At 44.4% G+C, this 72,089-nt stretch overlaps 1 protein-coding gene across 2 annotated transcripts in view; it reads left to right on the top strand.

Moving 5' to 3' along the window:
* The first annotated feature begins 72,015 nt into the window (after positions 1 to 72,015).
* sh3pxd2b (SH3 and PX domains 2B) overlaps positions 72,016 to 72,089 on the top strand; it is an 85,788-nt gene continuing 85,714 nt past the window's right edge. For both annotated transcript variants that reach the window (XM_072445687.1, XM_072445686.1), the window contains exon 1: positions 72,016 to 72,089. This exon is cut by the window's right edge and continues 39 nt beyond it. In XM_072445687.1, the coding sequence (XP_072301788.1) occupies positions 72,057 to 72,089 (33 nt within the window). In that variant the 5' untranslated portion in view covers positions 72,016 to 72,056.

Raw genomic sequence — 72,089 nt, 5'->3', positions numbered from 1 at the left:
CATCTCAGTAAAATCATCAATAAAACGTTGGCAGTGATTGGGAGTCTTGTATAAAACAATGAAGAGAATAGATGGAGACCGTTTTAGCTCCATTTTAAAGGATACATTCTCAAATGATGAAAATACCCCAAAATACAACCTGCGCGTAATCATTTCATCTCTGCACAGACTCCAACCCCTTTTTTGTTTTCTCGTGTTTCAGATTCAAACTTAGTTAGGTGGAGCAGATTCTATCAGGACTATATTTCCTGTGTTTTTGTCAAGCCATGTTTCAGTTAAAAACATAAAATCAAGAATATAAGAAGAAATAAAATTATTAATTAAGAGTGATTTGTTACATAAGGATCTGACATTTAGCACAGCAAGTTTCAAACTAGTTTCAGTGGGACTGGGCTTTATCTTTTCACAGGGAATATGAATCACATTTCTCAGATTGGGCCGCCTGACTCGCATTTTGTTTTTCCATCTGTGTGATGTGACTACAGAAATAGAACTGGGGGGGCTATTTTTACATAGGGCCCCGGGTTGGTTTGATTTTTAATATGACAATAAGTCCCGGCAACGCTGAGACTCAGTGTATCCTATTTATGGGAGATACCAGGTGAAAGGCGAGGTTGGATGGGTGGTGGGGCTTTTGTAGCAGGAGAGAGTTTGGGACCAGGTGAAAGGCGAGGGGGGATGGGTGGTGGGGCTTTTGTTGGTGTAGTCGACTTGTGCAGGGAAGAGTTGATAAGTATTGACATAGCCCTTGATCTTGCTATATTGGGCGTGTGTGGAGCCATCTTAAGGCCTGATTTGATTAGACTTTCAAAATGGTTGGAGATGAGAAGGAGAGTGAGGAATCTGTAGTGGGAGTAGATGTTGCAGGGGGAACCCAAGGCTGGCCTGAAGGCAGGGGCGATGACAGGAATGTTGTCGAGCCTGTCACAGATGGGTCCAAGGCCTTTGAAGATTGTTGTGGTGCTGTTGCTGGAGGCGGTGGAGGTGAATGTGGAGCAGCTGGAGCTGAAGCCTTTTCTGGTGGTGGTGGAGCAGCTGCTGATGAATCCTTTAGTGGCGGCTGAGGTTGTGATGCTGTTGATGTTGAAACATTGGCTCGGTCTCTGGCTGATGGAACAGGAATTCTTCTCTCATTCCTCTCTTCTCTAACTCTCTGCTCAGGACCCTGTCCAGGCCCAGTCCAAAGCCTCAGAGCGTGAAGCAGCTTCTCTGTCAACACCTTCACTCCACCTCTGCATAGGTTGGGGCCATTTATCTTAAACAGGTCCTCTCGTTTACAGAATAGATAGAAGTTCTCAATGCAGTGTAGTCCTTTTGGTGCACACTCTTTGGACAGCCATGTGTTCAGCTGAAGCAGCCGGCTATCCATCCATCCATTTTCTTCCGCTTTATCCGGGGCCGGGTCGCGGGGGCAGCAGTCTAACCAGGGACTCCCAGACTTCCTTCTGCCGGCTAAACTTGTTTATCTTCCTGTCGATGTTTGGAAGAGGTCCACTTATGAATGTTTGGATTTCCACTTTATCTTTTCTTTGTCTGTTCCCGCCGCATGTCCACTGCACCCACGTGCACAATCAGCTGTTTAACTCCTCGATATTTAGCCAAAACATTTGAAAGGAGTGACATTATCTCAGAAACAGTGGCGCTTGGAAATGAATGTGTGTTTATAGTTTCGTGCGTCACGTGACATATTGCCCCATCGCCTATAAGCAAAGCCTGTGTGACCTTGGCTCCTGGCACAGATCCTCCTCGCTGTATTTTGGCCACGTATCATTTTTCCTTTTTTCATTTAATTCCGTCTCTGATAGTGGTAAAAATCTGTTTGTGAGCTTTAGGTGACTTTACGTTATCTTTGTATCGTTTAGGCTTTGCCCCAAGTTTGTTCCAAGAAACAGCCTTGTCTTTCTGGTTTTTTAGACAGTTTTGGAAACGACACAGAGTCACTGCGGTTTAGGTTGAAAGTAGCAGTTTTTCTTGTAAAGAATGTGGACCTCTTACCACCGGTTGACACAGGAATGGTATCGTGAAGAACTTTTTCAGATTCCAAAATAAATATCAGTGTTTTCAGCTCATTAATTTCTTGTTGATATTTCCGACAGCGTTCGCAGTCTTTTTCCCTTCTCCTTCCGCACATGTTGCTGGCGTCAGATATGTTTTTAGAACTGTAAAAATGTTCTTAAAATCCTTAAGGAAGAACAAGAGAGGAGAGAGAATACTGAAAAAAAAAGAGAAAGTTGCATGGCGTCTAGTTGAGTGACATCATAATCAACATGCTTGTTGTGTCATTAACGTATGACAACATGCTTGTTGTTGTTATCAACAACGCATGACAACATACTTGTTGTTGTCATCAACGCATGACAATATGCTTGTTGTTGTCATCAACGTATGACAACATGCTTGTTGTTGTCATCAACAACGCATGACAACATGCTTGTTGTTGTCATCAACGTATAACAACATGCTTGATGTCATACGTTTGATGTCATAGTTTCAAAGACTCAAACTTAACAATAAGTTAACTTATTAAGTGGGAAGTCTGAGCAATGGTAATGTAACACTTGGATACCAGCCGCCATAAAACACCAAAGAAGACTCTGTATTTCACAAACATTGTTATTGAGACAAAACCTAATCAAAAGCAATTCATGGCGGAAGTTAAGAAGGAGATTTCTGAGATTACAGAAGTGAAACTGGAAGTAGAAAAACTCCGGCGTGAACACCATGAAGCCCAAGAGGATTTAAGAAAAGCCAAAGACAAATTGGATCAATATGAACAAAAACATGCTAAATTAATTGAGGAAAATAAGATTTTATCTGTAGAAAATTCTGATCTGCAGCATCAATGTCAGAACCAATCCAGACATTGTAAGGACCTTGACACGGAGATCTCTAATACGAAAGAACAGAATGTGATTTTGAAGAGAGATCTCATCACAGCTCACAGCGAAGTAAAATTATGCAAAGAATTGCAAGAAAAACAGGCCAAGGCAAGTATTTTGGAAAAAACAAACCTTCAAACTCTGAACAACCAATTAATAGAAAGCACAAAAGAATTTGATGAACTTAAGGAAAAATATAGAGAAAAGAATTTGCAATGTAAAGAACTGGAGAAAGCCAAAGAGGTTGCGGAAAGTGCAAAAAGAAAGTTGCGACAAGAGCTGGAGAAAAAACAATCCCAGGTCCAACTTCTGGAACGAGACAATGCTGCCCTCAAATCAGAAGTGGTAAATATACAAAATAGCATACCCTTTTTGGAAGCTAAGGAAAATAAACAACAACAGGCAAGGCTTAAACGCCAAATGTATACAATAGAGAGGGCAAAAATCAAAATCCTTTCTTTGAGGAAGATGATTTCTCAAATGGAAACGCGTGACGACAAAATGAGGGGGAAAATGGAGTCATACAGATTAAACATGGAAAAAGTCATCACCAGTTTAAAAGATCGCATCTTGAAATTGGAAAAGGAAAATTATTTCTACCAGAAAATGTATTTTTCAAGCAAAAATAAGAGCTCTGAGTTGCACAAACAAATGAACAAATCAAACTCGGAGGTGTTTTCACAAGCAGATGCTATAGAAACGGAGGTGCTGCAAACACGAATTGCAGAACAGTCAAAGCTGATACGTTTACAGAAGCAGAGTTCTGATGAGCTCCATCTCCAGATTCAAGATCTACAGAAAATCAACTCAGAGTTAGAGGACAAAATCACACACTGTGAAGAAAAACTGGAGGCAGAGAGAAAAGAAAACGAGGCTTTGGAAGAGAAATGTATTGTTTTGACTTCCAGCAATGAGTCTTTAATTGTTTGTAAAAATTACTTCAAAGGTCAGATTTTGGAATTAAGAGAGAGAATCCAACAGCTTCAGGCCGAAGATGACTCTAGAAGCTTGCCCGGTAAAGACCCAACTGTCCAAAGTCTGGAAAAGCAAATTAAACAGCTGAAGGCGGCATATTTACAGAAAGAAGCTGAACACATTGAGAAAGAAGCAAAAGCGAAGCCATCAGGATTTGACAAAAAAAATGAAAATTGGTTGGCCGACGTTTTTGCAGAAGCAAAAAAGAGAAATGAGGAAGAAGAGCAGATAAAATATAAGGCAATGTGTCAAAGTTTGAAGGAGCATATCGAAAGTACTCAAGAGATGACAAGGACGACAGAAGCACTTCAAAAGGAGAAGGAGAAGTTTTTGCAGATTATAAGAGAAAAGACTAAAATAATAGAAGAGCAAGACACAAAGCTTGCGAAAATGGAAAAAGAAATTATTTCAGATAAACAAGAAAAAAACAAACTGGAAGAGCAGTTCAAAGTAGAATCTGAAAATGTCAACGCCAATACTAGAGTTAAGAATCTTGAAAAGGAACTTGCTGAAAAGACAAAAATGTACACGGATCTGACGGTGGAATTTAAAGCTTTCAAAAAACACACCACAGACCTCCTCACTCAGGAACGCAACTTGAATAAGAATCTTCAACTCATGAAAATCTACAATTAAGCGTCTTTTAAGCATCAATATAAACAGTTTAGCACAAACAGCATCATTATTTGTGCTCAATATATTTACAAGAGAGGGAAACTTTTTTCCAGGATAACTACTGTCCCATGCCTTTAGAGCCCACTACTCTCACCCTCCTAGACCCCCATTGCTACTAGCAACCAGACAATTTTACCATCACCTTTGTTCTTTGACCACCTCTCTACCCTGGACTAATTGAATAGCTCACAACATTAGACAACATTAGACCTGCGCTCAACTGGAGTTGTTTCCTGGTGGAGATAAAATAAACTAATATCTGAATGAGAGGGTAAGAAACCAAAAGTGCCGTCCTTTAGATTCCTCTGCAGGGCCTTCTCCTCCTGCAGCTGGGGTGACCGGAGCCCCCTCCTCTCATCTCGTCCAGTAAACGACTCTTGAGATGAGATGATTGGATTTGACGAAATTCAGAAGAAATTCAATACATACAGAGCAATGCACTCTTGAGGGGAGACACTTTTGGTCATTTCGCTCGCTTAAACTTTCACTTGGAATCAACACTGTCCAATCTGCAGCTGAATGTTTTATTATTAACTTTAAAGGCTGACAGATTGTACAGGAGGAATTGGTATCTAATTTGAAGCCTTTTTTAAAACAAAAACAACAAATTGGCAAGTTTTGAATTTTTATGTACATTTTTAGTAAGTTTTAATTTACTCAGATATCCAAAATCACCAATTCTTTTAATCTAACGTGTCCACAAAATGAAGCAATTTTAGTCATGAATGCCATATGTAGAAAAAGACTGCTGCCTCGGTGGTGGAGTGGTTAAGGCCTCAGCACACATGCCAGGCTCAATGTGCAGCCGGTCGCAGCGTCGTGAGGTCTGTCAGTACAGAGTCTCCTGTCTAGTTTCCTGTCTAATAAAGCCTTCAAGCCCCAAAAATATTTTAAAAAGAGAAAATCATTTTAAAATACCGTCCTGGTCATCTGGACTCTCATCTAAGAGTCCTGAGCTCAGGGCTGTTGGGGTAACAAAGAAGATGACTTTCAGGTGAATAGTGTACTTGGATAGTGTAAACACATGGATAAAGAACACTCCTGGATGAACGAGGGATTACAGCGACTTGATAAATATGTTATAGACACATGTTGTCATTTTTGTTTCTTACCTTTATGAAAGTAAACAAAACATTTCAATGTGACACCTCAAGACTATAGCCATAGCTTTATGTCAAAACTTTCCTGCCCACTACTTGCCACCACAGACATTGTCTGACTCCATCGCCACCACAGACATTGTTGATTCAATTCTCACTGTCACCCTCAGAGGCAACCGTTGTTGTGATTTTGTCCTTACAAAAATAAATTGATTTGATTTGATTATGTAAACTTCTTTTTTCACGCTGAGCACACAGACTGACTTTAATCTCAAGCAACAAATGTTAAGATCGTTAATGATGTTAAGACCCTCCACTCAAAAAATTTATGAGGTTTCTAAGGAGATAAAGATCTCAACAAAACAAATCGTACTGTAGTTTCTTTCCATTTGGGTGATGAATTAACATGACAGACTTGTAATGTTCTGAGGAAATTGGGTTAGAAAGTGGCAAGATGTTAGCCATTTGGATGACACATTAACGGTTCTTTTGCTTTAGGAGTTCATTCAACGTTGTTGTTCAAAAGTGCGTCCATAGTGGGGGTAATCGCTTCAAATGCACATTCCCCCATTTTCCCCATTTGAAGTAGAAAAAGCATCAAATTAATGTGTGTTTTGACGACGCCGATAACCCAAAATCTTAAATTAATATTATTCATTATTGATATTATATGAATATTATTCATTCATTCGAGATGCAGAGCTCTTGCTGTTTTGAGAGCATCACGCCTTTGCAAAATAAATGTCATTTAAGTTTTTTGCAGAAAGCTGTATCCTGTCTCTGAGAGAGAATAAACACTATAAAAAGAGACCCCCAGGACAACGGTCGTTGGCAGGAGCCACGGGCAGGACCAGACTCAACCTTCATGAATATTCATGTCTTTTTAGATTTTATATAAGGGGAGAGTTCGAGTTCCCCTTAAGAGATGGACTCCGTGCACGTCAGGGACAGAATGTGCTGCATTGATTTGTATTAGTTTTTAGGGAGTGTCTGCAGAGCCACGGCGCAGTCAAATGGCCCAGCAGTTTCAGGAACCGCGGCACGACCATATAGCCTCATGGCTAACTCTAACCCTAACCTTAACCTTAACCCTGACCCTAACCTTAACCCTGACCCTGACCCTAACCTTAACCCTAACCTTAACCCTGACCCTAACCTTAACCCGGCGCAGTCTAAAACGGTGCGGTCAAATAGCGCAGCAGTTTCAGGAGCCACGACACTAAATAACATGGCAGTTTCGGCCGCGCGCCGCGGCTCTGTAGACACTCAGGGAATAAATTATTTTGAACTATATGACTACATTCTGTCTTGTTTTCTCAGATATGTTACATTACCGCCACCTACTGTAGTAGTACGTTTTAGACTTTATTCTTTAGACTTTATTATTTAGACTTCTCTTCTTTAGACTTTATTCCTTAGACCCTCCAGCTTTCCCCGGTGCTTGTTTTCAGACACTTGGATACTAGCTGCCGGTCTGAGGAACAACATGAAGTTTCGTTGCTTGAACCTCTACCTAACAGGATATTACAGCACCATAGAGGAACACCATAGAGGAACACCAAATAAGCGGTCCGTATGGGGAAGAAGAGAAGGACGACGCACGGCAGTGCGGAGGGGGACAGCGGGGAGGGGACACTCCTGGGGATGCTGGTGCCCGGAAACGTGGGATGTCCTCTTGCTCGTCTATGTCGGGGGGCTCTGGCAGTGAGGTGTGGGGCGGGGGGGTTGCAGATATCGGGGATGAGGGCTCAGAGTGTAAGGTGTTCATAAAGCTTGCACAGGATAATGCGTCCTTTAAGGAGTGGAATCCAGTGGCATTGACAAAGAGCCTAACTGTAGCTGTGGGAGTGATCAAGCGAGTGTCCTTAGGGATGGCTCGCTGCTGGTCGTGTGCTAAGACGCTGCTCAGCAAAGGAAGGCGATTGGAGCTAAACGTCTGGGTGGAAAGGACATTCTTGTGTCTGATGCTGCAAGAAGCATGGTCAGAGGAGTTATCGCAGGCGTCCCTATGACGACGTCTGTGGATGAAGTAAAGGGGAATTTGACTGGAGCTGAGGTGGTGGACGCTAGGCGGTTGAAGGTGACTCGGTTTGGGGTAAGATGTGACAGCCTGTCGATAATGATAAACGTTGAAGGTAAATGCCTGCCTAGTAGGGTGTTCATTGGGTACATGTGCAATGGCGTACGACCATAATATGTTCCGCCGCCCCTGCGTTGCTTCAAGTGCCAGTGTTTTGGGCATATTGCAGCGGTCTGCAGAGGGAAGCAGAGGTGTGGTAAATGTGCAGGAGATCACGAGTATGGGAAGTGTGACAAAGGAGCAAAACTCAAGTGCTGTAACTGTGGGGGAGAGCATAGCTCTGCCTACGGGGGACGCGTGTTTAACAAAAGGGCTGCTGAGGTGCAAAATGTTAGTCTCTCAAGGCATATTCTATGCAGATGCTGTCAAGAAAGTGTCTGGTAGTGAGGTGAAGGTGGATGCGGTGTGGGCTACCAGTGCTGCTGGTGGCCTAGGCGACGTGGAAGGGGTCAGCATTGCTCGCAGCCAGGTGGAGGTCCCCACATTGGTCCCCGTGAGTGGGGTTTCCAAGGGCAGAGGCCCTGCAGGTGCTGAGGATGTACTGGTTGTGAAGAGGAGAGATTACTTCCTCTTTCTGTTGGAAGTCATTAACTGTACTGGTCAAACGGATAGGAAATCTGAAAAGACTAGGATCATCGCTAAGGCTGCAGGGAAGTACCTTGGAGCTGGGGGTCCTGAGTGGGCAGTGATAGAGGATGCGCTGCGGGGGAGTCAAAGCGCCCTAGCCCATTCAGGGTGCCGGAGTGGGGGGGCTCCCGGTTTGCCGTCAGGTTCCGGGGGCTCGTAATGGCGGTGGTTGTATTGCGATGGAATGTGCGAATTCTTCGTGCTAATGGACAGGAATTTAAGCATTTTGTCTCGACTTTGTTGAACAAACCTCACGTTTTTTGCGTGCAGGAGACTTGGTTACAACCTAAGTGGGTTTTTAGAATACAAGGATATGTGTGTGTTAGGAATTAAGATAAGATAAGATATTCCTTTATTGTCCCACATGGGGAAATTTCATTGGTGCAACGCAGGTAGATACAGAGGTAGATACAGAAGAACAGATCACTTATAGGAAGTCTGAAAAACACTTTCAGTAGAAGATCTCTTATAAATAAATAAAAACTCCCATAGACAAATAAATAAATAAATAAATACATAAATACCATTGCATGTGATCACGACAGTAATTGCACATGAATATGTGTCACGACAGCACATAGATTGCACATGAATTTCACAGTAATTGCACATGAATTGCACATGAATTCAAACAGCAATTGCACATATGACAGAATTGCACATCAGTATTAGGTTAGGTCAGTATTGCGAGTGTTCAGTACTAACAGTTTTTGTTATAAAGTCTGACAGCAGCAGGAAGGAAAGACCTACGGAACCTTTCCTTCACACAGCGAGGGTGGATCAGTCTCTCACTGAAGCTGCTCTCCAGAGCGGACAGAGTGTCCTGCAGGGGGCGACACTCATGGTCCAGCATAGATGTGAATCTAGCCAGGACCCTCCTGTCCCCCACCTCCCGCACCTAGTCCAGAGCACAGCCCAGGACGGAGCTGGACTTCTTGATGACTTTGTCCAGCCTCTTCCTCTCCCTCTCTGTGATGCTGCTGCTCCAGCAGGCCACACCGTACAGGAGGGCTGATGCCACCACAGAGTCGTAGAAGGTCTTCAGGAGTGGCCCTGTCACTCCAAAAGACCTGAGTCTCCTCAGGAGGTAGAGCCGACTCTGGCTCTTCCTGTACAGTGCGTCTGTGTTATGAGTCCAGTCCAGTTTGTGGTTCAGATGAACACCCAGGTACTTGTATGAGTCCACTCTCTCAATGTCCCGTCCCTGGATGTTCACTGGTGAGGGGGCAGTGGGGTGGTGTCTGCGGAAATCCACCACCATCTCCTTGGTCTTCCCCGCGTTGATGAGGAGGTGGTTCCGCTGACACCAGTCCACAAAGTCCTGCGCCAGTCCTCTGTACTCCCCGTCATCGTCGTCCGTGATGAGTCCGACGATGGCAGAGTCGTCAGAGAACTTCTGCAGGACACAGCTGTCCGTGTCATGTCTGAAGTCTGCAGTGTAAAGGGTGAAGAGAAAGGGTGCGAGGACAGTGCCCTGGGGCGCCCCCACACTGCAGGTCCGAGTGTCAGACACACAGTTCCGGGCTCTCAGTCGGTCTGTGAGGTAGTCCAGGATCCACTCTGCCAGGTCATACTCCACACCAGCCGTCTCCAGCTTGTCCCTCAGGAGCAGCGGCTGGATGGTGTTGAAGGCGCTGGAAAGATCGAAGAACAGAATCCTCACAGAGCTGCCAGGCTTTTCCAGGTGAGAGAGAGAGCGGTGCAGCAGGGAGATGACGGCGTCCTCCACTCAGATGCCAGACCGATATGCAAACTGCAGCGGGTCCATGGCTGAGCTCACGGTGGAGCGGAGGTGGTCCAGGACTAGCCGCTCCAGTGTCTTCATCAGGTGGGACGTGAGAGCCACTGGCCTGAAGCTGTTGAGGTCTTTGGCGCGCGGTGTCTTGGGCACAGGTACCAGACAGGAGGTCTTCCAGACCTGTGGTACCACCCTCAGCTTCAGGCTCATGTTGAAGACATGCTCCATAACTCCACACAGTTCATCTGCGCAGGACTTAAGGAGCCTGGGGCTGATGCCATCAGGCATCAGCCCCAGGCTCCTTAAGGCACCTGTGCTGCTGTGACAGTCAGTGGTTGGCAGGGGGACCGTGTGCTGGGGAGATGGGTGAGTCCAGGCGAAGTGGGGAGCTGATGGTCCGGGGCAGATAAGCGAAGAGGAACAGATGCAGGGCATTGTCCAGCTGTGGAAGAGGGAGCATGCAGCTGTGCAGGGGGAGGGGAGGGTGACCGATCAAACCTCAAGAAGTGAGCATTTAAATCATTCACCCACTGTAGATCCCCCTCTGTCTGGGCAGGGGGGATTTTGAAGCCCGATATGGTTTTCAGGCTCCTCCACACTCCCTGAATGTTCTTTTGCTGCAGCTGCTCCTTCATCCTCCTCTTGTAGCCGGCCTCAGCCTGCCTGATCTTCCTCCTCAGCTCCTTCTGCACAGTCCTCAGCTCTTCCTTGTTCCCTGACCTGAAGGCTCTCTTCTTCTCCTTCAGCAGAGCCTTCAGTTCACGGTTAATCCATGGCTTGTTGTTTGGAAAACACTGCACCGTCCGGGAGGGAACAATGTTCTCAAAACAGAAGTTGATGTAGTCCGTGATGCACTCTGTGATGGTGTTGATGTCCTCCCCATGTGGGTCATAAAGCTCAGTCCAGACAGTGGTGCTGAAGCAGTCCCTCAGAGCCTCCTCTCTCTCAGCAGACCACATCCTCACCTCACGGGACACCACAGGCTGCCTGCGCACGATGGGTTCATACACAGGCCTCAGATGTACAAGGTTGTGGTCCGAGCTGCCCAGGGGAGGGAGGGGGGAAGAGGAATAAGCCTCTTTGGTGTATAGGGAGCATGGTGGAGGTGGAGGTGTGGCTGTGTTTATTCGAAATGACCTCAATTATGCTGTTGTCACAGGCTGAGAAATAGATTTTCAAAGTTAGGGGCCAGGGGGGCCCCCTACCTAAAAAAGTTAGGGCCCCCCCAGCAATTTCAGGAGCCCACAAGCACGCGCGGCATCGCGTTGTTTTAAACCTCGTTATTAGCATGTAAATCAATTTAAACTTTATAACTCATATACTCATGTATACTCATGTCAAACTTTTATTTGATATGAAGAGCACAAATACTGAATTCCTATAAACCAGAGATCATGATCTTTCAATACTGTTTAATTCAATATAATAATGTTTCTTAGATACAAAATAAATACTGTATACAGCATTTGACACAAGGATCTTGTGGAATATATAAAATCACAGCCTACAAAATAAATTACTAACATATGTGACTGACCGTGGCTAAACCAGTGAAGTATACCGGGACACATTTTGAGTATTCAGATTCTGAAATTGTGAATTCGGTGTCTCACTCATGCACATCTGATATTTGAGTAAGTTGTGGTCAATTGAATGTATACAACTCTCAAAACCTTTCACTGAGAAAACTGCCTCTAAAGATTCTCACCTGAGTGAGCCCAGAGTCACAGGGGGGCTCATTTGCATCTCATTGTGATAAGCCCTCCCCCCTGTCACACTGACACCACCTCCCCCCTACAGCTGTCACTCAAGACTCAAGAGGAGTGTTGTGTTTGATGTAGTGTCAGGACTTGAACTGGACTTGAAACAGAATTAGAAGTAACTATATTAAAATGGAAATACTTGGATTACAAAAGTAGCGTCAAAGATTCAGAATCAGAATCGGAATAGGGTTTATTGCCATTTGTTGATAAACAGAATTCACAGGTGATTCAATGCAACACAAACAGCAAAACATTGAACACTTGGCATGATATGTACATAATGAAATATAAGGTAGTGTTCTCGCTGGGCTGAGGTTTGAGGATGGCAGTGGGACACCAAAAAATGTTTGCCACTCCGTGCTGCCCGCTCCGCTCCGTGCTGACTGCGCCAAAATTTTAAGGTTCACAAGTCCGAAGATTCATTAGTCCAAAGGTTCTCGAGTCCGAAGATGTGTGTCCACGCAGCAGGCTCTCCTCGCGGCTCTCCTCACCAAAGCTGTGTCTCCGGGCAGTGGGCTCTCCTCGCCTCCCTTTGCCCCACACACTGCTTTTTTGACTTTTCTAGTGTTGATGCACTTTTTATGATTAAACTCATGTATTTTCCATAACCGACTTGTTTCTGTGCATAGCCTGAGCTCCTTATCATATTATTAATGAATGAAATAACTCAAATAGCCCAGCAGTTTCGGCCGCGCACCGCGGCTCTGTAGACACTCCCGTCTTGGCCAGCTGAATTTCCTTTTTGACTACCAATCCTACAGTGATCAGATCACGCGTTTCTATATATACATATATCATTTCTATACTTTGATCAAATGAAGGCATAGAGTGGAGGATTCAGATCACACATATTTCTTATGATAAAATGAAGGCATAGAACGGAGGATTCTGTTCACGCATTTTTCTTATGATCAAATGAGGGCATAAAGCGGAGGATTCGTATTTTCACAAACACAGTACAACTTGTGGTGCCTCCTGTGAGCAGCTGGTACATTAAACGTTGTGACGAGCCCCAGTGCGTGTCTTCGTGCTTCGTGCGCATTTTACAGACTGACTACATCCCGATGCCGTCTGCACCTTGACTTTAGCCTATGAGGAACTTTCGGACTAGCGAACCTTCGGACCAGTGAACCTTCGGACCAGTGAACCTTCGGACCAGTGAACCTTAGGACTAGCGAAATTTCGGACCAGTGAACCTTCGGACTAGCGAACCTTCGGACTAGTGAACCTTTAAAACCTTCGGACTTGTGAACCTTCGGACTAGCGAACCTTCGGTCTCGTGGGGGGTAACCCCGGCTGCAGAGGGTTTGAGGGAAAGTGTATCTGTAGAAGAAAGAGGGAGAGAGGGAAGGAATTAGATTAAGACATGTGACATTTGATAAGATATTCCTTTATTGTCCACACATGGAGAAATGTCATATTTATTTTTCATTCATAAAGTGAAGTTAAGTAAATGATGTGTAATAAATAGTACCTGCTGTGCAAAGTCGAAGCTGGACTTCTGCATAGTTATGATGCTTCTGCCAGTCGAAGTTCTTGACAAACTTAACGAAATTTCATTGTTGCAACGCAGGAAGATACAGAGGAAAAGGACAGATAACTTATTGGAAGTTTAAAAAACACTCTTAATAGAAGAACTCTTAATGTCCTATTGACAGAACATCTCATTTCTCAATAAGGAATGGAGGGGAAAAAGAAAGATAAAATAAAAACAGCTAGCGTAAGACAAAATAATACTAATAAGGGTAAAATAAACACTATTTACATCAGTTATATGCACATGAATGTGACATTATTGCGTGTGATAAAGACATTTATGTCTATTCATACAGTAACAGTCTATAATTGCTATTATTAAGTCAAGTAAATGATGTGTAATAAATAGTACCTGCTGTGCAAAGTCGAAGCTGTAATGCAATGGACTCCTGCATAGTTTTTGATAAACTCCAGCTGTGAGCGCCTCTTCTGAAAAGGGAAACAAAGAAGTTTGGAACGAGCTAAACCGGCTAACGCAGGCTAAAGTAAAAAACACGAAGATACAGACATTACGCCGTCCCAAAACAGCTAGTTTCAAGAGATTACGTGATGGTAATTATTCAGTAGTAGTCACATGAAATTTCCCCATGTGGGACAATAAAGGAATATCTTATCTTATCTTATCTTATTAAATTCAAGCCCGTATTTGTTATGCAGAACGAGGAAAAAAGAACACGGCCCGGTGCTAGCTTGGACTGTAGCAAGCTAAAGCGGTTAACGCGGGCTACAGTAAAAAACAGTAAAAAACACGAAGATACAGACATTATACCATCCCAAAACAGCTAGTTTCAAGAGACTATGTGATGTTAATTATTCAGAAAGTGGTCACATTAAATTCAAGCCCGTATTTATAATGTAGAGTGCACTGAAGCAGCATGTTAGCTTAGCATTGCTCCATCTCTGCTCCGGTGCCCGAGGCAAAAGTGAGAGGCTAAAGTGATCACGAGACCGCCTTAAAACACAGCGTTAAAGCAATACTTTATAGTAAAAGTACCTCAGTTCTGTTGCAATGTAGTCCAGGGAATGTAAGCTCTGAAGACCGTCTGGACAATTGAATAATGTCTCTGAGAGGAGAACACGCAGCCGTAGCCATGTGGTTTGCAGCTGATTGGTGGAAAAAGATCAACATGCGCTGCAGTAAAAAGGTGACGCCCCCCCAGGAGCGCTGGAAAAAGACCCGAAAACTACCCATTTTTAACAGCTTAATGTATATGTTTAAGACAACCAATAGTGTTATCTGAAGCACACAGGGGCTCATTCATAACTTCAACTAGCACATTCTGCAAAAAAACGAAAATCACACATTTGAAAAAAAAAAATCGTATTTTGGCTTTATCTCAGTTTGGTCCGGGCCAACTTGTGGCGGTTTTTCCCGTGGTCGATCACATATATACATTGCCCCAATGCTAACAACTCCAAAGGGCGGGGCCCTTGGGGCTCTTGGATACTTCCACATTGACACAGCTTTTGTTGCAAACAACTTTAAAAAGACTGAATTGCGGACTGAGTAGAGATTGACGCCCGCCAACCTCGATATCACGTTTGGGGCAAAATTAGACCGGGCATATCCGAGTACAACCAAACGCAGCGGCCGATCAGATGCCCGCTATCATCGAAATTAGATCACGGACACCGCTCTACCAATGAGAAGCGAGAAGACTGCGAAGTGGGCATGTCTGTCAAAACAAAACTTAAGCGATGAAAATGCCTCGAATATGGCTAAATTACTAGTTAAATCTTGATTTTTTTGGAGGAATTTAGATCCAGGGGCATGGCGGGCCCCCTCCTAATTCAAACCGCGGGCCCGCCGGAGATTTGACTGCTTACGGGCCCCGGGCCCCCGTCTATTTCGCGGCCTGTGTCAGTGTGAGTAAAGCGCCGGAGGCTCTGGGTGTTAGGGTCTGGCTGGGTGGCGATGCTGTTACTGTGGTTAACCTTTATAATCCGTGTGGTGAGTTAACATTTTGCAGTCACTCAAAGTCTAAGGAATAAAGTCTGGCGGTAATGCAACACTCGGATGTCAACCGCCATAAAACAACAACTACAACAACAACAACATTAGAATCTTTACATTGTATCGGCAAGGATGTTCGGGGAAAGGCCATGTGGTGTGGAGATTTCAATGCGCATATCGCTTTATGGGGGTGGTAGTGGTACCAATAGGAATGGGTTGGTGGTAGAAGGTTTTATCAATAAAAGGGAGTTGGTTTGTCTGAATGATGGGCGCAGGACCCGCTATGATATGGGGACCAATACGGAAAGTGCAATAGATCTTACGCTTTTGTCCAAGGAGTTGGCTGGTGTTTGTAGTTGGGAGTTGGGTCTTGGTAGTCTTTCTTTTGGTAGCGATCACTATCTAGTACGCACTGAGATTGGCGTTGGAAGCTGTGTGGACAGGGGGACGAAGATCCAGAGGTGGAAGTTCGCAAGTGCGGACTGGGAGGCTTTCCAAAGAAAAGCTGTTGATGGTTCTAGGGTTTTGCAGGAAGGAGGGTGGACTCAGGTGGATGATCTAAATAGTGCAATTGTCTCGCTCATCACGCAGTCAGCGAAAGGCGCGATTCCAAAGAGTGGTGGTAGTGGACATAGGAAGCGGGTGCCGTGGTGGAATGAAGCATGTGGTGATGCTATTAGGGCAACTGAACGGCCAAGGGTTGGTCACACTGAGGATGTCCTCATTGATTACAAGAGGGCTCGTGCTGTTATGCAGAAAACTGTAAGAACGGCCAAGAGAACCTGTTGGAGGCAGTCTTGTTCCAAAATTGGGAGAGAAACACGACTCGGGGATGTTTGGGGGATGATTAATCGTATGAATGGAGTTGAGCGCCGTTACGGGACTCCAGTCCTAATGAAGAATGGTGTTGAAGCAGTCAGCGACGTTGACACAGCTGATCTGTTGGCCAGTACCTTTGTGTCGGCGCACAACTCTGACAATCTCTCACCTGCGGATAGGCAATACAGGGATAATACTCTGGCGCAGAATTCTGAGCTGATTTGGCACCAGCCTTCGACTCAAGATGACCTTGACCTTCCGTTCAGTTTTTTTGAGCTAAGGAGAGCGCTTTCTAAGGCGAAACAGACGACTCCGGGTAAAGATGAGGTGTGCTATGACATGCTCTCTCATTTAAATGATGCCACGCTTGGTCTAGTCCTAGGTCTTTTCAATCGTATTTGGGATTCAGGTTGTATTCCGTCAGCATGGAAACAGTCTACTGTGGTGCCATTTCTGAAGCCGGGTAGGCCCGCGTCTGACCCGTTAAGTTATAGGCCGATTGCCTTGATGTGGCAGCTAGGGAAAACCATGGAGCGCATGGTTACCAAGCGGTTCGAATACTTCTTGGAGAGTCAGGGATTGCTTTCCGCGCACCAGAGTGGGTTCCACAGGGGCAGAAATACCATGGATTCCGTGTTATGTTTGGAATGTGATATCCAGCTGGCCAGGGCTCAGAAAGAAAAGGTTATTGCGGTGCTCTTTGACGTGGAGAAGGCGTACAATATGGTTGCGTAAGTGTGGTGCGAAGGGAAAGTACCAGCTCTGCTTATTTCGTGCCTGACCTGGAGCTGGCGGTCAAGAATAGGTTAACAGATCGCCTTTCTGTTTTCACATCGGAACTCATAGCGATACGGTTAATGGGCGGAATCTACTTTAAGGTGTTTCCTTCATTTGGGTTCCTCCGCATGTATGGGGGTGGATGATAACGAAATGGCTGATTCTCTGGCTAAACGTTCCCTTAGGCGGCCATCAATTGATGTGGCGGTTGAGTTAAGCAAATCTGAAATCTAGACTATTATCTAGAGTCACGTGTTCGGCCTTTGGTAGGAATTTTAGAGCCATTGTGATACTGGACGGCATCTCTATCACATACAGGGTAGTGTCAGTCCTTGCAGATTCATGGGCAGGAACGCGGGGGAGGAAAGGGCCTTTGCTCGCATGAGAATTGGCCATACTGGACTCAATTGGTCACTGAGTAGGATAGGCAAACATCTGACCGGTCTGTGTAATCGCTGTCAGGTGCCATAGACTGTCGAGCACGTGCTGACTCAATGTGCGGCCTATGAAAGAGACAGGACCGGGTTGGCCTTGAGGTTTCGGAATAATGGGCGGCAGTTCAATCTGCGGAACGTTCTTACAATCCAGCCACAGGGTTTGTGTGAGGCTGTAGCTGCTCACTTATATAGGACAGGGTAAACGTTTATAGAGTTGGGGTGTGTTGGAGGCTGTGCCGAGGATGAGGAGCAAGAGGATGTTCTGACGTGCTTTGAACTCATGGGCTTTGGAAACACCAAAGTAATGGAAGAAGAACTTCTAAAGAATACGACAAAGTCTGAAGAATTAAAGTCTGGCGGGAATGCAACACTTGGATGCCAACCGCCATAAAACAACAACAACAACAACAATAAAGTCTGGCGGTAATGCAACACTCGGATGCCAACCGCCATAAAACAACAACAACAACAACAACCAAAGCAATGGGAGGAGTACTTTTACGGACTACGACAGAGTCTGAGGACTACGAAACGTCTGAGGAATAAAGTCTGGCGGTAATGCAACACTTCGGATGCCAACCGCCTTAAAACAACAACAACAACAACAACAACAACAACAACAACATATTAGCCTTTAGTAGAGCAGTGACGTCATAAAGAGAACATCTGTTACTTTCAGATGGCAGCTCTCTCTTTCTCTTTTTGTTGTTTTTACAGTATAACGTAAAACGCTTTGAAGACGTACAGCTACAGTAGGTGGCGGTAAATGCACCTTTTCAGTTGGCTGCCAACCGCCATTGAAGGCAACACCACAACAACAACTGAAAAGGTGCATTTTCCCGCCACCTACTGTAGTTTTACGTCTTCAAAGCGTTTTACGCTATACCTTAAAAAAAAAAAAAAAGAAGAGAGAAAAGAGAATTATAAACTGTAAAAAAAAAGAAGAGAAAATTGCATGGCGTCTAGTTGAGTGACATCATAATCAACATGCTTGTTGTTGTCATCAACGTAGCTTGTTGTCGTCATCAACGCATGACAACATGCTTGTTGTTGTCATCAACGTATAACAACATGCTTGATGTCATACGTTTGATGTCATAGTTTCAAAGACTCAAACTTAACAATAAGTTAACTTATTAAGTGGGAAGTCTGAAAAATAAAGTCTGAAGAATAAAGTCTGGCGGGAATGTAACACTTGGATACCAGCCGCCATAAAACACCAAAGAAGAGTCTGCATTTCACAAACATTGTTAGTGAGACAAAACCTAATCAAAAGCAATTCATGGCGGAAGTTAAGAAGGAGATTTCTGAGATTACAGAAGTGAAACTGGAAGTAGAAAAACTCCGGCGTGAACACCATGAAGCCCAAGAGGATTTAAGAAAAGCCAAAGACAAATTGGATCAATATGAACAAAAACATGCTAAATTAATTGAGGAAAATAAGATTTTATCTGTAGAAAATTCTGATCTGCAGCATCAATGTCAGAACCAATCCAGACATTGTAAGGACCTTGACACGGAGATCTCTAATACGAAAGAACAGAATGTGATTTTGAAGAGAGATCTCATCACAGCTCACAGCGAAGTAAAATTATGCAAAGAATTGCAAGAAAAACAGGCCAAGGCAAGTATTTTGGAAAAAACAAACCTTCAAACTCTGAACAACCAATTAATAGAAAGCACAAAAGAATTTGATGAACTTAAGGAAAAATATAGAGAAAAGAATTTGCAATGTAAAGAACTGGAGAAAGCCAAAGAGGTTGCGAAAAGTGCAAAAAGAAAGTTGCGACAAGAGCTGGAGAAAAAACAATCCCAGGTCCAACTTCTGGAACGAGACAATGCTGCCCTCAAATCAGAAGTGGTAAATATACAAAATAGCACACCCTTTTTGGAAGCTAAGGAAAATAAACAACAACAGGCAAGGCTTAAACGCCAAATGTATACAATAGAGAGGGCAAAAATCAAAATCCTTTCTTTGAGGAAGATGATTTCTCAAATGGAAACGCGTGACGACAAAATGAGGGGGAAAATGGAGTCATACAGATTAAACATGGAAAAAGTCATCACCAGTTTAAAAGATCGCATCTTGAAATTGGAAAAGGAAAATTATTTCTACCAGAAAATGTATTTTTCAAGAAAAAATAAGAGCTCTGAGTTGCACAAACAAATGAACGAATCAAAATCGGAGGTGTTTTCACAAGCAGATGCTATAGAAACGGAGGTGCTGCAAACACGAATTGCAGAACAGTCAAAGCTGATACGTTTACAGAAGCAGAGTTCTGATGAGCTCCATCTCCAGATTCAAGATCTACAGAAAATCAACTCAGAGTTAGAGGACAAAATCACACACTGTGAAGAAAAACTGGAGGCAGAGAGAAAAGAAAATGAGGCTTTGGAAGAGAAATGTGTGGTTTTGACTTCCAACAATGAGTCTTTAATTGTTTGTAAAAATGACTTCAAAGGTCAGATTTTGGAATTAAGAGAGAGAATCCAACAGCTTCAGGCCGAAGATGACTCTAGAAGCTTGCCCGGTAAAGACCCAACTGTCCAAAGTCTGGAAAAGCAAATTAAACAGCTGAAGGCGGCATATTTACAGAAAGAAGCTGAACACATTGAGAAAGAAGCAAAAGCGAAGGCATTGGGATTCGACAAAAAAAATGAAAATTGGTTGGCCGACGTTTTTGCAGAAGCAAAAAAGAGAAATGAGGAAGAAGAGCAGATAAAATATAAGGCAATGTGTCAAAGTTTGAAGGAGCATATCGAAAGTACTCAAGAGATGACAAGGACGACAGAAGCACTTCAAAAGGAGAAGGAGAAGTTTTTGCAGATTATAAGAGAAAAGACTAAAATAATAGAAGAGCAAGACACAAAGCTTGCGAAAATGGAAAAAGAAATTATTTCAGATAAACAAGAAAAAAACAAACTGGAAGAGCAGTTCAAAGTAGAATCTGAAAATGTCAACGCCAATACTAGAGTTAAGAATCTTGAAAAGGAACTTGCTGAAAAGACAAAAATGTACACGGATCTGACGGTGGAATTTAAAGCTTTCAAAAAACACACCACAGACCTCCTCACTCAGGAACGCAACTTGAATAAGAATCTTCAACTCATGAAAATCTACAATTAAGCGTCTTTTAAGCATCAATATAAACAGTTTAGCACAAACAGCATCATTATTTGTGCTCAATATATTTACAAGAGAGGGAAACTTTTTTCCAGGATAACTACTGTCCCATGCCTTTAGAGCCCACTACTCTCACCCTCCTAGACCCCCATTGCTACTAGCAACCAGACAATTTTACCATCACCTTTGTCCTTTGACCACCTCTCTGATTTACCCTGGACTAATTGAATAGCTCACAGTGACAACCCCTCATGTTTGGATAATGCATCTCTTCTGGATCATTTCTTCAGTTCTGTGCGGTGTGTGACAACATTAGAACTGCGCTCAACTGGAGTTGTTTCCTGGTGGAGATAAAAGAGACTAATATTTGAATGAGAGGGTAAGAAACCAAAAGTGCATTCAACAAGAAAAACAATAGAGAAAAACTACATTCTAGTTGAGCCGTCCTTTAGATTCCTCTGCAGGGCCTTCTCCTCCTGCAGCTGGGGTAACCGGAGCCCCCTCCTCTCACTTTCCAAGACAAGACCACCATCGCTCAACCAGGCACTTTTTTAAATTTTCATTAGCAATCGGACAATTTTTTTTCTCGTCAACACAGCTCATTTAATTCTGCCCCGGACTCAAACAAGAGTTCAGGCTCTTCAAAGTGCTCTTGATGAACGTAGTCTAGGGACCATCAAACATGGGAAAGAATCATTCTTAAAGCGATGTGCCCATCGGAGATACTGGCAATGTCTAATAAATATGGAAGAAAGTGTCTGGAGTGTCTGCCAGTGTGGGCCAGTGTGGGCCAATAGATTTGGTTTTCCATCTGGTGGATCAGTAAGCACAGGCAAAATGTATGATTCATGGCAGCAAAATTGTTAAATTGAATGAATATAAATCTGACCAGGGACTTTAAAGCTTTCCAAAAACAGCACAAACCTCACTTCACAAAATGATTGAATAAGAGACTTGAACTCATGGCAGTTAAGCATCTCCACGTGTGATAAGTGTTGATGTAAAAAAAAATGTTTACTGTTGATCACAAACTGCTTCATTATAATGTGCTCAAGAATGTCACAAGTGTGGCAAATAAAAAAAACAGAAGGTCAGACGCAAAACTAGCAGCTGAAATCCAAATGACTTGTTCAGTAGTTTTCAATGAAAATGGCCAATGGTCTAGTAGCAGTACATTCACATCTGTGGTGTGACTTTATCACCTGAAAAGTTAGAATTGTTCCTGCAAAAGTCAAATAATGGCATTTAGGCAATTTCAAACCCACATTAAAATTTCAAGCATGAGCCGATCCCGCCCGCTGCCCAGGCCAGTCATGCTATTCTGCGTAAGCCCTGGCCATTGGCAGAACCCTCTGATATTAGCCTTAGTTCAACTAACAATCTTAGCCTTGATATTAGTCTGCAAAAATGCAAAGATTAGTTTCAGATGAAACATAGACAGTGAAAACAAATCAAAAAGACTTTTAATCAAGGCCGGTTATAGCCCACTGAACATGGGTGGGCTGACAGAAAATGTAGGTGTGCAAAGTAGGGGCAAAATATGGGCATACACGGCCTTGTATGCCCCTTTTTTTAACACATAAATTTACTTTCTGTAAATAAAAAAAATAAAAAAACATAATCAGACAGATAAATAAATTTATTATTACACTTAACATGTGCCGTGTGCTTATGGTGCCGAAACACACAACGCACAAGCATTTTGGAGCAGAACGGCACAAGATGCTTTGCGGCCGCCAGCCGCTAGCGTCAGGATGCAGAAGAAGCCACTTGTCAACACGAAATATGCTCTAAGTGTATCGTTGCAGCTCTAGGCTCGTGCAATGAAGTGGTTTTGAGTCAAAAAACATAATGAATGTGCTTTTATTGATGCATTTTGATTACTTGAGCAACATCACAGGCCTATGTCGGTGTAATCCCTCATTCGTCCAGGAGTGTTCCATTGTAGAAAAAGGTTCACTTGTAGTCATCAGGACTCAGCCTGTGGTTAAAAACAAAGCAATGTAGTTTATTCTATCCAATGCAGTGAAGAAAGTTGTAAAGAACGTTACACAGGAGAGACGAAACCCACTGCACAAGAGGCTCTGTCAGCACAGAAGAAATACTAGTTCAGGACCTCAGAGCGCCGTGTATCTCCATCTTGAAGCCTCTAATCACTCGTTTGAAGACGGTGAGGTGAAGATTTTAAGCAGGGAGAAACGATGGTTTGAAAAAGGAGTTAAAGAGGCTATTTTTGTTTTAAAAAAAAAAGGGCGTGTCTGCAGAGCCGCAGCGCACAGTCGAAACTGCCATGTTATTTTTGTGCCGGCCGCGCGCCGCGGCTCCTGAAACTGCGCCGCTATTTGACCGCGTTTTAGCGTCGTTTTAGACCGCGCCGGGTTAAGGTTAGGGTTAGGGTTAGGATTAAGATTAGGGTTAAGGTTAGGGTTAGCCATGAGGCTATAACGGGCTATAAGGGAAATGCCGCGGTCCCTGAAACTGCGCGGCCATTTGACCGTGCCACGGCTCTCCAGCCACAGCCAAAAAAGAAAGACCTGGAGGGTATCGATTCAATCTGCCTGTAGTCTATAACGGAATTTTGAACCCCTGGAAAGGTAGAGGTCCAGGACATTCGGATGCTAATCAGGTACTCGGGGTGAGTGAGCCAAGGACACACAAAAACAAAGGGGAGACTAATAGCCCAAAAAGAGCTGATAGCAAACAAAAGGCTAGCTTGTTAGAAAACAAAGAGGGTAAGTTTCTGTTGAAACAAAACATTTTTTTCTACTTCAGGAGGAAATATCTGAGTTCCTGGCCTAAATTCGCTTATTGACAATGACTCTTGGATGAGAGTCGAGATGACTACAACTGAACCTTTTTCTACAATCACAGGCCTAGAATGCTTTATACATCAAATGGAAGACTGCCTCGGATTGACAGGGATGAACATTTCAAAAGGCCAGATGACTACCTTTTACTTTACACTCATACAAATGCTCAATATTGAAACAAGCCGAAAACATGCCTTTGCAACTCTCCCATGACCGTCCATCTTTTAAAATCCTGAGAGCCACTCAGCCCCAAACTTCTGCATCAAATTGTCAAGTACAAATCCTTCTCAACTTCACCTGTGACTCTGAATAACTTCAATGACATTTCTTTATTGCTCCAGGCACAACGGAACATAACATTCAGCCACATTGATTGTGTGTTTCAGCTCTTTTGTTGCTGATTACTGAACACGCATTGTGTCCCCAGGCAGTGACTGTGCCATGGCCAAAGTCACCAAGACAACTGCAGAATACTCAACACAATGATAAAATAGAGCTAAATTTACATTTAATTCAATCTGAAAAAGGAAATTGCAAAGGAGCAATAAATAATATGTCAGGGCTTGGTAGAAATTATGTTAAAAGAGGCAGTAAAATGCAAAATGGACAGATTTCAACAATGTTGTTTCCTGGCGGATAGGTAAAATGCAGAGGATTCTAAATAAATGTAAGACGTTCTGAAAAAAGCACTTTTCTGATGCTGGAAATAGTTTTGACGCTACTGCTCCATCTATTTGTTTCCCCAGTACATGAGAATAGACCTAAATAATAGACCTATTATTTAAAAACAGAAAAAAAAAACGTCACAAAGGCTCTGGTACAGCTGGCAGCCCGGTGTAAACGCTCCGCTCCTTTCTCACACTTTTTTCACACTTAGTGTGCTTTATCTTCTATATTTTGTAAATATTTTTTTCTATTTTACTGTACGATAGGGACACGCGCTGGAATCGTTTTTAATTCAACTGTTTTTGACTTTTTTCGGCTGAATATTGAGTGTTTTTCATTATGTCGTTGTGATGTACGCTAGCTCCAAGCTAGCCCCTGCCCCCCCCGCGCCCTCCGGTCGCAGCTGACGTACGGTGTGCCGCGGTACACGTTTATATAAAAGAGGAACTTCACGAACGATCGGGACACGCACTGGAATCGCTTTAATTCAACTTGTTTTGACTTTGTTCGGCTGGATTGAGTGTTTTCGTCGTGTCGTCGCGATGTGCTCGGCTCCGAGTCAACATTTTTCATTTGGCTCGGACGGTAGGCAAATTCTTATTTTTTTTTACTTTGAAGGCAAAAAGTTCAACATTTTGTCATTTTTTTGAGTTGGAGTGACCACCAGGGGTCAGGCTTCAACAGTCAATGACGGAAAAAGTCTCTCTCAACCCGATCGGGAGACTAAATCTCACGATTTTAAGATATTTCAATAGACCTTTTGTACGCCGCTATCCTTTATTTTGGTAGCTAAGACGAGCGGGGGAACATACGGGGGACATGTTTGTTGTGATGACGCTGCTGGGCGTGTTTTAATCCCAGAATGTATCTGCGTAAGTCAAATTTCACACCCTGACAGAGAAACACATGTCCTATGCAGAATTCAGTGGCGCCGACAGACGCAACCAACTTGTAAATGGCAATATGACGACTCTTACGCGCGTTCTGTTTTGTTACAGACGCATGTGGAGGACTGAAAATGAAGACGCACATGTGTTGCGCAGTGCGTTATCAGTCTTTTGAGTTGAAAGACACGTTTTTCAGCGTGATAAAAAATATTCAACACGGCTGTTCAGGAAAGACCGGTCGGTGAGTCGGCGAAATAATTGAAAAATAAAAGATTTAGATGTTTTTTCAACAAAAAGCTGATTTTTTTTTTTTCAGTCGGCTAGTTTCAAAACGGGTTGGTCAGGTTACGGCAAACAGACATATTATTTTGCCTAGCCTAATGATCAAGTACTTTCGTTAAGCTCGTTACACAGAATGAAGTATCAAATATGTTGCTCTGTATAGATCCAAAAAAATCCAGCCTCGAACCTAGGTTTCTTTTGTAACCTACTTTTATATAACAAAAGTTTAATTTCCATCCAATCTCAAAACTATCATGCCTAGCAAAACTCTTGGAGAAGCTAATAAGTAACCAGGTGAGTGCTTTCCAATATTCAATTTTAAATAGCTACCGGTCTGAATTTAGACCAGGGCATAGTGTTATCACAGCTGCTACCAAAGTTATAAATGATATTGCTATTGCGTTGGAAAATCATGAAGAATGTGCTGCCGTTTTTGTTGATCACTGTATTCTCTGGGATCGTCTGGGTGCTATTATACTCTAAAGTAGAACAGCACTGCCTTTTGTTTGTGTCCAAGGCTCTAGTTTGCATTTTGCCTGATTATTTATCAAGTTTGTTGCACATCAGTTCAAGTATTCACAGTTTAAGGTCTCAGGACATTTTCATCAGACAATCCCGATGCCGATGCACTTGGTTTATATAATTTTGTCTCATATTGTACGTGTAAAAGTGTTTTTATGTATTGGTTAATTTTATTGTACGTTTTATTTGTGTTTTTGAATAAAATGAATGAATGAAAATATGCTCTGCGGGGTACATTTACTGTTATAGTGGGAACTGCTGACTGAATAATGAGAAGGAAGAAGGGACAAGGGACACCGGACAGAAGAATCAAAGAGGATGATGGGTACAAAGCCAATAGCATTTTTTTCTGGTTCAAGCCAAGCAAAGTGGGTGGAAACAAGAGAATTTTCTTTTCCTCTTGGATGGTATAGGACAATTCCATAAGTAGGTATTGAATTGTGTAAAACAAGTGGGTAAGACATAGTGACACTGACAGTACAGGCTCAAAGCAAGTCGGTTTTGAGTTTAATTCCAAGACCAAATGTTTTTTTTTTTGTGTTTGTAAGTAAAGGTTTCCACGCATGACAAGATATCAATCAACACAGCACTTGTGAACCAAATAAATAATCATGATTGGACTAAAGACAACTCTGCTCACGTTTCCATAGGTTGAGTCTTTCACAAGAAAATCCACAACAACGGTCACATTCTTCTTTGTTTTTCACCTCAGTAGGGCCGTGCAATACAATTTGAACAGCGTCTATCCATTCTATTATTGAACGGTACGCTTGGGTCTTTGGGTCTGGAGCCAATCCGTCAATAACGGCCAGTTTGGGACATGAGTTGGTCCTGCAAGATTTCCAAAGTCATTCAAATTGGTGGGCTATATACACTGACCTCGGAGCACTGCTGTTTTCAGATAAATAGATGAGTCGAGTACACATCGCAGTACAAAACCCGCCCTGTATAGAGTGGAAATAAAGCAAAAAGATAGGAGCATTTCTATTTAAAGCATTGTTTGTTCTCGTTGTATGTACAAAACTAATGCAATCATCACTGCTAATGTCTTAATAACAGCTCACTTATGAACGCCACACGTCTGTTGTGACCCCGTGTTGCGGATGTGTGAATTTGTCGCCCTCTGCTCCGTCCCCAAGCACGTCCCACCCTGGATGAGTGCAAATGGACTTGTCATGTTCCTTTTAAGTCTCCAAGGCCCAAACCAGGAAGTGCGTCCCGGTCTTCCTCCGGAGATGACTGCGTCCGAATGACCTCAAAGCGTGGCCCTGCTGAAAGACGGGCATGAACTCTACTCCATCCCCGCAGTCACGCCTCCGGGATGGATACAGGAGCGCAGCACGTGTCGAACACAATGTAACACAAGCCGAAGCAAGGGGTCCACAGTGACAGGTGAGATGGGCAAAGTGGAAAAGCATCCATCGAATCAACAGCTCAAAACGTCTGGCTTCTGACTGGTACACGTTTTTCATCACTTTGATTGGTGGGATAATAACTGGATTACATGTTTATCATATTTTTACATCAGTCAAGTAAAGAAAAATACAGGGAATAGTGCTGAATATGAAAAAGGAATCCCTCTATTATGGTTACTCGCTACAGCAACGGTGCTATATTTTCATAACCCATCGATATGCTTGTCATAATTGCAAGGACAACTATAATTTATATTCTGACCTCGGAACCATTCTTTTGAAATACTTGTTTTGTTATTTTCATTTGACAAATAATTAGTGTAAATGAGACAAGTTTGGCCTTTGTTTACAATTTGGATGCCGACCAGTTATGTAATTACCTCTATGTGAATGTCACATCTGCTACGCATGTCCAGCCAGGAAGTGAAATAATAAACAAAAGTGATGTAAATGTCGGAAAAGGCTTGTGTTTTCACTGCAGAAGGATCAAAACCCGTAACTTCTGTCTTCATTAAGTATCGATCCACTTTGTAGTTGATACAGAAGAGCAAGTCTCCAGCCTGGAGAGACGGGAGATGGCGGAGGAGAGTGGATCGGTGGTCGAAGACGTTCTGGACGGCGTGGAGGAGCAGCCTTTTCTGGCTGCACGTGCCCGGAAACGTAAAAAGTCCCTTAGCTCGTCCGAGGGTTCTGGGAATGAGCAGCAGGATGAGGCTGAAGCTATTGATATCCGGGGTGAGAGCAGAGACTGTAAGGTGATCATAAAGCTTGCACAGGATAGTGCATCCTTTAAGGAGTGGAATTCAGTGGCATTGTCAAAGAGCCTAACTGTAGCTGTGGGAGTGATCAAGAGTGCGAGTGTCCTTAGAGATGGCTCGCTGCTGGTCGTGTGCAAGGATGCGGCTCAGCAACGGAAGGCGATTGGAACTAAACGTCTGGGTGGAAAGGACATTCTTGTGTCTGATGCTGAAAGAAACACGGTCAGAGGAGTTATCGTAGGTGTCCCTACGGCGACGTCTGTGGATGAAGTTAAGGAGAATTTGACTGGAGCTACGGTGGTGGACGCTAGGCGGTTGAAGGTGACCCGGTCTGGGGTAAGATGTGACAGCTTGTCGGTAATGGTAACACTTGAAGGGAGGTGCCTGCCTAGTAAGGTGTTCATTGGGTTCATGTGCCATGACGTTAGGCCATATGTTCCACCGCCCCTGCGTTGCTTTAAGTGCCAGCGCTTTGGGCATATTGCAGCGGTCTGTAGAGGGAGGCAAAGATGTGGTAAATGTGCAGGAGATCACGAGTATGGGAAGTGTGACGTGGGAGCAAAACTGAAGTGCTGTAACTGTGGGGAAGAACATAGCTCTGCCTATGGGGGATGCAGGTTTAGCAAAAGAGCTGCTGAGGTGCAGAAAATAAAGGTCTCTCAAGGTATATCCTATGCAGATGCAGTCAAGAAAGTTTCAAGTAACGAGTTTAGAGTAAATACAGAGAGAGGAGCCTGCGCTGCTCCCAGCCAGGGCGAAATGAGAAAGGCCAGCGTGGCTCCCAAGAAGTGTGAAGGTTTCAAGAGTGGAGGTCCCAAGTGTGCAGGTTCCAGAATTAATGAGAATACCCTGGTTGTGGATAGAGAAGATTTTGTACTCTTTATGGTGGATGTTGTAAACTGTGCTGCTCAGACTCAAAGCAGAACTGAAAGGATCAGGATCATTGTTAAAGCTGCAGGGAGATTCCTTGGAACAAAGGAGCTTGATTGGGCAGATATAGAAAACAGGCTAAAGGCGCTAAATGGGAGTCGGAGTGATGGGGGTCTGCTTTTGGGGAGTCAGAGTGATCAGAGTGACGAGATGGGGGTGGAGGTGGTCTCCTGTCCTCGTCCAGTCTCGTAGACGCACGGCTACCAAGCAGCGACATCAATGGAAATATTAAAGCCTATAGAATGAAGCCTAAAGAATAAAGCTGTACGGCGGAAGCACCGAACGTCAAAGAAGGAGAGGAAGATGAAGAAGAGTCTCCCTGGAATAAAGCCGGTTGGTCTCTGAAACAACAACAACTATTCTAGTCACAAAGACATATCATGACCTCATGGGCTTTGTAACACCAAAGCAATGGAAGGAGTACTTTTACGGACTACGACAGAGTCTGAGGACTACGAAAAGTCTGAGGAATAAAGTCTGGCGGTAATGCAACAATTGGATGCCAACCGCCATAAAACAACAACAACAACAACAACAACAACAACAACAACAACAACAACAACAACAATTCTGCTAATCAAAGGAACATAATAAAAAGTAATTCCTCCTCTTAAAGTTCTCAGGCACTTTAATGTCTCCACTTTTATCAAAGCACATAACCATGCATAATATATTGTGCTTTTTCCTCATCTCTTCATGTCGCTGGACGATTATTCATGTATGTGTCCCCATCTCACGCTGAGAAACACTTTATGGTTGCGCACTACAGATACTTTTGAAATAAAGTCCAAGCAGGAATCTTTGTTGTCGTGTTCTCATAGGAGAGAGCTCCACAGCGGGGCTCCAGTGCAGAAGGAATTAAAGTTCTGGTATAGATGCAGACGAGCCGTGTGAGACCTCCGGGACCACGCTCACATGAGTCATAGAGACGGCTGCGGCGATGCACTTTGAAGTTTCTGAAGGCTTAAAGAACAAAACAGAAATCTATACGTGCCTGGTTTAATCCATCTGGAAACAGAATCTATAAAATTACGTGTTACCTACAGTGACCTTTATTTGAGCAACGCATGCAAGCAAAACACCAATCAATATCTTCATGTAACTCCCGTTTTTTTTCATGTCTAATGAAAGAAAGCCAAGGCTGGGGCTGTACGGACCAGACTAAGCATTCAGATGAACTGGTCTATTTTTCTTACCTTTTGCAGCAAGATTACCTCCTTCGATATTTCACTATCTCAGGGTGAGGTATTAGGGTTAGACTTAATCTTGATGTACAGTATATAGGCATTTTGCTTTTTTTGAAACGTGCAGAGGGAAGCACATGTGTGAACAGGAAATGTCTGTACTGTTCTCTCAACTGGATACGGTAAAAATGTGGTTTCTCTGCTTTAGTATAACTAAACGCTGTGCAATGGCAAGAAGCTATTGCGAGTGACTGAGCAATGCACGACCTTATTCTGTACGGATGCCATGACTGTGATGTCACTTACTGGGATTTCACCAACATTCCCTCACTCGAAAATCGTTGACGAAGGACAACAACGAAACGATATGGCCGAGGGATACAGAAAGTAAGAGAAAAGAATTAAAGGATGATTATCTACAAAATGAACTTTAATGAATTAATGAAAGCATTTTCTACCATGGCACACTCCTGGACGAATGAGGCATTACACCGACATGCTTTGAATGACGAAAATCGAAAAGATGTGACCTGTGATACGTGCCGAAGAGCAAATAGTGACTGTAATGCGTTACACAGTCACTCAATCAAATCAAATAAAAGACTACGTAAAATCTATGATGACTAAACTACAGTAGTTGGCGGTAATTTAACACTATGGATACCAACCGCCATAAAACACCAACGAAGAAGATGAAAGTAACGGCAAGAATCATACAAAGATGAAACTACAAAATGAACTTTGAATGAGTGAAGAGATGCGATCAATAATGTATTGAACTCGAATCAAGGTTAAGGTACACTTTATTGTCCCCGTAGGAAAACTTCCTCTGCATTTGACCCATCCTTCAATGCCACTGGAGCATCCCCTCATGTGCACTGAGCGCTGTTGTGCAGTGTCTGGGGACCCATCTCCAAATCTTTGTGCTAAGCTTGGTCAGGACCTTCCCTGGAGGATCTCAGTTTGGGTTGCTCCACATATCAATCTGGCTCCAGGTTATCGCCAGTCACCTTCACACTCTCAATAACAAACATTCTGGAGTGAGCTAGAGCCACGATTCTTCTTCTTAAGATACGAAAGGTCGACAAGGTTACACTAAATGACTCACTAATGGGATCTCTAAAAAATAGGATACCATGTTAATTGTGTCCATCCAATTTAAAGAAAGTTGAATGCGTTCAAAAAAGCAAATAAATAAATGTTTGATCACTCCAGCTCACTTGAGAAAAACATTGTAAACCTCCTAAACTCACTCCCCAGTCACAGAAGAGACTTCCAATTCAGCAGAGGACAAAGACGGAGGGTAAACTTTGGCACACCTCCAAAACAAGTTCAACAATAAGATCTCTCCAGCAACACACTCGAAGAAATAGTTGTTCAAGAAGAAAATTAAGTCCCCCAAAAATGATGAGAGGAGCTGCTACAGAGCTGTAAATCTGTCTTGAAGTAGGTCAAACGCACCGCCGCATTTGTCATAAGAGACAGGCCTATTAATCACGGCGGCGGTGTCTGTGTCCAGTGCTCCGCTCGGCAGGGGGGCCGTCTCTGTGGATGATCCGAACTAACCCCAATGTTCCACCTCTGGGCTCCTCGCGCCCCCATCCCCAGGTGCACTACCGTCCAAACGCTGCAATGATGGTGTATTTGGAGACTAATACCTAAAATAAGTGTCCAATGGTTTCAGAGTGAGACAAAAAGACATCTAAAATCTAAAAAGACATGTAATCTCAAGCATTTAACACTGCAGTAGTTGCGTGGCCCCTGTGTCTATTTGTTTTAGTTAATGCTACTTATTTATTGTTATTTTATTTTATTGTTTGAGGACTAGTGAGACAACATCGAGCACTTATCAAACATTTGTTGTTTTATTGTTGTGTGTTTGTGCAGTACTTTGGAAACTCTTTCTGTACATAACATACGTGAGCCATGACATTTCCTTGATTTTCAGCAGCAAAGACCACAACCTCAAAAACCTAAATGCTAAAATACGATGTATCGATTGAAACAAGATGAACATAAATAAGTTGTTGTGAATAAGTTGCTGTATCCTGTTTTTGTCCATGTAGTAAAAAGCAGCTGTTAGGGTGAAAATTAGACCGCTGTGTATTGTCTGCACACTATACTATACAATTGTAAAGTGTTTTATGTTTAAGAACCAGGAAATGCCCGCTTAGCATGCTATCATTATTGAGTGTCTGCGTAATGACGCACACTATATGTTCTTGTATTATTTATTATTCGGCGCGTTTCAACGCTTTAACCGATTTCAACAAGTTATACCTCATTACGATCGCTTTCACAGTATTACGTGTGCTATTACTTTTGACATTTGAACAACTTGTACTTTTTGCAGTATTTTCAAAAGTATTAGTACTATGTGCTGTCGTGACACATTCATGTGTCATTACTAAGATAAGATAAGATAAGATATTCCTTTATTGTCCCACATGGGGAAATTTCATTGGTGCAACGCAGATACAGAGGTAGATACAGAAGAACAGATCACTAATAGGAAGTCTGAAAAACACTTTCAGTAGAAGATCTCCTATAAATAAATAAAAACTCCCATAGACAAATAAATAAATACATAAATACCATTGCATGTGATCCCGACAGTAATTGCACATGAATATGTGTCACGACAGCACATAGATTGCACATGAATTTCACAGTAATTTCACAGTAATTGCACATGAATTCCAACAGCAATTGCACATATGACAGAATTGCACATCAGTATTAGGTTAGGTCAGTTTTGCGACGGGATAACGTGACGATCTCCGGGTAAGACGACAGTTCTCCGCAGTTTCATGAGTTCCTCCTTTGTGTAAACGCGGTACGGCGCCGGCCGGGGGCCGGGGCCGGAGCCGGGGGGCGGGGCCGGAGCCGGGGGTGGGGCCGGAGCCGGGGGGCGGGGCCGGAGCCGGGGGACTCAGAGCCAAAACACATCGCAACGACACGACGAAAACACTCAATCCAGCCGAATAAAGTCAAAACAAGTTAATTTAAAGCGATTCCAGTGCGTGTCCCGATCGTTCGTGAAGTTCCTCTTTCATATAAACGTGTATATAAACGTGTACCGACGACACGCCGTACTTTAGCGCGGCCGGAGGGCGCGGGGGGGGGGCTGGTGGGCTCGCTCGGAGCTAGCTCACGTCACAACAACACAACGAACGCAACGAAAAACGCTCAAATCCAGCCGAAAAAAGTCAAAAACAGTTGAATTAAAAAACTATTCCAGCGCGTGTCCCTATCGTACAGTAAAATAGAAAAAATATACTAACTATATTTACAAAATATAGGAGATAAAGCACAATAAGTGTGAGAAAGAAGAGAGAGCGTTTACACCGGGCTGCCAGCTGTACCAGCGCCTTATGTCGTGATCACATGCAATGGTATTTATGAATTTATATACTTGTCTATGGGAGTTTTTGTTTATAGGAGATCTTCTACTGAAAGTGTTTTTCAGACTTCCTATAAGTGATCTGATCTGTTCTTCTGTATCTACCTCTGTATCTGCGTTGCACCAATGAAATTTCCCCATGTGGGACAATAAAGGATTATCTTATCTTATCTTACTTTTTCACCATTGAAATTAATGGGGCATTAGAATTATTATTCTTTAGACTTTATTCTTTAGACTTAATTCTTTTGACTTTATTCTTTAGACTTTATTCTTTCTGCCACAACTCGGGTATTTTTGACCCCCTGAACATCAATGAAAGTTGCGGGTCACCGAGGCTCCCTCTCTTTCTCCCTACTCAGGTCTGCGTTCAGCACAATCTTGCAATTTGTCAGGACAAACTACTATTTGAATCGCAAACTACACAATCATCAACAGTGAATTACTGAGCTTCGTTTGGTATGCCGCAGAACGCAGCAGAAAACATACACGGGTGGGAAGGGGGTCGTGCGGGAAGGCGAGAGCCATCATCGCCGCTAGCGCAGCTTTAATGTAATTTGTTGTCAATTAAATCTGACTTTTTATCTTAAGTAGTACCACCAGTACTACTTACACACGTGTAGTACTCTTAATATGCCATTGCATATTATCTAGTTGTTACTGTGATGGTGAAACTCCACTCTGGTCTCTGAAAGGTGTGAAAAGTACTTATTCATAAATTCATCATGTTGAGGTTCTAGGAATGTGTTAGAAAAGCGATGAATAACTTTGAACCCCTGCCACACATTTTAGGACAGTAAAAATCAGGTACAGCCCCTTAAACGAGGCCTTGAATTAACATATAATACAGCAAATAGACCATTGTATGCAGACTTACAGTAAACATGTCGATACCATGTTCCAACTCAATGTGCTTCATGAGCGGTTTGGATGTAAAGCTTTTGTACGATCATGAATTAATCTTCGGTGAGGCTCAGAGCAAAGATTTTTAGAGTGAGGAGTCATGCTCAATGTCACGATGGCAGTGAAGAGTGCAGTCGGAGTACCGCTGTGATACTGTCGTCTGAGGAGAAGAAAAGTGCAGTAACATGCTTTAGATTAGATAGTACAAAACAGAATACTTGGCCCTCCTCTTGACAGTTCTCGCAGGCTCCAGCACAAGGACTATAGAACTATTCCTCTTAATGTTATAACGTCCCGGAGTTTCATTTCCTCCCCGTTTCTTCTGCCCTTGAAACTTTTCACTTAGTCCAGACTTTGTATCAAACGACCGCTTTACCCTCCTCTAAGTGTATAACGGCTCCACTGCTTCCTGCGTCTTGTTTTCATCCTTAGTGCCCAACTATGAAGCTCTTGTTTTTCCCGGATATTTTGGAGCACAAACAGTAAGTATCTAATATTATCTTCACTAGCAAGGACCACGCCACAACTATGGAATATGGAAGAATGTTTATTGATTATAACGACGATGGAGCGACGATGGAGCGACAATGGAGCGACGATGGATCGACGATGGAGCAACGATGGAGCGACGATGGAGCGACGATGGAGCGACGATGGAGCGACGAGAGTTGGCTGGGTAGAGACTCAGGATGGGGGCTCTGTCTCGGGTAATCAGCCCCGCCCCCTCTATAGATGGTGATGTGTTAAGGTGGAGATGATAGAGACATGAGGTGGGAGGGCGGGGTCGAGAGAGCAGAGACGACAAGAGATGCTGTGAATAGGCCTTATGAATAGGGCTTCTGGGTAATTAGAGGTGTGGTTAAAGAGTGGGGCGTGTTTACTGGAGGAGAGATTGAGGCGTGGTCCCGCTCCTGAACCCACATTGACCATTAACATCTCCAACCACACTATTATCTGCTGCAGTGATGGCACACCACGCGCTAATGGACAGGATTGAAGAAGAAAAAACACTGGTTCATGAATGCAGATCGTCACACATATTTAGTTTTACTGCAGCTTTAATAATCCTCTCCCATCATCAGTGAAATGACAAACATTTTGATGTAAGAGACACACACAGAGTTTGAGAGTTGAGTGCGGTGGTTCAGTCAGACCTCTGCTAAATGACCATTTGTGACCTTTCGCTTTAATTATTATTACTCAGTGATTGGATATTGTGAATTCTTAATTTATGCATGCCTTATTTATTTTATGTTATATTCTTTGCTATTCGTATTAATAACTTCTCAAAACCTTTTTTTTAGTCGAGCCTTTTACTTATATTTGCTTTAGGGACTGATTTGACTGTATATTGTTGTATGTGTGATGCTCACTGTACGTTTTTTGTGTTTTTATTGATTTATTCTGTTTTTGTGAAGCACTTTGTGACTTCTGTCTGTGAAAGGTGCTACACAAATAAAATGTACTTACTTACTTACTTAATTATTGTGTGTTGCACCTCAATATTTGTGTATTTTGTTCACTAGAAAATGGCAATAAACCTTTTTTCTGATTCTGAAATGCAACTTCATGGTGTTGGACTAGTCACATCAAAAGTACTAAAAATACATACTTTTATAAATCGTTAAAATGTTAATTGACCCTTCACAACACGACAATCAATTGAAAAAAAATTCCTCCGGCATTTTGCAACGGACATTCTCACTAAATGAAACGTCTTGCTTTCTATTTGAAACACTTTATCTTTGGGCCTTTTAGTTTTGCTTCGTTCTCTTTGCCTCGTTATTCCCAAATAGCTTCACGTGTACTTTCACCTGCCCTTGAGTGTACGTGTATGCGTGTGCGTGCGGTATACGGTTACATATGTATCTGCGGCCGTGTTTTGTTGCATTTGAGAGGACAGATAAGCGTGGATTTATTGAGCCGTTCCGTAAGAGTCAAGGTGAACGGCGGCGATAGGCCCGTGTGAGTCCGTTCGTGTGCGATACAAACGTTAAAAGTCAACGCCTCCGAGCGCTAAAGAGTGTCAGGTGAAAATCTTACTCATTTACTCACACAGAAAATATAAATTAAGCGCGTTGATATCTTGACAGTGTTTTGAAGTAAGAAGGGATTCACTTTTATCGCCGAGCCGTCTGTAAACGTGGCATTTGAACGTGTCGCCCGTCGTTCTGGCGTTTGGTGGCGTCGTTAAACCCTCGAGTGGATAATCCGGGGACAGGAAGTGTAACTGATGCGTGTGGTAATAATATCAGGCGGTAGAACGTTACTTTGATCGGTTTGTTTTCCACTCTGATCAGCCCTTTGCGTCGGGGTTTTTAAATAAATAAAGTATAGATAATAAGAAAATAAGATATTATTTAGTGTTTTTAGTCTGTTCCGTGCCTCGTCTTCGTTCATTAAGAGGCTCAGGCAAAGTCGGGTGTTTGTGCTGCTTCTGTCTGGAAGTCTGAACATTTGGACCAAACAAACTGTGATGCTGTCAAACTTAATCATCTCATTATCTTACATTTCTGGTGGAAGGATGGCCCTCTGCATGTCTCCATGGAGATGTACTCAGATCGGCTTTTTTCTTCCTCTTCTTTTTCGTCTGGTTTTTCTTCTTTTCTTCTTGTTTTTTTTTTGTCTTTTTTCTTCTTGTTTTTGTATTCTGTTTCTTCCTTTTTGTTTAGTTTTTTGTCATCCTTTTCCTATTTTTCTTCCTCTTCTTCTTGTTTTTTGTCTTTTTTTCCTTCTTTTTCATCTTGTTTTTGTTTTTTTCTTCCTTTTCATCTTGTTTTTGTCTTCTTTTCTTTTTCCTCTTTTTCTTCTTGTTTTATTATATTATTTTTCTTCCTTTTCGTTTTCTTCCTGTTTTTCCTCTTCTTTGTCTTCTTCCAGGCACTTCTCACTGTGAGTAAGTATTCAAGTGACAAAAGCATAACTTTGACACTAATAAATAATTAAAATGAATTACATTTGAACATTTGTGTTTCTTGCACTGTTCCTTCAGCGTTTCAAATATACCAGATTTTATGCTTTAATCAATTACTCTTACAATTACTTGAGTAGACGTTTCCACAGATACATTTGTACTCCTACAGGTTAGATCTGTGGAGAGGCTGTGGATAATTACAAGAAAATGGTGTTTAATGCCACACTGCGGAATATACGCCTTGTGCTAACTTGTGATATCAATTTGTTTTTGCTCCCCCTCTTTACAGACCTGCAATCCTTCACTTTTAGTTCAATTGCACAGGAAATGCCACACAAACCTTTGACTGATTGATCCAAATGTGCCTCGTTACTGCCCCGTGTGGTCTTAAAGTGTTTCCTGGGACTTTATCAGGCCCGGACCACATTCCATCCGCTGCGATTTGAGAGGCAAAAAGCTATTTCTCGCAGACGCCGGCGTGGAAGGAACACGGCCGCGCTGGGAGAGGAATAATTGGCCTCGGCGCACGGGTCTCTTCTCCAGCTCCGGTCAATGCGTCGCGCGCTAAATGGACACAAATACACCCCTGTGTGCATTCTTATGTGGTTTATATCCGAGCGCTTGGACACTAACGACTCTGTTAACAGCACCCATGGATCAAGTAAGTCCTTATAGAGTGTGGGCATTAGCACACTCTTGTTTTGTTGCAGGAAAGGAAAGGAGCGTCATCCTGTTTACGTTAAATAACAGCTGTATTATTGCATTTAATAGTTCTTTCTATGATGTTCAAGACTGTTATTCAAAATGTCGCTTTATCTTTGTTCCTCTGATTTCCAATTTATGACGAGTCTTTTCCACTTAAAATTAGGACTAAACGACCAACTTAATCTTTACTTTGATCAAGCCGTAAGATGATTGTTCATTCTTCTGACTGTTTTACGTGTCGTAAAATTTGATTGATGTGTTTTGAGTGAAATCTCATTTAAAGTAAAAACAGAGGCTCCTACTTTGTCTTTACACTATCAAGCAATTTAAATCCTTTACTCTAACACAATGTTTCCCCATTATTCTAATACTAGATGCTTCTTATACTGAGTGGAAATGTTAAATCCTGGCAACTTTTAGCAGCCGGTATTTTTAGCCTTTTCTTCCTAACACTCGTAATGCCAACAGATGTTACTGTTTGAGATGGTTTCTATCGGGTTTCATTTATTTTCTCACAGTATTTATTCATAGTAGAAAAAGCTTCAGTTGTAGTCATCTGGACTCAGTTAGAAAAAATTGACTTTTCGACTCTCATCCAAGAGTCATTGTCAATAAAAGAATTTAGGTCGAGAACTCCGATATTTATACTATTCTGTGGTAAGTCCAGCCCATTGGGAGGAGCCTTCCTGAAGAGGAAAGAGTTGTTTGTTACAACAGAAACTTACCCTCTTGGTATCTACCGAGCCTATTCAACCCTTCAATGGGCTATTAGTCTCCCCTTTGTCTTTGTGAGACCCTGGCTCAACCACCCTGAGTACTTGATTAACATCTAAATGTCCTGGTACTGGTCCTCTACCTCTCCAGGGGTTCAGTATACCATTATAAATAACAGGAAGATTGAATCTTAGTCCTCCGTTTCTGTTTAAAGAAGGTTTTTCTTTTTTAACAAAAATAGCTTCCTTGACTCCTCTTTCAAACCATCTTTTCTCCTGCTTAAAACCTTCACCTCACCGTCTTCAAACGAGTGATTAGAGGCTTCAAGATGGAGATGCACGGCGCTCTGTGGTCCTGAACTTGTATTTCTTCTGTGCTGATAGAGCCTCTTGTGTAGAGGCTGTTTAGTCTCACCTATGTACCGTTCTTTACAGCTTTCTTCACTGCATTGGATCGAATAAACTACATTGCTCTGTTTTTGAGTCGGCAACTTGTCCCTAGGGTGAACCAGTTTTTGTCTTAAAGTGTTTCCTAGTTTAAAATAAACAGGGACTTCGTGTTGTCTAAAAATTCTCTGCAGTTTTTCCGACAGGCCAGAGACATAAGGGATAGAAACACCCTTCCTTCTCTGTTCAGTTTCCCTTTTGTCCTGCTTCTTGGTTCTCTTCACTCTGTTGAGAGCCCACGCGGGGTAACCACAGGCTGAGAGGGCATTTCGGACATGTTTTTCCTCTTTCTTCTTGCCCTCTGAGCTGGTGGGCACACCTTGAGCTCTGTGTTGTAAGGTTCTGATCACACCCAGCTTGTGCTGTAGTGGGTGGTTGGAGCCAAAGAGCAGATACTGGTCCGTGTGTGTAGGTTTCCTATATACTTCTATTTGGAGTTTCCCGTCCTCTCCTCTGATCGTGGAACAATCCTGAACACATATGTAAACTGTTGGACATCTGTCTGAACACCACTTACTTTCAATTCCGGGGACAATTTTACAGACAGATTCATGGCTGTGCCATGGGCTCGCCCGTCTCTCCCATAGTGGCCAACCTGTACATGGAGCACTTTGAGAAGAAGGCACTGGCCTCTTTCTCAGGCATAGCCCCAAAACTATGGCTTCACTATGTCGATGATACTTTTGTAACAATCAAGAAACAAGAGTTGGAAACCTTCTCTGAGCACATCAATGCTGTGGACCCACATATCAGGTTTACAAGAGAAGACGCTAAGGAGAATCGCTTGGCCTTTCTTGATTGTTCCACGATCAGAGGAGAGGACGGGAAACTCCAAATAGAAGTATATAGGAAACCTACACACACGGACCAGTATCTGCTCTTTGGTTCCAACCACCCACTACAGCACAAGCTGGGTGTGATCAGAACCTTACAACACAGAGCTCAAAGTGTGCCCACCAGCTCAGAGGGCAAGAAGAAAGAGGAAAAACATGCCCGAAATGCCCTCTCAGCCTGTGGTTACCCCGCTTGGGCTCTCAACAGAGTGAAGAGAACCAAGAAGCAGGACAAAAGGGAAACTGAACAGAGAAGGAAGGGTGTTTCTATCCCTTATGTCTCTGGCCTGTCGGAAAAACTGCCGAGAATTTTTAGACAACACGAAGTCCCTGTTTATTTTAAACCAGGAAACACTTTAAGACAAAAACTGGTTCACCCTAAGGACAAGTTGGCGACTCAAAAACAGAGCAATGTAGTTTATTTGATCCAATGCAGTGAAGAAAGCTGTAAAGAACGTTACATAGGTGAGACTAAACAGCCTCTACACAAGAGGCTCTATCAGCACAGAAGAAATACAAGTTCAGGACCTCAGAGCGCCGTGCATCTCCATCTTGAAGCCTCTAATCACTCGTTTGAAGACGGTGAGGTGAAGGTTTTAAGCAGGAGAAAAGATGGTTTGAAAGAGGAGTTAAGGAAGCTATTTTTGTTAAAAAAGAAAAACCTTCTTTAAACAGAAACGGAGGACTAAGATTCAATCTTCCTGTAGTGTACAATGGGATCCTGAACCCCTGGAGAGGTAGAGGACCAGTACCAGGATATTTAGATGTTAATCAGGTACTCAGGGTGAGCCAGGGTCTCACAAAGACAAAGGGGAGACTAATAGCCCATTAAAGGGTTGAATAGGCTCGGTAGATACAAAGAGGGTAAGTTTCTGTTGTAACAAACAACTCTTTCCTCTTCAGTAAGGCTCCTCCCAATGGGCTGGACTTACCACAGAATAGTATAAATATCGGAGTTCTCGACCTAAATTCTTTTATTGACAATGACTCTTGGATGAGAGTCGAAACGTCTTTTTTTTCTAACTGAGTCCAGATGACTACAACTGAAGCTTTTTCTACTATGGAACACGCCTGGACGAATGAGGGATTACACCGACAGTATTTATTCATATTTTTTAAATATATTTATTTATTTGCACTGTTCCCTGTGGCTCAGAGAATAGACTTTAAAGCAGCTCTGCTTGTGTACAAGTCTCTCCATGGCCTAGCACCAAAGTACATCTCGGACATGTTAGTGCCATATGAACCATCTGAGACTCTGAGGACCTCAGGGACCGGCCTCCTGCTGGTGCCAGAGTCAGGACTAAACATGGACTGTCCTCCTGCTGGTGCCAGAGTCAGGACTAAACATGGACCGGCCTCCTGCTGGTGCCAGAGTCAGGACTAAACATGCACCGGCCTCCTGCTGGTGCCAAAGTCAGGACTAAACATGGACCGGCCTCCTGCTGGTGCCAGAGTCAGGACTAAACATGGGCCGGCCTCCTGCTGGTGCCAGAGTCAGGACTCATGGACCGGCCTCCTGCTGGTGCCAGAGTCAGGACTAAACATGGACCGGCCTCCTGCTGGTGCCAGAGTCAGGACTAAACATGGACCGGCCTCCTGCTGGTGCCAGAGTCAGGACTAAACATGGACCGGCCTCCTGCTGGTGCCAGAGTCAGGACTAAACATGGACCGGCCTCCTGCTGGTGCCAGAGTCAGGACTAAACATGGACCGGCCTCCTGCTGGTGCCAGAGTCAGGACTAAACATGGACCGGCCTCCTGCTGGTGCCAGAGTCAGGACTAAACATGGACCGGCCTCCTGCTGGTGCCAGAGTCAGGACTAAACATGGACCGGCCTCCTGCTGGTGCCAGAGTCAGGACTAAACATGGACCGGCCTCCTGCTGGTGCCAGAGTCAGGACTAAACATGGACCGGCCTCCTGCTGGTGCCAGAGTCAGGACTAAACATGGACCGGCCTCCTGCTGGTGCCAGAGTCAGGACTAAACATGGACCGGCCTCCTGCTGGTGCCAGAGTCAGGACTAAACATGGACCGGCCTCCTGCTGGTGCCAGAGTCAGGACTAAACATGGACCGGCCTCCTGCTGGTGCCAGAGTCAGGACTAAACATGGACCGGCCTCCTGCTGGTGCCAGAGTCAGGACTAAACATGGACCGGCCTCCTGCTGGTGCCAGAGTCAGGACTAAACATGCACCGGCCTCCTGCTGGTGCCAAAGTCAGGACTAAACATGGACCGGCCTCCTGCTGGTGCCAGAGTCAGGACTAAACATGGGCCGGCCTCCTGCTGGTGCCAGAGTCAGGACTCATGGACCGGCCTCCTGCTGGTGCCAGAGTCAGGACTAAACATGGACCGGCCTCCTGCTGGTGCCAGAGTCAGGACTAAACATGGACCGGCCTCCTGCTGGTGCCAGAGTCAGGACTAAACATGGACCGGCCTCCTGCTGGTGCCAGAGTCAGGACTAAACATGGACCGGCCTCCTGCTGGTGCCAGAGTCAGGACTAAACATGGACCGGCCTCCTGCTGGTGCCAGAGTCAGGACTAAACATGCACCGGCCTCCTGCTGGTGCCAAAGTCAGGACTAAACATGGACCGGCCTCCTGCTGGTGCCAGAGTCAGGACTAAACATGGGCCGGCCTCCTGCTGGTGCCAGAGTCAGGACTCATGGACCGGCCTCCTGCTGGTGCCAGAGTCAGGACTAAACATGGACCGGCCTCCTGCTGGTGCCAGAGTCAGGACTAAACATGGACCGGCCTACTACAAATTGCGCTCTTTAAGTACAATTACAATTTACATAATATAACTCAAGTAGAAGAAATAATAGTCAAGAAATCATTCTTGAAGGCACAAGAAACACACATTTTAGAATACATAAATAAACTAGGACTAAGAGTATAGCATCATCCAAATGAACCCTTCTTTCAAGCGCAATATAAAATCTGGAACATCTTTAATTGCAAATAATTGTAAAATACCTTTACATTTCTTTGTTAGGATCCCATTGTCTTCCCGTGCACACAGCCCTGCAGCCATCACAAGGAGGCGTCACCCAAAAGGTCACGCGAAGACTAAAAACGGGAAAGGCGAGAATCCAGAATCCTAAACTCAAAATGTGGTGACGGAAATACGTTCAAATTAATGTCCCTTTGTCACTGGGGAAATATCAAATAATGAATCACTATCAACCTGTGTCCTGACCTGAACTCTACCAACAAAGAGCGCCATGTTCCAAGTCGACTTTGTAAACGCTTTGAATAATTGTGTGATTTCTGGATAATTGAAAAACACACCTGAAATGTTAATTTGCCAAACCGATAAAGGGCTCCAGGTTACTCTTTGAACTGCAATGTATTTGTATTTGACGGCAATCTAAATGTTATTCCATCTCTTGACATTACATTTGACAGTTTTTCAAAATAAAGCGATCTGTTTTTGCATTTGAACACGCCCACTTTTTTCCTACATGCTGTTTGCAACGGCGGACAATGTTTCATAGTTGAAGTTTTATCATTTTGTTACTCACCAAAACCTTTAGTAGGGTAAGTATCAGGGGCTTTATACTAAACCGGGACTATTCAACATAAGGCCTGGGGGCCAAATCAGGTCCTCCAAACGGTTTAATGCACCCCAAGACCCATCTTCTAAATAAGTTTAGCCTTGGTTTGGTTCTTCTGTAATTCTGCCTTAGACCTGTTTTGATAACGAGTTCAGACCTGATTAAGTCCTGGTTCAGTCCTGGTTCAGACCTGGTTCAGACCTGGTCCAGTCCTGGTTTAGTCCTGGTTCAGACCTGGTTCAGACCTGGTTCAGTCCTGGTTCAGTCCTGGTTCAGACCTGGTTCAGTCCTGGTTTAGTTCTGGTTCAGTCCTGGTTCAGACCTGGTTCAGTCCTGGTTTAGTCCTGGTTTAGTCCTGGTTCAGTCCTGGTTCAGACCTGGTTTAGTCCTGGTTCAGTCCTGGCTCAGTCCTGGTTCAGACCTGGTTCAGACCTGGTTCAGACCTGGTTCAGACCTGGTTAAGTCCTGGTTCAGTCCTGGTTCAGACCTGGTTCAGTCCTGGTTCAGTCCTGGTTCAGACCTGGTTCAGACCTGGTTCAGTCCTGGTTTAGTCCTGGTTCAGACCTGGTTCAGTCCTGGTTTGGACCTAGTTCAGTCCTGGTTCAGTCCTGGTTTGGACCTAGTTCAGTCCTGGTTCAGACCTGGTTCAGTCCTGGTTCAGTCCTGGTTCAGACCTGGTTCAGTCCTGGTTTAGTTCTGGTTCAGTCCTGGTTCAGACCTGGTTCAGTCCTGGTTTAGTCCTGGTTTAGTCCTGGTTCAGTCCTGGTTCAGACCTGGTTTAGTCCTGGTTCAGTCCTGGCTCAGTCCTGGTTCAGACCTGGTTCAGTCCTGGTTCAGACCTGGTTCAGACCTGGTTCAGACCTGGTTAAGTCCTGGTTCAGTCCTGGTTCAGTCCTGGTTCAGACCTGGTTCAGTCCTGGTTCAGTCCTGGTTCAGACCTGGTTTAGTCCTGGTTCAGACCTGGTTCAGTCCTGGTTTAGTCCTGGTTCAGTCCTGGTTCAGACCTGGTTTAGTCCTGGTTCAGTCCTGGCTCAGTCCTGGCTCAGTCCTGGTTGGTACTAGTCCTAGTTTATTTCTGGTTCAGGACTATTTGGGTTTTGCAAAGCAATGTTGATAAAGTATTTTGCAATATTGTATATCCATATTTTATTGTATTTAATCAGTTTATTCAAACAGTGTTGTGGCTATTTTGAGCGACAAAATCTGACCCTCATGAATAGTAGAAAAGCCCTGTAGTAAATGTAAATAAACATAGGATAATTTCCAACTTTCTGAATCCAAAAGTTGCTAAAAAAAATATATATCCGCGCTTCTCGTGACTTTTCTACATTTTCTACAGAACTAATCAAATTGCAATGAATATTTTTGCCGTTGGCGAAAACATGACATGAACGTTGATGAATGCAAATATGATAAAACTAGCACGGCTCGTAGTGAGATGCCGAGGAAGCGTTTTGTGGCATATTTGACGCTGCAGTCTGCGTTGGCTCTGGTACCGCAATAACCACCACAAATGGTGCAAGCAGCGTGCAAGTCAAACCAAAGCAGGAAGGAGCAAAACAAGTCGCTCTGATTCCCCCAAACAAGTCGTCGCGGTGTCGCAGCTCGTTCGGGGGTGTCGCAGCTCGTTCGGGGGTGTCGCAGCTCGTTCGGGGTGTCGCAGCTCGTTCGGGGGTGTCGCAACTCGTTCGGGGGTGTCGCAGCTCGTTCGGGGGTGTCGCAGCTCGTTCGGGGGTGTCGCAGCTCGTTCGGGGTGTCGCAGCTCGTTTGGGGTGTCGCAGCTTGTTCGGGGTGTCGCAGCTCGTTCGGGGGTGTCGCAGCTCGTTCGGAGTGTCGCAGCTCGTTCGGGGGTGTCGCAGCTCGTTCGGGGGTGTCGCAGCTCGTTCGGGGTGTCGCAGCTCGTTCGGGGTGTCGCAACTCGTTCGGGGGTGTCGCAGCTCGTTCGGGGGTGTCGCAGCTCGTTCGGGGGTGTCGCAGCTTGTTCGGGGTGTCGCAGCTCGTTCGGAGTGTCGCAGCTCGTTCGGGGTGTCGCAGCTCGTTCGGGGGATGTCGCAGCTCGTTGGGGGTGTCGCAGCTCGTTGGGGGTGTCGCAGCTCGTTCGGGGTGTCGCAGCTTGTTCGGGGTGTCGCAGCTCGTTCGGGGTGTCGCAGCTCGTTCGGGGTGTCGCAGCTTGTTCGGGGTGTCGCAGCTCGTTCGGGGGTGGCGCGTGTCGCAGCTCGTCCGGGGGTGTCGCAGCTCGTTCGGGGTGTCGCAGCTCGTTCGGGGTGTCGCAGCTCGTTCGGGGTGTCGCAGCTCGTTCGGGGTGTCGCAGCTCGTTCGGGGTGTTGCAGCTCGTTCGGGGGTGTCGCAGCTCGTCCGGGGGTGTCGCAGCTCGTCCGGGGGTGTCGCAGCTCGTTCGGGGTGTCGCAGCTCGTTCGGGGGATGTCGCAGCTCGTTGGGGGTGTCGCAGCTCGTTCGGGGGTGTCGCAGCTCGTTCGGGGTGTCGCAGCTTGTTCGGGGTGTCGCAGCTTGTTCGCGGTGTCGCAGCTCGTTCGGGGGTGGCGCGGTGTCGCAGCTCGTTCGGGGGTGTCGCAGCTCGTCCGGGGGTGTCACAGCTCGTCCGGGGGTGTCGCAGCTCGTTCGGGGGTGTCGCAGCTCGTTCGGGGTGTCGCAGCTCGTTGGGGGTGTCGCAGCTCGTTCGGGGTGTCGCAGCTCATTCGGAGGTGTCGCAGCTCGTTCGGGGTATCGCAGCTCGTCCGGGGGTGTCGCAGCTCGTCCGGGGGTGTCGCAGCTCGTTCGGGGTGTCGCAGCTCGTCCGGCGGTGTCGCAGCTCGTTCGGGGTGTCGCAGCTCGTTCGGGGTGTCGCAGCTCGTTCGGGGGTGTCGCAGTGTCGCAGCTCGTTCGGTGGTGTCGCAGCTCGTTCGTGGTGTCGCAGCTCGTTCGGGGGTGTCGCAGCTCGTTCGGGGGTGTCGCAGCTCGTTTGGGGTGTCGCAGCTCGTTCGGGGGTGTCGCAGCTCGTTCAGGGTGTCGCAGCTCGTTCGGGGGTGTCGCAGCTTGTCCGGGGGTGTCGCAACTCGTTCGGGGGTGTCGCAGCTCGTTCGGGGTGTCGCAGCTCGTTCGGGGTGTCGCAGCTCGTTCGGGGGTGTCGCAACTCGTTCGGGGGTGTCGCAGCTCGTTCGGGGGTGTCGCAGCTCGTTCGGGGGTGTCGCAGCTCGTTCGGGGTGTCGCAGCTCGTTCGGGGTGTCGCAGCTTGTTCGGGGTGTCGCAGCTCGTTCGGGGGTGTCGCAGCTCGTTCGGAGTGTCGCAGCTCGTTCGGGGGTGTCGCAGCTCGTTCGGGGGTGTCGCAGCTCGTTCGGGGTGTCGCAGCTCGTTCGGGGTGTCGCAACTCGTTCGGGGGTGTCGCAGCTCGTTCGGGGGTGTCGCAGCTCGTTCGGGGGTGTCGCAGCTTGTTCGGGGTGTCGCAGCTCGTTCGGAGTGTCGCAGCTCGTTCGGGGTGTCGCAGCTCGTTCGGGGGATGTCGCAGCTCGTTGGGGGTGTCGCAGCTCGTTGGGGGTGTCGCAGCTCGTTCGGGGTGTCGCAGCTTGTTCGGGGTGTCGCAGCTCGTTCGGGGTGTCGCAGCTCGTTCGGGGTGTCGCAGCTTGTTCGGGGTGTCGCAGCTCGTTCGGGGGTGGCGCGTGTCGCAGCTCGTCCGGGGGTGTCGCAGCTCGTTCGGGGTGTCGCAGCTCGTTCGGGGTGTCGCAGCTCGTTCGGGGTGTCGCAGCTCGTTCGGGGTGTCGCAGCTCGTTCGGGGTGTTGCAGCTCGTTCGGGGGTGTCGCAGCTCGTCCGGGGGTGTCGCAGCTCGTCCGGGGGTGTCGCAGCTCGTTCGGGGTGTCGCAGCTCGTTCGGGGGATGTCGCAGCTCGTTGGGGGTGTCGCAGCTCGTTCGGGGGTGTCGCAGCTCGTTCGGGGTGTCGCAGCTTGTTCGGGGTGTCGCAGCTTGTTCGCGGTGTCGCAGCTCGTTCGGGGGTGGCGCGGTGTCGCAGCTCGTTCGGGGGTGGCGCGGTGTCGCAGCTCGTTCGGGGGTGTCGCAGCTCGTCCGGGGGTGTCACAGCTCGTCCGGGGGTGTCGCAGCTCGTTCGGGGGTGTCGCAGCTCGTTCGGGGTGTCGCAGCTCGTTGGGGGTGTCGCAGCTCGTTCGGGGTGTCGCAGCTCATTCGGAGGTGTCGCAGCTCGTTCGGGGTATCGCAGCTCGTCCGGGGGTGTCGCAGCTCGTCCGGGGGTGTCGCAGCTCGTTCGGGGTGTCGCAGCTCGTCCGGCGGTGTCGCAGCTCGTTCGGGGTGTCGCAGCTCGTTCGGGGTGTCGCAGCTCGTTCGGGGGTGTCGCAGTGTCGCAGCTCGTTCGGTGGTGTCGCAGCTCGTTCGTGGTGTCGCAGCTCGTTCGGGGGTGTCGCAGCTCGTTCGGGGGTGTCGCAGCTCGTTTGGGGTGTCGCAGCTCGTTCGGGGGTGTCGCAGCTCGTTCAGGGTGTCGCAGCTCGTTCGGGGGTGTCGCAGCTCGTTCGGGGTGTCGCAGCTCGTTCGGGGTGTCGCAGCTCGTTCGGGGGTGTCGCAGCTCGTTCGGGGGTGTCGCAGCTCGTTCGGGGTGTCGCAGCTCGTTCGGGGTGTCGCAACTCGTTCGGGGGTGTCGCAGCTCGTTCGGGGGTGTCGCAGCTCGTTCGGGGGTGTCGCAGCTTGTTCGGGGTGTCGCAGCTCGTTCGGAGTGTCGCAGCTCGTTCGGGGTGTCGCAGCTCGTTCGGGGGATGTCGCAGCTCGTTGGGGGTGTCGCAGCTCGTTGGGGGTGTCGCAGCTCGTTCGGGGTGTCGCAGCTTGTTCGGGGTGTCGCAGCTCGTTCGGGGTGTCGCAGCTCGTTCGGGGTGTCGCAGCTTGTTCGGGGTGTCGCAGCTCGTTCGGGGGTGGCGCGTGTCGCAGCTCGTCCGGGGGTGTCGCAGCTCGTTCGGGGTGTCGCAGCTCGTTCGGGGTGTCGCAGCTCGTTCGGGGTGTCGCAGCTCGTTCGGGGTGTCGCAGCTCGTTCGGGGTGTTGCAGCTCGTTCGGGGGTGTCGCAGCTCGTCCGGGGGTGTCGCAGCTCGTCCGGGGGTGTCGCAGCTCGTTCGGGGTGTCGCAGCTCGTTCGGGGGATGTCGCAGCTCGTTGGGGGTGTCGCAGCTCGTTCGGGGGTGTCGCAGCTCGTTCGGGGTGTCGCAGCTTGTTCGGGGTGTCGCAGCTTGTTCGCGGTGTCGCAGCTCGTTCGGGGGTGGCGCGGTGTCGCAGCTCGTTCGGGGGTGTCGCAGCTCGTCCGGGGGTGTCACAGCTCGTCCGGGGGTGTCGCAGCTCGTTCGGGGGTGTCGCAGCTCGTTCGGGGTGTCGCAGCTCGTTGGGGGTGTCGCAGCTCGTTCGGGGTGTCGCAGCTCATTCGGAGGTGTCGCAGCTCGTTCGGGGTATCGCAGCTCGTCCGGGGGTGTCGCAGCTCGTCCGGGGGTGTCGCAGCTCGTTCGGGGTGTCGCAGCTCGTCCGGCGGTGTCGCAGCTCGTTCGGGGTGTCGCAGCTCGTTCGGGGTGTCGCAGCTCGTTCGGGGGTGTCGCAGTGTCGCAGCTCGTTCGGTGGTGTCGCAGCTCGTTCGTGGTGTCGCAGCTCGTTCGGGGGTGTCGCAGCTCGTTCGGGGGTGTCGCAGCTCGTTTGGGGTGTCGCAGCTCGTTCGGGGGTGTCGCAGCTCGTTCAGGGTGTCGCAGCTCGTTCGGGGGTGTCGCAGCTCGTTCGGGGTGTCGCAGCTCGTTCGGGGTGTCGCAGCTCGTTCGGGGGTGTCGCAGCTCGTTCGGGGTGTCGCAGCTCGTAGGGGGTGGCGCGGTGTCGCAGCTCGTTCGGGGTGTCGCAGCTCGTTCGGGGTGTCGCAGCTCGTTCGGGGTGTTGCAGCTCGTTCGGGGGTGTTGCAGCTCGTTCGGGGGTGTCGCAGTGTCGCAGCTCGTTCGGGGGTGTTGCATCTCGTTCGGGGGTGGCGCGGTGTCGCAGCTCTTTCGGGGGTGTCGCAGCTTGTCCGGGGGTGTCGCAGCTCGTCCGGGGGTGTCGCAGCTCGTTCGGGGTGTCGCAGCTCGTTCGGGGGTGTCGCAGCTCGTTCGGGGTGTCGCAGCTCGTCCGGGGGTGTCGCAGCTCGTTCGAGGGGTTCGCAGCTCGTCCGGGGGGGTCGCAGCTCGTCCGGGGGTGTCGCAGCTCGTCCGGGGGTGTCGCAGCTCGTCCGGGGGTGGCACAGCTAGTCCGGGGGGGTCGCAGCTCGTTCGGGGGTGTCGCAGCTCGTCAGGGGGTGTCGCAGCTCGTCCGGGGATGCCACAACCAACACAAACTTTATCAACAACATTTTGAGTCCATAAAAACAAGATTTAAAATGTATTTGACTGTATATATTCACGTTGTTTCTCTGGGGTTCACCTGTCGCCGCTCTCAAGCCCATCTCCAGTGAACATCGGTTGGAGAGGGAAAGCTTCCAGACATAAGGAGTTCACTAGCGAGGACAAAAAACCCCACTACGATGCAAAGTGTTTATTGGCGTACGAGAAACATGAACAACACAAATGCACAGACATGGATGCCGTTTTGGGGCTTCTGGCGATGAGGGCTGTAGGCTCCCGGGCCTCGATACCCCCCGTCTAGGAGATAAATTAGAATAATAATTAAAAGAGGGTCGGAGGGAGGGGGACGAAGTCACGAACGCTGATGTGTGTGACCTGGATGCTTAAATAGTGTAGCCGAAGGAAGCGGCGTCGAAGGAGTGTGGTTCTGCTCCCGAACTTAAGATAACAAACGTATCTTCGAACATGGAAGTTAGATTTTTTGGGGGAGTGGCAGTTCACCTGCTTATAAAATGTGATCAGCTTTCATCTGTGAACGCAACAGGACCCAGGAGTCATCTTTGTCTTTGAGAAGCTAAATCTTCACTTTTTTTTCCCCCACTTTCTAGCTTTGCTCTTGTTGTCTGGCTGCATAAATTCCCATCTTTTCCGATCGCACTTGTTTTATTCCAGAGCAGAAGTCAAGATAAACTGAGTGTTGAATTAGATTTAGTACTGCATATGAAAGTTGCCTGGGTCGCATTTGAAAAAATCAGTTTTGGGTTGTTCACACTGGCATGGAAAAATCAGATCTGGGTCACATTTGGGGAAAACAAAAACAGATTCGACCTGCGGTGTGAACGTAGCCCATGCCTTGCTCTTGGCATTGTGGGGCTTGACAGTGTGAGGTCAAGCCAATCGTTGTGTTGGCATCAGGAAGAGCGTCAGGCATTAAGTTATCGTGGCTTCACAACGTTTTCCAGACATCCTTTCTTTTGAATGTTTTAGTTAAATACATCAAAACCAAACAAACAGCGCAAGATAAAGAAGGCAACATGGCATCTCCTCCTGGTGCGGCGTACACGTTTAGCATTTAAATAAATCACATTTCCATTAATATATTAGCTCCTCTAACTCAAACTTCATCTTTCTGTTCAGCTCGCATTGATTGGAGAACCAGCTCCAACCAGGTTTGTTCTAAATGAGAAATACAGGTTTTAGGCTGATGTCACATGATGAATTTACAAAGCTATTGGCTATTTACTAAACTATTGTCCTTATTTCCCCCCAAACGCTGTCCCATGAGGCACGTGAGAGGAGATCGGCTGACCTCCAAACTTATCTCCATGACAACAAGACACACCTGCTTCCCCGGTGGTCTTTTCTGTCACCTGTGGCTGACTATTGCGAGGGTGTTCTGAACGGCACACGGACAGACCATGGATCTATTATATTATCTGGATAGGGTACGCTCCCTCTGCCTCCGGCTCCAAATTGAGTAGTGGCCACTTCGCAGAATGCAGCCTTTTGGTCGGACCATTTCAGGAGTTCGGCCTCTAAAATTACCAAACATGCTAAATTGATTTTAGTCTAAAAATAAAATAGAAGGAATTTCACTCTTCAACTGTTTCTAAAATACTTTAAAAATACATTTTTAACCTTCCGGTGAACGGTGTACGCGCACCGAGTGCGCACGTGACCCTCATGAACGAGCCTCAGAAGAACATGTGACGGAAACTAAACACAAGAAGAAAGTGACGAGAGCACGATACACGTAAGTTGTGTTTGTATGTCATTCCTCACGTTTCACACATCGTTCCATGTGAAGTGTAAATCAACGATTACACAGTTAACACGAGTTAACACAAGTTAACACGAGCTAACACGAGCTAACGTAAGCTAAAGTTTAGCTACACAAAGATGCAACAACACGTCATGATGGCTCGTGCTTCTGCAAATAAATAACTAATTATTTCTCTTACTAAATGTTCTAAGAGACAAGAGGTTATGCACAGATCAAGGAAAACTAGAGAAAGAAGGGAAATAAAGTGATGTTTGTATTATGTGCTATAAAAAACAACCAATAATTCAAATATAACCTGCTGAAATGGGTCATATCTTACATATATAAATGTATGTAAGTAAGGTGTTTAAAAGTGACAGTCCTGTACTTACAGGGGCTGAGACCACATTTGAGGTTTTATAACATGTTTCATAATGACGTGTGCTGTGTTTAAACAGCAAAGCACACGCTTGTTTTCTATAGGAATGTCATGGATTTACTTCCAATGGAATATGTAGAGATTTAGCAAACATGTCAGTTATGTTCTAACTTCTGAGGTTTAAACCTATGCTTAAGTAAAGCTTTAAAAATTAATGTGAAAAGAGGAACTTTTGTGTTACAGAGCGAAATGTAAATCTGTCAATAACATATTCCAGCTTTTCTCTGTTAAATGTGCAGAATATATCAATGTTCTAATGAGTATCTTTCTCATCTTCAGAGTGCTGACCAGTGAGTTTAGTCTGTCTGTGCTGACCAGAGCTCTACAGGTCACTGCAGGTCACTGCAGGTCACTACAGGTCACTGCAGGTCACTACAGGTCACTACAGGTCACTGCAGGTCACTGCAGGTCACTACAGGTCACTGCAGGTCACTACAGGTCACTACAGGTCACTGCAGGTCACTGCAGGTCACTACAGGTCACTGCAGGTCACTACAGGTCACTACAGGTCACTACAGGTCACTACAGGTCACTACAGGTCACTACAGGTCACTACAGGTCACTGCAGGTCACTACAGGTCACTGCAGGTCACTACAGGTCACTACAGGTCACTACAGGTCACTACAGGTCACTGCAGACACAGTCATCTCAAGTAAACTCCTGACGACTCCAAAGCAAAAGGTATTTTAATAATAACTTCTGCCTCGACTAAAAGTAAACAGTGTAGAATCAGTACTTTGAATTTATAAAATGTCTGTTTTGTTATGACCAAAAAAACTAAATGATAATTGTTCTTCAAAAGAGACACTGCTGTGTCACATATGAAGTGTATGTTATATGACTTGTATAATCCAAACATGTGAAGTGTATGTTATATGACTTGTATAATCTAAACATGTGAAGTGTATGTTATATGACATGTATAATCTAAACATGTGAAGTGTATGTTATATGACTTGTATAATCTAAACATGTGAAGTGTATGTTATATGACTTGTATAATCTAAACATGTGAAGTGTATGTTATATGACTTGTATAATCTAAACATGTGAAGTGTATGTTATATGACTTGTATAATCTAAACATGTGAAGTGTATGTTATGTGACTTGTATAAATCTAAAACTGTGACATGTTCTGTTTGTCTCTCAGTCATACGATGGAGCTGAACGGAGGAGTTATTGAAGTACAGAAGACTGTGTAAATACTGAGATATTCAGTATTTAACGCAATAATGTCACATTCATGTGCATATAACTGATGTAAAAAGAGTGTTTATTTTACCATTATTATTAGTATTATTTTGTCTTACGCTGTTTTTATTTTATCTTTATCTTTATTTCCCCCTCCATTCCTAATTAAGGTGTGAGAGGTTCTGTCTATAGGAGATTTTGTTTATAAGAGTTCTTCTATTAAGATCGATCTATTAAGAGTGTTTTTTAAACTTCCTATAAGTTTTCTGTCCTTTTCCTCTGTATCTACTGCGTTGCAACAACGAAATTTCCTCATGTGTGGACAATAAAGGAATATTTTATCTTATTCAGTATGTTCTTTTTGACTTATACAGGTTGTTTTATCATTGTTACTATTTTTTATGTTGCACTGAATCACCAAAGCAAGTTCCACTGGTGTGAATTATTTTCTTTGACAATGGCAATAAACCTTTTCTGATTCTATTAATGATGATAATAATAATGAACAGTACACAAGGGACTCCCACATTGTAGCTTTAAAACTCATTGTAGCTTTAAAACTCAACTAAAACTGGCTAAAATCAATTTATCATTTGTAGTTATAATCAGATTTGCATTTATTTAACAAGTTCATTCATGTTCATTATTCTTATTAAATACATTAATAAACAAATGTGTTTTGTATTTATTAAAGATTGACATGATACAAAAACGGCACAATAGGAAACTGAATATAATTAAATACTGCTTAACTCAATTATGTAACAGAATCGAGGATTATATTTTATATTTCTTCTCATCTGATTAAAAAAATGCATATTGGCCAAATTATATTATGTAAATAAATAACTGAAAAGTTAATAACAAAATAAATACCCAAACCAAAAACTACAGAAAATGATGAGGACGTTATTCCACCTCTAAATGTAATTTATTGTCATTAAACCAGACTTTTTAACTTAACACTCCTTTATAATTCTCTTAAATATCAGAGCTTTACAACATGATACATGTATATTTGTAGATGGATATAACAATTCATCATTATACGTTACGTAAACAGACTATTTCAAGCCGAATCATTCCAACAGTCCGTGTTGACTGTTCTCAGTCTGTCACGCTGCTGTGACGTGCGCGCTCCCGACGCCAAAGCCTCACGGCCATGATGTCACAAAAGTGGGAGGAGATATACCAGTATTCAGGAAGTAATGCGGAACTAAAAAACTTTTTTGGAACCATGCGCCAATGAGCAACTCCATAGGTTTCAATGGCGGCCATCTTGGCTCCCGGGGGCTTGGGACAGACCGAGGCTTTACTGCGTGGACAGACGTGGCAGAAGTCTCTCTCATATTAAATTGATCCAAACGCTTTTTTGATCCATTTCCGAGCGTACGAAAGTGAAAGGAGGTCGACCACTTTCGAGCCGCACCAGAGTGTTGAAGGAGACGTTCACTTCAGACCGAGGAGGGACTGTCGTGTTCACAAGCGTAACCATTCTCAAGTCAAAAGTGATATTACTTCTGTGTTTACCTAATTAGTGGCACCGGCAACATCATCAAGATTCGACGGTTCTATTGTTATTTATGAAGTCAAACATCTTGATATTTAAAGACCATGTTGATTTAAAGGTGGAAGGCGATTAAACACTCGGCACCAGAGCATCTGTGTCTCTTTACATTCATTACCGATGACAAAAGAAGTCAGGGACATTTTCATGTGCCGTTTTACCGCACCTCAAGGCAAAGACGGTTTTCAGTGGTCAGTGTCAGGTTATGGAGTGGTTTAGGCAGAAGGACAGAAGAGACTGTGTGACAGAACCAGTCGAAGGAATTGAAAAGAGGATTTGAGGTATAATGATGACTGTATGAATGGACATTGAACATATTGCATCGTAATCGTAATTACTTTGGCTGAGTACTGACCTTATATGTGTCAACAAAGCGAAGGCCAACCATCTTCATCATGTTTCTTTGTGTCGATAAACGGGGCATGTAATAATAACACATGTGTAGTCCGTGTGTAGTCTTAATTTGCCTGGATGAATAAACCTAAATTAATTGTTTTCAAGTTAGTGCGATTGAAACACTCGATCAAAAACTATACCATTCCTGAGCACGTTAAGAACTACTGAAGGCAATTTATTTCTATTCATTCCACCAGAGGGTAAAATAGTCAAACTTTGAATTTTTTGTAGGTGGGCCGTGCCCCTGAGCAAGGCTTTAATCTCCATTGTGTCCTTTTGAGCGTCGAGTGTGGCTCAACATGTGACATTTTTGCACACGGAGCTCGCGGGTGGCAGATCAAAGGCTGGATCAGACCGGAGGCAGCGCGAGAACGGAAGATGCCGGAGACTCGCACGCGGCGCAAGGTAACGGTGACACAATTATCAGCAAGCAAACACAAAACTCTCTCCGCTCTCCATCTCTCTTTCTCCTTCATCTTTGGGTCTACCTCTCCCGCTCGTTTTATCTCTCTCCATCTCGCGGCGCGCTCGCTCCTCGTCTCCAGCTCGCTCCTGTTTGAATGATCACGTTCCCGGGCATGAGTGTGCGGTGTAATTAACCTACGAGGGTCCTGCCGCTGCAACGTGCCGGCTCATCTGCTGCAAAGAGCGGCACCGGTGGATGATTACTGCCATCTACAGGGCCAAAGAGGATTGCAGGGGTGATTCTGTGGCGGGAGAGTGTGATTGGATGAGTGCGCGTACCTTTTTTCACCGTCAATCAGCGAGACCCGATGATGTGCTACACCACTTAGCAGTTTAATTTGCGTGTTTAGCAATAACGTCGAGCGAAAAGCCAATCTTTTAGACAGTCCTGGCCTTTGAGGTGACGTGGGAATATATTTTTTGTGGAAAATTAAACCTGAACTTTTTTCAGAAACCTGTGTGGGCACTCAAAATTGTGTCAATGAGAAATGGGTAAGCGAGGTAAAAATACATCCTCCTGAGTCGTCTGTTACGGTCTGACACGCAGAGAGCTTCATCCGTTACTGCTAAACATTTATTCAACTCAACAATTTCCAAGGGATTTTTTTGCCATAAAAACACTGCAAATGAATACGATGGGTTCAATGCCACAGTGGAACATTTTGTGTAAAACCATAACCATAAGGTTACAAAGTGCACCTTTAAAGTGCCCCCTACAGGTCGGACGACTCATTGAACTAAAATGCAGTTAAGTTTTAAATGTTTGAAATTAAGACCAAAAATCTAAAATATGTTTTCCCAGAATAACTCATTTTCTAGGTTTATAAATTTCACTTCCTGTTTGTAATTGATGACATCACACTAGGAAATTACCTTGGAAATCTTGGAAAAAACTCACCTTTTATCACAATTGTTTTTATTTGACAAATTAAAATATATGAGAGCGACTTTATTTAGTTGAAGTAATGTATGGAATGCAAAAAAAAAAGTAGTTTAATGTAAATTATGCATTTTCTGTAATTTCCTACAGATTTTTGGACTTTTCTCCACAAATACCATTTATATATTTATACGTACAACAGGTATAAATGCACCAAATAAAGTCAAAACTAGAACATCGTAAAAACTTGTCGTACGCACTTAAAGCATTACCACGGTGATGACTTTGAGGGAACTTGAGCTCATTCTCCAAGGGCTCGTCGCGCCGCTCGGCTTTGACCTCGGCTCCGAGGGACTTCGGTGACGACAGACGTGGAGTGACATTCGTACAGGTCGGGATAAATGTTGTTGCGATCCCCAAAAGACTTCACGCATAACACATCAAACACAGAAACACTTTTAGTGACGGGAGCAGTGGCTGGAGTTTGGCGCCACCTGGCAAGCGGGGCCGGTATTACTGTATTACGATGGATGTTGAGAGATTTTATGCTTGTTCAGGGTTATTGGAGGATGAAATCGGTGATGCCCAGCCTACTTTGTCCCAAGTATCCCCTAAGCGTTGCTAAGCCGTGCCCTGTAAGACCATATGTGCTCCTGGTAATTCTTTAGAGCGTTAAATATACGGCTAGATTCAGTCAGTCGTGAATATTATGCTTGGGTTTTTGGAATCAAGAGGCTGCCAGTCAATCCTTTGGTAGCATAAGCATGTGTTTTGGGGCAGAGTTTGCATTTGGATGAAGAAGTGGGGCTATTTCTGTGTTAAAATGTTAAAACTATTCAAAGTTTATGTGCATGAAATCGATATTGAAATTTAGTTTGTTTTGAATGTTTCTTAGCTGACCTGAAGGGAATCCGAATAGCATGCAAAGATATACAATAAAATGTATTAAATATGTGTAGTCAAGGATGTCAGGATATCAAATTTTAGTGTTGCAGTTATTGTGAGCGGAAAAATCATGATTTTATTCATGATTGTTGGCATGACGACCCGACAACATTGAAATCTCTGCAGTCTAGCTTCATAAAATCAAATGTTTTGAATGAAAAAGTCAACATAATGTCAAATAAACATAAAGCCAGGTAAAAAGAAAAGGACTTTATGCGTAATTTGACTTTGAACTAGAATAACTCACTGTTGCCCCCTACGGTTCACATCAATTATTAGAAATCCTTGTGCCTTATCTTGGCGTTTATCTCGGAGACACTTTTTACTAACTATACTTTAGTCTTAGCACGAACAAAGACTTAATAAATCCTGGTCAGAGGAGGGTGTTTGCCTTCAGCTGGAGCTGAAGATTTGTGAGGTTTTCTTCGGTAAACTGTTGCTAGGATACACTTGTGGCATGCTGTCTGCTCGTCGTTAAAATGCCAAAGAAACTGAGAGAAGAGCGAGTGTAAAATGACAACGATTTTCCCCCCGTGAGCTGAGGGCATTTCACATTTACAAGTCGACATGTTGCCTTAGGATTGTGCCGGTCCCAAACCCAATCAGTTTTGTGGAGTTAAGGACAAGCAGATATTAATAAGATTGTTTTTCTTCTCTCTGATCCTTTTCGATTGTGATGACAATTTATGTTTCCGCAAATAACACACAAAGTATGAAAAACAACGTCAAGTTAAACGAGAGGAAAAGGACTCGCACATCCGTCCTGAAGTAAGTGTGCAGGATCAAAGCGGGAAACATCAGAAATGCAAAAGCAGCTGATCTGCACTACTGATGTAAGTAATAGCACCGGAGTTGTGCGAAAACAGACGGTTTAAAAAGCACTTCACAGGGTTTTTTGTTAGGTTTTTTTTAAAGATTACCTTTTAAACACCTCACTGGTGAAGATTCTAAGCAGGGAGAAAAGAGAGTTTGAAAGAAGAGTTAAAGAAGCAATCTTTGTGAAAAAAAAAAGAAAAACCGTCCTTAAATAGAAACGATGGGTTAAGATTCAACCTTCCACTCGTTTATAATGGAATTTTGAATCCCTGGAGCGGTCGACGCCCAGGGCCTTCGGATGCTAATCAGTTACACAGGGAGGTGGGAGAGTGAGCCAGGGACAATAGGAGGCCGATATCCCTTTAGAGGACTGAGAGTAAACAAAGAGGTTTAGTTTCTGGTGAAACAAAAAACACCCTGTATCAGGAGGTCCCGCCCGGTGGGCAGGGCCTACTCAGAGTATGATGAATATCTAAACATGGGGAATCTGCATTTCAGTTTTATGCAGCTAAAATCTGGAACAGTCTTCCTGAAGATGTGAGACAGGCTTCTACTCTGACAATGTTCAAATCTAAGCTAAAAACTGTTTTGTTTAGCTGCGCATATGACTGAAAGGATTTTTTCTTTGCACTCTTCTCTTTTGTTTGTGATTTTATTAGTTTAGACAATCAGTTGGATTGATCATTTTTAATTTAGTTAATTTTATTGTATTTCTGTTTCTGTAATTTCTTTGTGATTTGAATGCATTTTTCCTGCTGTGTGAAGCACTTTGAATTGCCTTGTGTATGAAATGTGCTCTACAAATAAACTTGCCTTGCCTATCTGAGTTCCCGGTCTTGATTCGCAGATTGAGAATGACTCGTTGTTTCCGTGAATAAATCAATATACATTTGAAGTCTCACGATTTCCTGATCCCTTCTGCACGTAGAATATCCACCTCACCCCTCCTCGCACCCCCCTTTTTACCTCCACGCTCACCTCACTTCTAAGCCCGGGGTCCATCACCATAATCCTCAATCCAGATATTTGATTATCAAAGTCCACTGCAGCAAAAGGCTCGACTCAATGACCAGCTCCAGCTTTCCTCTTAATCTCACTCCATTATCATTCAGGGAGAGTCGCTGTCCGTCAGTCTGAAGAAAGGCTTTGCGTTTTCACCCTCAGAATATTATCACTTTGAAGAACACTTTGTTGGATTAGTGGAACATGACTAAATACTTTTTATGTGGTAGCAAAAGTTTTGATCAAATATCTTTATTAGCAAAGTGCAGTATCGAGAGGGAGACAGTGGTGCAGTGAGTTTAGTTTTTAGTTTTTATAACTAAATAAGAGATGTTTAACACACATTTAGTCAAAGCTCTTTCCCTTCTGAAGTCCCAGGACAGGTTAGAAAACACAATTAAAAATATTCCTTCAAATTCCAACAATTTATAACCAAACAACTCAGCGTTTTTTTTTTAAACGCTGTCGTTGTGTCATCGGGCAACTCACTCTAGTATTTACGTGGCGTCCGGCAATAAAAGCTATTTTGATGCGACGCCCCAAAGAGGGAAAAGCAAAGCGGTGAATCATGTAACGTTTCAGAATCAGGTAAAGGTGTATTGCCCTTGAACACAATTCTCAAAGAAGGAACTTGCATCGCCGTTGGTGCGACATAAAGCAATTAATAATATAAAGTATGATCAAATAAAAGGCATTGCAAACTTTGTCTGCATATAATTACAATAATATAAATACAGAACAACCTGGAGCAATCCACACAATGAGACATGTAATATATCTTTGCATTTTCTGCTCGAGGCCTAGTCAAAGGTCGCATCTATGGAGAGGCCGCTCACAGTATCAATGCATAAATGCATAAATGTATTTTCTTTCTCTTTTATTAAACAACAAAAACACCTGTAGTTGAATTAATGCTTCTTGAATACGTTTAAGTCCGTCTTGTGGATCATCTCCACGGAGACCAGCCGCCAGCGGACCCTCGAGCACAAGGCCAAGTTACGCATCTTGTTCTTGCATCATTATTTCCTGATCCTCTTACGATGGCCAGTCCTTTTCACTCAGGTTAAGCTGCCGTGTTGTTTATGGAGGCTTTAATTCGGCCAGATAACGGCATTAGAACGTTCTCGCTTCTGGGCTCGTCCAAAACCTCGGCGCTCGCTCGATACAGGCCCGCAAACGTTTCCCGGTCACGTCCCGAGAAGGCGTTCATGGGCGCTGCCGTTTGCGACCTCCCACGGAGAACGCAGGCACGCAGCCCATTGATCACGGCGCATTTCAGAAAGAGCCGGAGCTTTCTGCTGCGATGGAACACGTGCATAGAGTCGTTCTGCTGGTTCGTCCTCGATGGGAGAACGATGATAAACGTGACACGGACGGGGCAGCGCCGGCTCTTGAGCAAACGTCACCCACATTGATCAGATTTAATCAAAAACATAAACATTGTGGTCATCTGCTGCACTCAGAACTGTAAAGCAAATGCTAGACTGTCTGTACTTGACGTGTTTCTTATATAGGTTGTACTTGTATAGGTTGTTTTATCATTGTTCATTGTTTTATGTTGCACTGAATCACCAAAGCAAGTTCCTATGTTTGCATTTTCTTCATTAGCAATGGCAATAAACCTTTTCTGATTCTGATTCTGGTTTCTGTGCCAGTCGATGATGGCGCCGGGGCTGTGGATCTGCTACTGCTGTGAACGTGTGCTCCCTAAATAAATATTGACAGAGGAAGGGCATCCCGTGGCGTTCCAGGGGGCGGGGCCTGGTCTCCCACAGAGCTCCCTTTGTGCGTGTACCTGAAGTCTGCTGCTGACTCTGTGGTAGGTGCGCGTCGCTTATGTCTGAGTAGAGAGAATCTATAGAGACAAATGTACGCTGGGATTTGCATTTCGTTGAATTGAATTGCAGTAAATATGCCAGGTTTCATGAGTAGATTTTTAAACCTTTACTTGTATTTGTAAAGTATGTATTATTGTGAAGTATGTAGTATTATCAAGCGTGATGCTAGTAATTGCACTATTTTTTAATAGTTGTATTCGTTGTATCTCTCCACAAATACACATAATACTGCATCACAGCTTTAAACAGTTTAATTAGTCAGGACAGTTTTTAATGAAATACTGATTTAAACTGCTACTATAATACTGACTAGTAACTATTATTTATGCATACTTTGTACCTTTTTTTAAAAATACAAATTTGGCAGCAATACTTTTAATACAGTACATTTTTGCCATGTAGGAACTGTACTTTTAATTGCGTACACATCTTCAATACTCTTTCCACTCCAGACATTTAGTAATAATTTGTGAAATTAATTATTTTATTCAATCAATCAAACAAACAAACAAACAAACAAACAAACAAACTGTATTTTCTAAAGTGCTTTTCATACACATTTGAACTGTTTGATAATGATCTTTGACTCTGAAACAGTGACATGGCGATTCAAATGAAGATATGTCTGACTGCAGCTTTGATCCTTTGTTGTGAGTATCAAAAAATATGTGGCATTATATATTCATTTATTTACTAAGATACTAATCAAACTTGATAATTCCTGATCATTTATTTACCATAAAAAAGAAAAAGTGGCACAGCACATGTTCCTGCTATTAACAAAGTATTAAATATGTATGTACTGGGCTTTTTAATTGTCAAAGTGTGTTTTAGCTTCCTCTTTTGCCCATTTAAAGCTGGCATATTTTGTTTTAAATAGTTTACTGCATCTGAAATAAACTGATAACTGACCAAAAAGGCGGTAAAAAGAGTGCAGTTCCATATATAACCATCAGTCGACGCCGTTGCCATGCATGTGCAGTATATCCATCCCATTAAAATCACGAGACAATGCGCTCAGTGAAATAATACACAGTCATAGAGGCTTAAGGACAAAGCACTTCCACGACAATTACCATCCGGCTGCTCGCGCTAATAACTCTCCTATTACCGGGACAATAAACGCCATCTAAGCGCTCGCCCGGGGATTAACATGAACGGGAGCCTATTAGGGACAAAAACCTCGGGGTCCGCAGCCACCCAGACATTAAAAGCGTGATTGAACCTCTAATGTCACGTAACTTTAGATCACGGAGAAGGAGGAGGAGGAAGCTGAGGGCGCCCCGCGGAGAAACGTGAAGACGAGCGGCGGCCATCTTGTTAATCGGACAGAAACGCGCCGTTTCTGTCCGACAGCGCCGCGGCAACCGGACCTGGTGGCTCGTGTGGTGGTTTATGTTTATGTGGTGGTTTATGTGTGTCATGCTGGTCGATGGTTCGGAAAACTGGTTCTGGTTCAAATCGATTGGTCAAATATGCGCTGTCGATATTACAAACTTAGTTCACACTTGTTATTTACCGTATTTTCATTGTTTGGCTGGCTTATACTCCGGAGCGACTTATATGTGATATAATTTGTTATTTTCACACTGGCAACCGCTCTAGAGCGACGCAGAAGAAGAATCTGCACTTCCTCTTCCTCTGGAGTTTGTGAAGTTGTTTAGAAGTGACACAGAGGAAGAAGAATTCAATGGATTTAGTGATTTGGGGTAAAACTGATGCTTTGGTAAACTTGTTAGCATGTTCTTTATGCTATAGTTATCTGTTAGCATGTTCTTTATGCTATAGTTATCTGAATAACTGTTCATATGTTACATTAACATACCAGACACTTACCATAGTTCTGTCTGTGCGTCATGTAGCTGAAGGTGTTAGCGTTAGCATACGTCATGTAGCTGAAGGTGTTAGCGTTAGCATACGTCATGTAGCTGAATGTGTTAGCGTTAGCATACGTCATGTAGCTGAAGGTGTTAGCGTTAGCATACGTACACCTATTCACCACATTCTCTAATCTGTTATTATTTTAAACTGCATTTCAAGATTAAATGTCTGTTCTTGGTCCTGGATTTTATCAAATACATTTCCCCCAATAATGCGACTTGTAGTCCAGTGCGACTTATATGTTTTTTTCTTCTCTAGTATGTATTTTTTCTTCTCTTTTTTGACTTATAGTCCGGAAAATACGGTATTTGTTTGATCTTGGTTTGAGCCCAGTTTAATTCTGATGTAGAATACGTTTGGTTCGTTTGTTTTAGTCCCAGTTTTGCCCTGGCCTTGTCCATATAAGATAATCCTTTATTGTCCATACATATATATATATATATATATATATATATATATATATATATATATATATATATATATATATATATATTTTGTGTTAGGTTTAGTCTTACTTCAGACCTAATCCTAATGTATGTTCAATTATTAAATTAGTTTAATTATTGGATATTTTGGGGGGTATACAAAGTGATCAGAACAGTATAAAAGCAGTGATAATACACACAGGCTACAATAAAAGTAGGCCGTGGCTGCAGAGCCGCGGCACGGTCAAATGGCCCAGCAGTTTCAGGAACCCAGCAGTTTCAGGGTTAACCTCATGGCTTACCCTAACCCTAATCCTAACCCTAACCCTAACCCTAACCCTAACCCTAATCCTAACCCTAACCCTAACCCTAACCCTAACCCTAACCCTAACCTTAACCCTAACCCTAACCCTAACCCTAATCCTAACCCTAACCCTAACCCTAACCCTAACCCTAATCCTAACCCTAACCCTAACCCTAACCCTAACCCTAACCTTAACCCTAACCCTATTTCGTCGGTCGGTTTCGGAGACTGAGGCGAGGTCAGGCTGTACGGCTAATGTGAAACGCTATCGCCGAGCATGAGGTCCATGGCGCAATATGAAACTGTTCTGGTGGTGTTTCATTAGCTCATGTGATTCCACTGTTTTTGTGCCCTTCAGCTGGACACTTTGTGGGCCTATAGGATTTTTTGTGGTTGTGAGGAACGTATAGATGCTGCTGAATGTATCTCAGTGAGTTTAATCTTGGCTTGTCACCAATGATATTTGATTTTCAACCACAAGTATAAAGTAATTGGCATGAATTTCACGCTTGAAGCCCTTTCTAACCTTCCTATTTGCTTTGGGTTGGCACAACAATAATACCACAGCTTCTGGGTTTGTCAAACACTCCATTTTCAACATGTCTTTATAACCACGTGTTGCTGAATGCCTCGCGGAACATTTAGTATGTTACTGCTTATTTAAGTTGATTACTGGCACATGTTATCACTTCACTTCACGTGTGGCATTAAATCTCTTTCCTGCACACATCTAAAGACATCCGCCTTGTACGGTTCTTTGGTGATAAGCCGCCACTCCTTCAATCAGAGCCGTGCAGTGCGAGCGAGGGCCATTGTGACCACGGACGCATTTCAGAGGTTAATGAAGTTAAAGAGGATCAAGGGCTGCTGTCTGCTGAAGATAATTAGAGCGCTGACAGAATGAGAATAAACCATAGACTTACACCAGAGAGTTGTTCTTACTTTGAGAACGGGGGTTCTTAACATCGGTGACAAGTAACTTAACATCAGTGACCTGCTGTAACGTAACTTTGGCAACATGTTGTAACGTAACATCAGTGACATGGTGTAACTAAACATGGTGCAACCTAATATTGGTGGCATATTGTAGTTTAACATCAGTAACATGTTGTAACTTAACATTGGTAACATGTAGCTTAACATCTGTAACATGTAGCTTAACATCGGTAACATGTAGCTTAACAACGGTAACATGTTGTAGCTTAACAACGGTAACATGTTGTAGCTTAACAACGGTAACATGTAGCTTAACATCTGTAACATGTTGTAGCTTAACAACGGTAACATGTTATAGCTTAACAACGGTAACATGTTGTAGCCTAACAACGGTAACATGTTGTAACTTAACATTGGTAACATGTAGCTTAACATCTGTAACATGTAGCTTAACATCGGTAACATGTAGCTTAACATCGGTAACATGTTGTAGCTTAACAACGGTAACATGTTGTAGCCTAACAACGGTAACATGTAGCTTAACATCTGTAACATGTTGTAGCTTAACAACAGTAACATGTTGTAGCTTAACAACGGTAACATGTTGTAACTTAACATTGGTAACATGTAGCTTAACATCTGTAACATGTAGCTTAACATCGGTAACATGTAGCTTAACATCTGTAACATGTAACTTAACATCGGTAACATGTAGCTTAACATCGGTAACATGTTGTAACTTAACATCGGTAACATGTTGTAACTTAACATCGGTAACATGTAGCTTAACATCTGTAACATGTAGCTTAACATTGGTAACATGTTGTAGCTTAACATCGGTAACATGTTGTAACTTAACATCGGTAACATGTTGTAACTTAACACTGGTAACATATTGTAACTTAACATCGGTAACATGTTGTAGCTTAACAACGGTAACATGATGTATCTTAACAAAGGTAACATATTGTAGCTTAACAACGGTGACATGTTGTAACTTAACATTGGTCAAATCAAATCAATTTATTTTTGTAAGGCCCAAAATCACAACAACAGTTGCCTCTGAGGGCCACAGGGAGGCAAGGCAAGGCAAGTTTATTTGTAGAGCACATTTCATACACAAGGCAATTCAAAGTGCTTCACACAGCAGGAAAAATGCATTCAAATCACAAAGAAATTACAGAAATACAATAAAATTAACTAAATTAAAAATTATCAATCCAACTGATTTTCTAAACTAATAAAATCACAAACAAAAGAGAAGAGTGCAAAGAAAAAATCCTTTCAGTCATATGCGCAGCTAAACAAAACTGTTTTTAGCTTAGATTTGAACATTGTCAGAGTAGAAGCCTGTCTCACATCTTCAGGAAGAATGTTCCAGATTTTAGCTGCATAAAACTGAAATGCAGATTCCCCATGTTTAGTCCTGACTCTGGGCACCAGCAGGAGGCCGGTCCCTGAGGTCCTCAGAGTCCGAGATGGTTCATATGGCACTAACATATCCAAGATGTACTTTGGTGCTAGGCCATGGAGAGACTTGTACACAAGCAGAGCTGCTTTAAAGTCTATTCTCTGAGCCACAGGGAGACAGTGCAGAGACCTGAGAACAGGACTAATGTAATCATACTTCCTGGTTCTAGTCAGGACCCGAGCAGCAGCGTTCTGGATGTACTGCAGCTGCTTTACAGCTCGTTTGGAGAGACCAGTGAGCAGGCCGTTACAGTAGTCTAATCTACTGGAGACAAACGCATGGATAAGTCTCTCTAAATCTGGTTTTGACACTATATTTTTGATTTTGGCAATGTTTTTTAGATGGTAAAAAGCTGCTGATGTTATTGATTTGACGTGGCTATTAAAGTTCAAGTCTGAGTCCATTATTACCCCCAGATTTCTAATTTAGTTTGTAGGTTTTAGAGCGAGACTCTGGAGGTGACCGCTAACACTTTCTCTTTGTTTCTGTGGGCCAAAAACGATGATTTCAGTCTGAGTTCAGCTGGAAAAAGTTGTTTTGCATCCACAAACTGATCTGTTGGATGCAGTGACAGAGTAAATCTACTGGTCCATAGTCACCTGCCGACAGTGAAACATAGATCTGAGTGTTGTCTGCATCATAGTGATAGGACACATTTTCACTGCGTATCAACTGACCCAACGGCAGCATGTAGAGGTTGAACAGAAGGCGACCCAGGACTGACCCTTGGGGCACTCCACAGGTCAGGGTCAGGGAGAAATGAATCAACAATGTCTGTGGTGGCGATGAAGTCAGACAATGTCTGTGGTGGCGAGGGACGATGTCCCAGAGTCCTCTGTCCTTAGACTCTCCTTCTCGGCCAGGACAAACTACAAAAAAAACTTCTTTGGGAAAAAAGCGTAGAAACCTGGAGGAGTTCCAGTGAAGGAGAGATCCGACTCTCACAGACGGACAGACGGACACGAGGAGACTGGAGCTGGACCCACTCTTCAGGCAGAAGAGGGACCGTCTGAGTCGAGCTGGACCCACTCTTCAGGCAGATGAGGGACCGTCTGAGTCGAGCTGGACCCACTCTTCAGGCAGAAGAGGGACCGTCTGAGTCGAGCTGGACCCACTCTTCAGGCAGAAGAGGGACCGTCGGAGGCGAGCTGGACCCACTCTTCAGGCAGATGAGGGACGGACTGAGTCGAGCTGGACCCACTCTTCAGGCAGATGAGGGACCGTCGGGGGCGAGCTGGACCCACTCCTCAGGCAGATGAGGGACCGTCCACACAGGGCAGGGACCACTTCACCAGGGGAGGGGCATCTGGGTCCACAGGTCCTCAGGAGTGAGAGAAAGAAAAGAAGGCGGTGAACAGTTTGCAAGTGGAATCAAAAAATAAATATTGTTTGATAGCATAAGTAGTCAGAAGAAGAAGAGGATAGTGCTCAAGCTGTCATACTTCCCCCAGCATAGTTACTCCTAGGGCAGCGTAGCTGAAGCTGTGGGTTTATGTTTCTGTTCCTAACTACTCTGACCATAAGCGATTTCGAAGAGGAACGTTTTAAGCCTGGACTTAAATGAAGAGACTGTGTCAGCATATTTAACATGGGTTGGGAGCTGATTCCATAACACAGGAGCTTGGTAGCTAAACGCTCTACCTGCTACAGTACTTTTAGCGACTCTTGGCACCACCAGAAGGCCAGCATTCTGAGAGCGAAGAGCTCTGTTTGGATGATATGGTTCTATAGCATCTTTGAGGTAGGATGGGGCCATGTCATTTATGGCTTTGTAGGTCAAGAGTAGAATTTTGAATTTGATTCTGGACTCGACGGGGAGCCAGTGAAGAGACTTCAGCACTGGCGTAATGTGCTCTCTTCTTTTTGTTCCTGTTAGTAATCTTGCTGCTGCATTTTGAACCAGTTGAAAGCTTTTTATGGAGCTTTTAGGACACGCTGCAAGCAGGGAGTTACAGTAGTCTAATCTAGTCGTTACAAATGCATGGATAAGTTTTTCGGCATCACTTTTAGGCAGGATTCTTCAGATTTTGGCTATGTTGCGCAAATGGAAATAGGCTGTTTTACAAGCTTGATTTATATGAGCTTTAAATGAGAGCTCCTGGTCAAATAAGACTCCAAGGTTTCTTACAGTAGAACTGGAGGCTACACTGACATTGTCCAGTGTGACTATCTGCTCAGAGAGAGCGTCTCGTAGATGCTTAGGACAAGCACAATGACCTCGGTTTTTTCAGGGTTAAGAAGCAGGTAGTTAAGTGTCATCCAGGTTTTTATCTCCTTCACACAAGCACTAAGTCTGTCTACTTGATCGCTCTGATCAGGTTTCATTGATAAATACAGCTGTCGTCTGCATAGCAGTGGAAGTTAATGCCATGCGTTCTGATAATGTTGCCTTGGTAACATATTGCAACTTAACATTGGTAACATGTTGTAACTTAAAGGCGCAATGGACAATTTTTCGGCAATTTGAGAACTCAGGTGGAAGTGCACATGCCACTCCCCTGTGCAGACTGATACAACACACACGTGCGTTTGTTTATCAGCGCGACGGAGCGCATCGCATCTCTCGTCTCCCGTAGATTTTCGTCTTCTTCTGAGTCACCTCAAAGAGTCTTTCTCCGTCTTCATTTTGTCCCGTACACTGAGGGAACTATATTATGATAGATCAATGCGCTTAGACACGCGAAAACGTGCTGCTCTCGGGGGACGAGCCACACGCGGCTGCAGGTGAGCGGTAGGTGCGTTTTATGATTGATACGTGGCAGGACTAATCGGCAGTCCACGCCACGAGGAAATGAGACTCAGATTTGGGTCAAAAAAATCCATTCAACCTTTAACATTGGTAACATGTAACTTAATATCGGTAACACGTTGTAACGTAACATTGGTAACATGTTGTAACTTAATATCAGTAGGATATAATACTTTAATTTATTCTAAAATGTGTATTTTTATATACACCAGAGTTAGTTTGTTTTTCATGTCTGACTGTATCAACTGCCCGCAGACTTCTGCAAAGTGGTCACGTGATGTTGCTGTTACTCCCAAGAGGCCTGGGATACTCAAGAGGTTTGCCTGCAGATGGCGCTGTCGTGATCCTGTGTAAATCAGCTGACAAGTCGTATCACAGCAACGTCACGTGACCACTCTGAAGAAGTCTGCGATTGAAACTGTCACTGAAACTGGTTTATAAAGTCTGGTCTCCAAAAAGAAGCTTTATTCACGCCTGCATGTTTCATGACTTGTGTTTGCAAGATTGTACTTCTCTGAGTGCTCAGAAAATACTATGTCAGAAAAAGGAAGTCTACTGTGCAGTTTGTTCAGTCCAATAACTATCAACAAACATTTATGCCAGACACATTGCTACATGTCAATTTTTCTTTTTCTTTTTTCATTCCTATTGCTGACAGCAGAGGGCGCTCCAACATTTAAGATAAGATAAGATAAGATATTCCTTTATTGTCCCACATGGGGAAATTTCATTGGTGCAACGCAGGTAGATACAGAGGTAGATACAGAAGAACAGATCACTTATAGGAAGTCTGAAAAACACTTTCAGTAGAAGATCTCCTATAAATAAATAAAAACTCCCATAGACAAATAAATAAATACCATTGCATGTGATCACGACAGTAATTGCACATGAATATGTGTCACAACAGCACATAGATTGCACATGAATTTCACAGTAATTGCACATGAATTGCACATGAATTCCAACAGCAATTGCACATTAAACAGAATGACTATGCATCAAACACACTTGATTAAAGGAGACAAACCTGTCCTCAAAGTTTGCAGTTCATTATACTGAATATTTATACAAACCAATAAATTATTATGGAATATGGAGACACTTCTCTTATTCCATAATAATTTGCCCCTCGTCGCCCCCTGCTGTCTCTGAGCGTGAAAAAACCAGCCTTTTCGATGTTCGACCCAAAGACAACTCTCCTGAGAAACCCTGGCTTTTAAAAAAAATATTTGGCAATGTGACACGTTTTGTTTGGGGTCTTAATTCAAATTAGAAAGAAAGAAGGAGCCTGTTTAAAGGCCAATAAAAATACAAAAAACTGATAATAGTGTCCTTGAATACAACTTATGGAGTCTATATATTTGACTTATTTCTGTCACTGTTACTGCTAAAGTTTTATGACAATACCGATATCGTGTTCTTGTTCCCAGTGCACTGCGTGAAGCTCCTCAACATGCGCCCGCACCGCTACACGGGCTCGGTGACCAGATGGGGCGCTGTGGGCTATGTGCTCCCTCTGCAGGAGCGTTTCTCCGGCATCACGTCTCACGTCAAACTGCAGATGTGCGACGGCTCGGACCCCACTGCCTTCCTCTGAAGTCGCCGCTGTGGAGTTTTCAACCGTTTGAACCGTCGAGCAGTGAATGTGTCAATGCAGGGGGTATAATTCAGATATAAAGTATAATAATGTCGCAATACACGGCGGGAAAATAAACGGTGTATGTAGTTTAAGCTGAGGGAGCCATGTATTATACGTATTATATTATGTAATGCAACAAAAAAATGCCAATATTGCACATTCTTGAGACATAAATCTGAATAAATATATGAATAGGTTTAAATCTATTGGTTCATTTTATTGGCAAAAAAGGGGGAATTTAGATATAATCTTTAGATATAGTCTTTGCTGAGTAAAATTGGCATAAAAATTCAACTTTTACCTTATTTTTTTGAGTAAAATTTGAATAAATCAGGCATGACATTAGTTATCAACAAATCTGTCTGTACAATATGTCAAAACTCTTGTTAAAGTCCTGTCTTTTATCAATAAAAAGCTACAATAATATTTAGCTATAATAGTCCACGCTATGGCATAAAACTATACATGTTCAGCGGGTTTTAACTGTTCATTTAAGGTTTCACAATGTCACTTTAAATACAGTTGAATTAATAAAATAATACTATATATTCAGGTGCAGAGAGAGTTTTTTTCCCCAGATGAAACTTTTATAATCAGAACAATCTGACCAAAAGAGAGTTTTGCCTGCAGTGTCTCACTTTAATAGAAACACATTGAATAACACTTAATATTTCTTAATGTATGGAAAAGAAATGTTCCAGGCTGTTCAGAAACATGCAATGACTACGTGTGGCCACAAGATGACGCTGTTTGGTAACATAACGTCCAAAGTGAGCTCTGTGAAACTATAACTCTGGAAAAACTTCAAAATACACATCGACTAAATCTAACAATGCTATTTTATATCAAAGAAGGTCAATTACGCATGCGCACAGTGGACTCTTTAGCAGCACTGGGCCAAGTCTAAGTTTTAAAGTCATTTTTTGTACATTTTTGCTCTATTAAATCGTCATAAATGCAATTGCAGAAGAAACTAAACACGAAGCAAAACAATGTAAGCTTCGATTGACCATTTTAACTCTCCTCTCTGTCCTTTTACCTCTTTGAACAAACCACCGTGGTAATAATAAACGTGTTAATCACTGGAAGATACAGTCTGCGTTTGAAGTGGATTATGAACGTGAACGCGCGCGCCTGCCGTGACGCGCGCGGGGCGGGGAGGGTGGTCTCCGTCCCGTGCGTGCGTCGCGTGCGTCCCCCCCCACCCCCACCCCCCCACCCCCCGCTGCGTGCGTCCCGTGCGTGGAGCGCAGAATAGAGAGCACATCCGCGCGTAGGCGAGCCGGGATAGGCTGGTAGTTCGGTCCGAGCACTCATCGGGACGGGACGCGGCGCCGTAGCGGGAGACGAGACGCGGGACAGCGGAGGGAAAAGGGAAAAGGACAAGAAGCAACAAAAGCCCCACATCTTTTTTTTTTTTTGCCTGTAACTTGACGCGGGCCGAGGAACTTGTGACGTTTGCGCATTTGTTGCATTGCGTTAGGCCGGCGCGGATGACCAGGACAGACGCGCGCGCCGCCACGTAAAGTTTGTTGCGGGTTTTTTGTTGTTGTTGCTTCTTGCAGCGGGGGAGACCGTGTGTCCAGAGGTTCCGGGGGGACATCATCATGCCACGGCGCACGGTGCAAGAGGTGACGGTG

This window comes from Eucyclogobius newberryi, unplaced genomic scaffold (genome assembly GCF_026437365.1).
Source record: "Eucyclogobius newberryi isolate DKJ021-1_F unplaced genomic scaffold, fEucNew1.0.hap1 SCAF_15, whole genome shotgun sequence".
In the NCBI taxonomy this organism is placed as follows: domain Eukaryota; kingdom Metazoa; phylum Chordata; class Actinopteri; order Gobiiformes; family Gobiidae; genus Eucyclogobius; species Eucyclogobius newberryi.
This window is presented reverse-complemented; position numbering and strand designations above follow the sequence as displayed.